Below are 72,089 nucleotides of genomic sequence, written 5' to 3'. Positions count from 1 at the left end.
AGTATTTATTGAGTGTGAAAGGCATACCTTCGGATTACGATACTTTTTCTAAAATCTTTAAGATATATCACTTAGCAACATGTCGTAGCAACTTGAAAAAGACTTAGCAACATATTGTAGCAACTTGAAAAGTAGGTAGATTTACTATTTATACAGAGTAAGAGAGTCAAATAATAAATGTTTTCGTCCTTTATCTTCTTCCAACTTAAATTAGTTTGATTTAGTCTTATAATGACTCAAATAGTGCTAAGCCGGACCCTAAACTGTAAGCAATTGTCTAGTGTCTTTTCCTCTAACAAAGATATCTGGGATTAATGTGCCAATCTATATTATCAAAACTTTATCAAAATATTACTGCCAACCTCGGTCTCAGTTATAAAGAAGTTCTACTACCAACTCCGTCATGATATGATTTTTGATTCTTGTTCTATTTACTTGAAATTCTAGTTTATTATACAATATTGCATTCAATTCCAAATGACTCAACATTCCGTCACTCGTTGCCCACATGACGACGAATTCACATCTTCCGTTTGTAAAATGTTAACATTAGCAGTTAACCAAAGGTGTCGCTTCCGTTTTCATAGTGTTAAAATAAATGCTTGGTAATTTTATTTTTATAATTTCAAAAATTTTATATAATATTGCGACTTCTATTAAGTAAAAGTCAAGGTTTTTTTTTTCTAAACATTTTACAGTATACTTGAACTATACAACATAAGTCTCTGATATTAGCCTCTAGCAATACATGACTTTTAAATACATGGTATAATAAAACAATTTTATATAAAAATAAAATCCCCTTTTATTGTAAGGATATACACGTATATATATAAATATATTTATATATATATACTTTTATATAATTAACATGCAGGTGTTCTGGAATAATGAAGGAAAAAAAATATATTTTTTTTATTACCACATGTTAATGTTTATGTTATTTCACTCCTCTGTATATATAGTATATACTCGTATGTGTATAACATAAAGGATAATATTTTATTATATAGAGAATCGAAATCGATGTTTATGTTTCCCTTTTCATCCTCTTCCTTTTCTTTTTATTTTTACACATATTTATTCTCTTTGTGTTAGAGAGTGTAAAAGCCAAAGCCAAAAAAAAAATATAACGTAGTTATAGTTGAATTTTTTTTCATGTTATTCTTGTTGTTGTTTCTGCTGTTATTGGACTCTTTCCCTCCAAATATTTTTACATTGCCTGAACAAATTGGGTTCATTTTTATTTTTACAATTTACTTTTTTTTTGTTTTCTGGTTGTTCGTGAAAATCGTTTTATTCAGGGACATTTTTTTTCCTTTCGTTCTCCTTTTTTTCCTTTTTTATCAATTTCAAATTAATTTTTTTTTATTTTATTTTCTCTTAGCATTTTGGTTTGGTTTCATTTTATTTTTTTTGCTTCCTTTATTGCAATTTATATTTATTTTAGCACGTTAATTTTTTTTTCCTATTATATTGAATGTGTGTGTGTATTTTTAAGCGACTGCGTGATTTTTTCAAATAAATTTTTTTTTATATAATATATACGAGTATGTGTATATAATACTGTTATATATTTACATATATGAGTATATATAGTATGCAATTATAATATTCATTATATTGTGTGTGTTTAATGTACTTTAAAAGCGTCGTATATTTTATTTTATTTTATTTCAATTGATTTTAGATTAATTTAAGGATGCATACACTCTTAATATAAGAAAGTTGAATGTGAATTCAACATAACAGAGAAGAAAGGAAAAGAAAAATATCCTGGAACGTATGCTTATGAATATATTTGTTACGTATATATAAATATATACGTTATATGTACAATTTCTCTATTTGGCTTTTTTTCTTTTCAAATTTAGTGTACATACGTAAGTGCCTTATTGTTTTGTTTCATCTATATGTAAGTAATTTGATTCAATTTGTTTAAAAAATATTCATATACAAATTGTAAAATTACTTAAAAAAATTTATTCTTTATTCACAAAAATCAATAAATATTTATATTTATATACAAATGTAATATATATATATATATACTCGTATATATATGTACTTCATGTACATGATAGCTCAAGTTTTTAATGTTATATAGCTTTAAAAGGTATTCAATGTAATTTTATTGAAAAAATTTAAAAATTATTTGGTTTTATACGGTATTGAATAATTCATGCTGTATTTATAAAATTCGGAATTGTTTGCTAATTTCAAACACAAATTTTTTTCTAAAACTGAAATACACAGTTACAACACTATAGACGCGCCTCATACTTAGAGACGATTAAAACAGAAATAAAACAGAATCAAGTAATATTTATTATAAAGCAATGTGTGAGTTCAATAAACTATTATGGTAACTCCTTACCGCATACCCTTCGTTCACAATAATTCTTAGTTAAATTACAGTTTCTTGGTCACAATAATGTTATGTGCTGTATTTTTTTTGGATTTTTTATTTTTTTACTCAGAGATTTAAGGAGTAAATAAATAAATAAAACAAATAAAAGATAAACACATATATATAATATAAATGTTCACCTAAAAGTATGCAATTTATGAAATTTTCTATTAATAATTTTATGAACGAAATTATTCTCTACTGTAGTGGCTAGCTAATTTATATTTTATGTAAATAAGATTTTTTTTTTATTTTTAATTAAATAAATATTTTTAATAACAAATTTCCTTAATAAAATCAATTAATTTACATTAAAATTTTGCAATTCAAAAAAGGACTCTTCAAATTCTTCAATTAATTCTCTAATTTTATTAGAAATTTAAAAAACTGAATTTATGAAATCTATAAAAATTTTTTTCAATAAAAATAATTCATAAATCTATGAAAATTTATAAAAATTTTTTGTCCATTTATTAAGAAATTTTTAAATTATATAGGAATTTATTTAAAATATTAAGAAATTTGATATTGAAAACTCAATACAAAAAAATTCAATATCAAATTAAATGTTCTCTTGCTGTTTAAATAAATTAATATACCAATAATAAAATATATTATTGTAATGTTTAAAATGTATAGTAAAATTTTTGGCAAAATTTTTTCATAATACAGTTTATAATATTCAAATAAATAATAAGTATACATGTACAATACAAACAAACATATATTATAGTTGAATATCCTTTTTATACAAAAATATATTAAAAAAAAGTATTTACTTTTTTTTCTATGTATACACAATATAAAAGTGTATGCATTTTAATATTTAAATTCGTATAAGCGCCTAAAAGTCTCTTATGAATAAAAAAAAAACCACAACAACAACAAAAAACAAGAAAACCAAAATATATAAAAATATTACAAGTACATTTAATTCATAATGAAAATTTCCTTTTATTTTTTGCTATTGCTTTTGATTTTGCTTTTCATGAGATTATACACAAAAAAGAATAAAAATTACTTTAATTTTCTTACCAAAACAAAAATAAAATAATAAATAAAAACGAAATAAAAAATATGTCCTAGGATAACAATATACCCAAGAAAAACAATGAAAACGGAAAATAAAGCAAAAAAAGTGCAATGAATTAAAAAAAAAAAAGAAATTTTCATATATATCAACATTGGTATATACGCCTTTATATCCATTCTCTATGGTTATATATGAATACAATATATGCTTATGACTAAAGATATAATTCCTATTTACACCAAAAGAATTGGTTAAGATATAATGTTAAAACAAAAGCTATACTATTATATATAGAAAAAAAAACAATTAAAAATAATTCCTTATTTTTCATATATACTAAAATAATAATGATATATATGTGAAAAATACATATATCTTCATATATACCATAATAATAATATAGTATGGATATTATAAATAGGAAAACAAAGCATACCTTATTTGTAAAATTGCCTTTTTCACACACACATTTAAAATCAATTTCCCTCCTTTACGATCCTCTCCCTTTTATATGTAATGTGCACGTATATATCATGCCTTATTTACGCTATAACATATGTACATATTATGTATATATATGAAATGCTCATTTCTATTTTAAAAATATGACAAAAAAAAAAAATTGACAAAACATAAAAAGAAAATTCCATTTTATTTTCCTATATAAAAAATAATTTAAAGGATGAACGCATACAAATGTAAATTACACTTAAACTTACCACATATATATCATAGTACTATAGAGATATATATGTATCGTATTCAATAAATAAAACAAAAAAAAAATTTAATATCCTGTAGAATTTCTTTTTTTCCTTTGCCTTTATGACCGATCTCATTATACCTTTTATATATATAAATATATATCACATATACTCGTATATATCTGTTATACCACCTCATATATAATATAAACCATCAGCTATAACAGAGTAGCTTTCGTACTTAATACATATGAAAAAGCATATAAAACAACAAAGCAAAAAAACATAAAAAAATACACAAAATAAATAAATAAAAAATGTAACAAAAGCTAAATCACAAAAAAATCAAAAAAACAGCCCCTATAACAACAACAATTCAGTGGAAGAAAAAAAATCGATTGAATCACGATTACACGCTAAAGTTGGCCATGGTCTGGGACAAAAACTCTTATATTGCATATAACATAAATCTATATATGAACATATAGACTTGTTTTAACTAATACATTCATAATATACACATTTCATATTTTTAAATCGCAATATTAAAATTTTATACTTACATCACGCACACAATTTAAATTTTGAGTACGCGATATTAAATTATTATTATTTAATGTGATATATATATAAGTATATTCATTATATGTCCATGTATGTCGTATTTCATATTCTTTTTCTACAATTACAATTGCATTTTCAACGTAATAATAATATTATCTCCATATATATAGGAAAGCTTCTGCATGATATATATCTACCTATTCCACCCATATATCGTATATTAAATATATGCTTGTATGTGTAGATAATCATTATTTAAACTGTTATAATATACCGCTATAATACTATCATTCTTATATTTTTATAGCATTCCTATTTCATATGGATATATTTAATGTTAAACATTATACATAGTATACAGCATTTACATATGTATGCGTTTATTTTCAAACATGTATATATTGAGCAAAACAAAAATAAAAACAAAATCAGAAACAACGCGAATCCTTATATTCCATAGACAAAGATTGCTGTTTAGACACATAAGCAGCTAACAAATGAAATAATTTACATCACAACACAACTCTTATAAAATTTATAACAAAGAATTAAAAATGCGTATAAAAAGATATATATATATATATATATATATATATATATAGGAGTCTTATATTGAATATAAAAGTAAAAAAAAAAATATTCATTCCTTTATTTCTTAGAAAAAAATTAAGAAACAATCATGATAAATATATTGAATTCATTCAGTACGAAATTGTTTTTGTGTATAACAAAGTAAAAAAACAAAAAGGAGCAAAATATCCAACTACAAATTTTATTAAACACTATGTATATTAAAAAAAATTACGTATGTTATATGTACATAATAGAAAATAACGCTATTAAATAAATATATAGTAGGTAAGAATGGTATAAACTTATATAGATATAAAGCACTTACATACATAGAAAAGTAATACGTGGGTAAATAAAAAATGAATATTATTATAAGAATTTATTGAACCTGTATGCATATATAAGGATTGTATTCCTTATTTTACAACATTATATAGAATAAAATCCTTAAATATACAACTACATTTAAACATCCACAATTTTATGCCTACGCATTTATATATATATTGTATAAACATATGCAATATTTATATATATCTTAGATCAATATTATTAACAATATATTTACTGTTATATATCCAAATATAATAATAAAATATTGAAAAAACAACAAAAGAAAAACCTGAATATACCCTAACTATATTTATCGAGGATATAAAGAAATGTTATAAAATATATGCATATATATAGTCATATATAAAGGACTTTTAAGCTTTTTTCATGAACACATACATACAAACAATATTTTATTAATGATATTTTACATTTTATATACGAGTATATGTATTTGTGTTAAATTCTGTCTTTATGATGGCTATCATATCACAAAAAAAAATTCGTGTGTACAAGTAATTAGTATATTATATATATATATATATATATGGAAATATATAGGTGTATATATACACTACGTGTTGTTTTTTTTTTTATTTTCTAAATTCAATAGAGTAAAACGTATAATTAAATAATATTTTATAGCATTATGCTTTTATTGTACAATATTTATGTTGTACGTGTATATATAAAATAATATATATATATATATATATATATATATATAGTTTTTTTTTAACATATACATAATTCACAAATCTAGGAAAAATTAGGAATTTAATTTAAATTTTATTTAAATGTTTTATTAAGAAAAAACTTATTTATTAATTTTAAAATTTATATAACTGTTATTATTATATTAGTAAATTAATAATTATAATTATTTTTGAAAAAAATGAATATTATTGTTAATCGTATGAATATTAAAAAAAATTAATGAGGAATTAATACTACAACACTATAATGTATTAATATATAGCCCTCTATAGTTATATAGTCCTCTTCAACTAACAAATGTAGAAATTATTTGTATACCCAAAATTCAAAAATTTGTATAGAACCTATATATATATAACATATATAATATATATATATATATATATATATATATATATATATATAATATATATATATATATATATAATATATATATATATATATATATATATATATATAATAAACAACAAAAAATGTAAAGAAAAAGTTTAATAATAAATCACAAAGCTAAAAAAAAAAAGAATGTTTTTGGGTTTTTCCCAGAAAAAAATATATACACATTTATAAATATAAATAAGCATATATACACCTTCTGTATACTTATTATATATAGATCCTAAAATATAATATTGTGTATACAATTTGAAAATAACCATAAACTTTGTTATATACTTATATATATATATATATATATATATATATATATATATATATATATATATATATATATATATCATATATACATATACATATAAATATCAATATTGTGAATCCTATTGTATCATGCGATTTGTATAGTCTATTTCTATAAAAAAAATAATTATTATATCGCTGTTATTATCATATTATGTATATATATACATTTTATCTAGATATATTATATAATTTAGTACATATAATCATTTTCACTTTACAATAACAATAATAATGTTTCCATATTACATGCTTAATATTTGCAATATGTATATATATTCATAATATATATACATTATTATGAATATATATACATTAATATATATATTATAATATATATAATATATATATTAATGTATATATATATATATATATATTCATTTTATGTATAAATAAATGCATATATATATATTATGTAAGAATATGTATATATATATATGTATATATATATATGAATAAATTACAAATATATGTTACTTTAATTTCTTTTCAATATATTATACTCGTATACATGTATTTTATAGGGGTATACCATCCTTATATATATATAGAATTAAAGCTTCTTCATATATATCATATAATATCATTAAACATTATAAAAAGTACATTTTAAGAATATAACAAAACTAAATAGGGGGGCAAAAATAAAATTGCAATTTCCTTATGTACTATATATAAAATATACAATAATTTTAAATATACATGACATGGTTTGTTAACATTACCAGTATGTACTAATGTAGTATACATATGTATATATAATTATTCTATATATATAAAATAAAATCAAGAAAAAAAAAATATTTTATGAATTTCATAATTTTAGAGTGACATAAAAAAAGCTATATTACAAAATACTTGTAAGTATATATGCAACTATAAAAAGGATATACAGAAAAATTATTGCACGTGTAAACATTTATTTTCATATTATGTTTTATATATATATATATATATGTTTTTATTAAATATATTGACATATATACATATACAAGCATTTTAAAATTAAATTATATACATTTATAATTTTTCTTATTCTTTTCATTTTGTTTTGGTTTTTTAAATTGTAAGTTTTTTTTTTAATTTGCACTACTATCTTAATATCCTTTCTGTATTGCTACATATTTTGTATGTATATAAGTATATATAACAGATTTATATAAATTGTATATAAAGAAGTAATTGTATTAAAGATTCTTCTACTGATTTTTTTTGCTATTCTGGAAAAAAAAAGCAGAAACATTGTAAAAATGAACAAAAACAAAAAAAATAATTTTTTTCTGTGTATATACACTCTTTTTTTTTCTCAGTGTCTCATTTTTTTTTAAACGCGCTGACTAGATTGCTTTGTTTTGTTTTAAAATTTTTATTTTCTGCAACCGTTCTTATTTAAATTTACAATTTCTTACATTGTAAATACTTTTAAATTAAAAAAAAAATTTTAAAAATTCCTACAAATGTATACACATTAATACAAATATATCCATGTACACTTATATGGGACTCTTTATATATAACATTTTATGTATATATTTAGCAATTAAACTCATAACGAAATAGAATTGCATACATACAGAAAACACAGAAAGTATACGAAACCAAAAAAAAAGGATATGCTATGGTTTACAATATACTTGGCCGTATCAACTTATTTCTATATATATATACATTAATACATAATTTACTAACTATTATGTATAAAAAAATTAAAATAAGATATGAGCATTTACCGTTTTCTTTGCCATATACAAATATATAAAGAAAAAGGAAAAAAAATTAACATTTATTATTGCGCCATTATACAAAAACTGATTTTCATTTCTTTTTTTGCGTTATTTTTGCAATATTTCCATATATAACAAATGTTATACGTATTATATATAATGTGAATTTATACATATATATATGTATGTATATAAGGTACTTAATAAGACGGAAATTTCCGTTTTACATAAGGAATATGAAAATTTTTTTCCTATATTTTCTCTGTTTCCTTATTTTTATATTTGTATGCATATATATACATATGTATGTGTAAATGTATACAGTATGTATAACAGAAGAAGCAAATTCAGGCGAATAATATAATTTTGTTTTCGTTTCGTTTTTCTTTTTTGTCATTCAAGGAAAAAATAAATAAATATTTTTTATCCTTTATGTTATTATGGAATTTTGTTTTGTCTTCTGTCTTCTTTGCATTATTTTTTTAATTTTTTTTTGCTTTGTTTTGTCTTTTATTAATTAAATAAATTGAATATTTTCCTCTTCTTTTTTGGTTTTGCATAATATTTCTATATAATATTGTAATTTAATATTAATACAAAAATTATTATGTATATTGTGATATATATATTGTGATATATATATATATATGTGTACAATAAGTGCATAATACTTGAATTTATTAACAAAAACAAAAAAAAATTGTATATTATACATTAGTAATGAATAATTTAATAAAAGGATTTTCATAATAAATATTATGTATATTAAGTATAATATTATAATAAAAATATATAAATATATATAAAAAAGGTCACATGATATATTATTCATAAAATGGATATATATATATCCATTTTATGAATATATATATATATATATATATATATATATATATATATGGATATATACGAATTCAAATCCAAGAGATAATAAAAAATATTCTTCAATTCAATTGTTGAATTAAATTGAATTTATAACAATAATAATATCACAATAATATAACAATAATCTCATTATTATTATAATAAAAAGAATATTTAATAAAATATTTAAATAAGAATAATTATAAAAAAAAAATTGAAATTTCAGATGGAAATTTTTTGAAAAAAAAAATAAAAAAGTTTATCTAGATATAATTGAGTATAAATCCAGAATATATAAGTTTTTATATATGATAAGATTAAAGTATAATATAGTATTCAATTTTTTATTATTAACGAATTTTTTTTTATTTAAAATGAAAAATATTTAAAATTTCTTCAAATAATTTCAAATACTTTTAATTTTGTGATATAAGCAAAAGAGTACAATTTTTATATTTATTTTCCTCTTTGATAATAATTGAAGAACAAGAATTAGTTTATTTTTTATTTATATATTAGGAATTTTATAAAAGTATATAGAAAAAAAATTTAATTATTTATAAAAAAAATTATAATTTAATATTTCTTAGTCCTGGACGACTTAACTATAAAACTTTGTTGGTAATTGTGCAGATTAAGCTATATTTTCAATATAACAATAAAAAATTTCAAAATTTTGCAAATTTTATCTTTAAAAAAATTCATTTATAAGGCAAATTGTGGTTAATAGCTCCATTCCTCTGTATATCTGAAATAACAGTAGACCAGTAGAACGTTCGTCTAAAAAACGGTATGTCAATGATACGAGTTCAGTTCGAAGAGAAAATATTACATTTTCAATATTTTTTTCTAAATAAAATTTATTTTGATTGGCTTTGTATTGAATTTTAATTAAATATATTTTGAAAATTACATGCATTCATACACAAATATATATATTATATATTATATAACAGAGTACATAATATACCTTAAGTCTTTTCATTTCATTTGTATACGGAACCCTGCAATTCTCTTTTTCACAATAAAATTATGGTGCTGTTCTTTGAAAAGGTTTTTAACATTTTTATTACAAATATATATAATTAGTTTTTTGCCAACTTACATACAAATTAATAACTTTTTTTTATTTTTATTATTCCTAAAATATTTCTTAATTTATTACCATTATTATAAGTATATATATAATGTATTTTATCATTATTTCATTATTACATTTGCAGTCATACAAAAAAATATATAATACTATGATTATAATATTGAAATACTATGAATATATTGCAAATAATTAAATATATATAAAAATTTTCTATATATATACATAATCCTTATATACACACCCATATATATCCATATAATTACATTTTATAACAAAATTTACACGTTTCTATAATAATTGTATAATAATATGTCGGAGAAAAAAAAATCATAAATATATACAAAATATAATTTTATTATCATTAAGAGAGCAAAAAAAAAAGAGAATTATATTATCACATAAAAGTTATTAAAATGGAAAATATTATGCTGTCCCTTTTTTTCTTTTTATTGTTCCTCTTTTTTCCTAGATTATTATTACTAATATATATATATATATATATATATTGAAATAAAATACATATATTTTAGTTATAACGACTTTTTTTTCTTTCTGATTTCTATTTATATAATGAATTGTTATAATTCCTCTTATATAAATATATATATATATATAAGAGTATTATATACATAAAAAAATTCTTTGAATAACTATTATATAAACTATAATATTCTTATAAAATGCATATATATACCTAAATTGACAAGTTTTCTATAATATTTTTAATGCAATATATTATCTACATATGTAGTTTATATTATATATATATAGTACGTTTAAGTACATTTTATTATTATACAAATAAATTTATAATCATAAAATCGTATACACATTCAGATTATAATTTTATATATACTAATAACACTTATTATATAAGTATTTCTGGTATATATAAAATAAATGCTGGAATATATTTGTATATTATGGTATATATTGATATATAACAAAATTTATATAAATGTATGTATTTTTTGCTGTTAACTCCAAAAACCATTTATTATTATACGAGTACATTTAAGTGAAAAAATTTATATATAACATATGTCTATATATACCATTTAAATTGTATATACAATATGTATATACAATTTAAATGTATAAACAACAAAAAAACCTCTGCATATACCACCAATATATATACATATATATATTTATATACATAATAATATTCACTTGCATATATACCAGAAGAGGCAAAATATTAAATTTCATATATACCAATCATATATCCTTATTATTTATGTATATACAAAAATGTATGGAAATACTATAAAAAAATATAACATGAAAAAAATTGAAACGTAGATCTTATGACAGAAAAATATACAATAAAGCAAAAAAAAAAAAACAAAATAAAATTCTAAGAAAATATTCAAGAAAAGAAAATTAAAAACAAAACAAAAAAAAAATATCCTTTTTTTTTTTCTTTATTACAAAAAAAGTATAATAACATTAGAGAATACGTAACCCGGCGGTTGCTATAGAAACCCTCATTTCATGTGTCCTTTTTTCGGTTTTTTTGTTCTATGATTCCTTTTCACTCTATATATACTCATTTAATAATATTAACACACACACACACAGTCATTTTGTAACATTTAAGTACACATAAGTACCCTTTTATTAAGCTGTATAGAGTTTTACACTTAAATAATTTGTTGACAATATAAGTATATTTTATATACTGGACATAACATACTGTTATATTATATACATATATAAAAAAGTTCTTACAAAATACTGGTAATACGAGTACGAGTATTTCACGTTTAATATTTTTTGTTTGTTTTCTCAAAATTTTTTTTTGTTTTTCATAATAAATGCGAGAGTGTATGCATAGGTGTTACTAATACTAATACTCTTAATATTATACATTAAATACAATTACAATACATATACAATTTCACATATTCATACATAAAATGTAATGTTATACTTGAATGTGTTAATGTTAAACTTTTTTTCTATTTAAAAAGGACAAAGCTTCCAAAATTTTTCTTGTTTTGTTTTGTTTTTAATTAATTTTGTTTTTCTTTTGTTTATTTATAAAAAGAAAGCAAGAAAGGAAAATGTGTATACTATCATTATAATGTTGCGTATGTATAATTTGCTTTGTGCAGAAATTATAGTTATACATAAAATAATTGTGTATAACAACAAAGTGTATAAGGTAGAATCATATTGAGATACAGAAAAAATTCATTTTTTATAGTCAGCACATTCTTCTTGTAAAAAAATTTAATTTTTGCATATACATATATATGTATACAATATATATACATTTAATACATAATAAAATATTGTAAATATGATTTATTATAATTTAATATAAGAATAATTTTAATTTTAGAAGAATATAAAAGTTATACAGTATACAATAGAATTTTGTGATATAAAGAAAATATGTATACACAATATTACAGTGAAATTTTCTTCGAAATCGTACTAATGTATAAAATATACATTAGTAAATATATGTATAAAGAATTAAAAGATAATCAAATTTTTATTGAATTTAATTGAAAGTAAATTTAAAAAAATTTCCAATATTTCGAATTTTTAAAAAAATTTTCTAATATTTTTAAAAATATTTTCCAATATTCAAATTTAATTCAGTACTGAATTTTAAATAATTTTGCTCTATTATAAAAATGTTTGTTGCTCTTTTGATTGAAAAGAATCCTGGCAGCTAAAATTAACCCTAATAAATTTTTGCAATATCGTAAAACAAACTAAAGCTATCTTGCTATACATGACATTATCGGTTTTATTCTCTAATTTTTTCATTTTGAAGTAAATTTAATTGTTGTTATGTCAAAATTGTCATTTACACTCTTCGACATCTGTCATTGTTCGCATCATTATTCTTTTTCTTGTCCTAAAAAGATATAAAAATTTTAAAAAATTTAAAATTCGTAAAGCTATAATTTAATTGAAATAATTTTATGTATAAATGTTTATCACAACTGCATTTAAAATATAGTCTATTGAGAAAATTCCAAATTCGTATTATGACTGCCATAATGTTTATAGATTTCCACCCTGAATATTAACAATTACTTATGTACATAATGAATTTACTATATATATTGTGTTCCAAAACTGAAATCGTTATCGTATTGTCGATATTATCGAGAAATAATATGTACTGCAATATTCAAATAGTATAACCTCGACGACCAATCAAAATCAGGACCTAAAATTTAAATTTTTAATAGTTCTTTTAAGTCTTTTAAGTTATCTTGTTAATTAAATGATTAAATAATATGAGACATTATTTGAATATTGCAGTCTTCGTAAAATGGTTAATTGATTTGACATTGACAACTATAACAAATAATTTGTGAAATGTCAAAAATAAAAATATAAAAAACAAAACAATATTCATTAATTTCCTTTGTTTTAGAGTTGTATTTGGAAATTGTAAAAGGAACACATCAGCCTCTTATTTTATTGCATTATGTGTATCTCCGCCATTGCATAGTATTAGTATTGTATATTGCAGGAATGCTGCATTCTGGGCTAAAATATAAAATGATTTTGAAATTGGCTTTAAGTATAATCGAATGTATAAAATTTTTGTTTTTTGCAAGTACTTGTAGAAAATTAAAAAAATTTTATTTTGGGCGGAAATCAAGTACACATATATTCTATATTAAGGTTATAAATGTAAGTAATCTTATAAAAATCGATATAGATATATATGCATTATATAATAAGTAAATATATCAGAAGAAAAATAATAAATTAAAAAATAAAATCCAATTGAATTGAACATTTTTTTTTTAATACAAAAATAAACAAAATCAAAAAAATTTACAAATAAAATGTGTATAAGGTAACAAAAATTTTTTGTGTATACCAGAAAACAATAATGAAAAATATTTTAAAAATTTTGTGTATATCAGTTTTTTATACAAGTAGATTTTCAGTATATATATGCTGAACCTACCTATCTATCTATATAGACTTATCCATATGAACACTGAATACTCATATTCATCAAAAACAAAAGCAAGAGCAAAAAAAAAAAGAAAAATTGTGTCATAGCCTCAAGTGTTTCATCCAGGCCACCAAAATTTTTTTGTTTTCATTTTTTTTTTCTGTTCATTTTAGTGTGTATCTATAAACGATTTTTACTTCTTGTTTTCCTCTGCTACTACTACTACTACTACTATTACCAAATACATACAATATTTTCACATTTCTTACTCTTCTCATACATCCTCTATACTCCTTTTTAATTTCCTCGATATATACACACCTATAGTTCCTAATCTCTTCTTCTTTGTCTCTTATTATATATAGAGGAGCGCAACATGCAATACTATAAGTAAAAATATAATATTCTTTATCGATTATATAGACATACAATAATTTTAAATTCAAATTCTTTTAATGATTTCATATACATACATGCAAAATATTTTGTTATACACATATTATTCATTATATAATAGTTATATGTATACATTCTTTATTTTGTTGTCTTTTTTTTTATTTTATTTTCATTATTATTGTCTTTCATGAATTAAGCACTTTACTCAATTTTTCTTTTCATTCCAAAAATATATATACACACATGTACACAAAATGGTTTTGCATATAAAAGAAAAATAACATGTATGTATAATATGTAGTCATGATGCACATACAGTGAACATACCATATAATGAGAACATCTATAACGTTATATTATATTATACCCTATATGTACAATTTAAATAAAAAGTATACTTATACATTTCTTTCTATCAGGCAAGTGTTATAATATTAATATACAAATAAATTTGATGTAGAAGAAAAAAATGTGTATATAACTACACGTATTTATTATTATTTATTAATCAGGGATGATGTTTTTTAATATCCAACTTTAATATTACGAATAGACTATAAAATAGCCTTATGAATAAATTATATACACAGTAAAATATAATTGTACTTGTATAAAAGTACTTGTATATGTACAGTCAAAATATAAATAAATAAAATATATAATTTTAATGTCATTTTTAATGTCAAACACATGATATAATGTCAACTGTCATTTCTATTATCTTGATTATATTATATTGCGATCTACATCGTTGCCAAGTTTCATTCCTATTTCTAAAAAAAAAACTTATTTTATTTACATATATACAATAGCTTGTTGAACTTTAATTACAATTATTTCTTATATGACAAAAAATTTAAATATTTAATTATATATATTTTACATTCTCTTCCATAATGCGTTGCCACTCCGGACATTCGTAATATTATGAGCACAACTTTATGATTACCACAACACAATCTTGTGGGTTTTCATATACATTTTTTTAATCAAATAACTGTTATAAGAGTGTGAAAAATCAAACAATATTTTTAAAATTAAAACTTTGAAAATTTCTTTGGCAATTGAATCAGATAGTTGAACTGGTTCTCCATTCCTTCAAATTTGTGCGGTGTCAGTGGTTATAATTTGTACAAATTTGGACAAACTATATATAGTAAAAATTTGTCCTGTAGAAGTAATGACATCAACAGAGGAGAGAAAGAACATCATAAAAGGATAGAAATCGGACATGTCCAACTCTTCACAATTTCCTTAAGGACGTCGCAGGAACACTGCAAAATTAAAATAGTTTAAGTTCCGGAACATTGATCTGCCTCAGGAAACTGAATGAAACAACAAATTGAACAAACCGGCAAGGAATTAAACGACTTATCGGCTCCTGGCTGTAGAAGTTTCTAGAGATATTTCTGAGTATATTCATAAGTATATATGTCACGTTCCTTATAAAATCGTAATGAAGATACGAGTGTAGAAAATCTCGAGTATTCTGACACGAAACTACTATTGAACAAAAGAAGAATTAAAATTTGACGTTGTCTAACACGCCAGGAGAATTTATTGTTTTTTAATATGATCTTCAAGTATACCGTCGCGAAATGAGGAAGGTTGAGGTGTCTTTTATTTTTCTTCCGTGTCCGATGGTAATTGTACAGTTTGTAGCATACTTCATTTTTTCGAGAGTATAGTCCTCTATTTGAAAATTATAGGGCGAGTATCAACGCTGTTTTCATAAGAATTTCAATGAAATTTATTTTTCTTTTCTCTTTTTCTCCCTTTTCTTAGATATGAATAAATTATTTTGTATTTCATATACTTATAAAATTAGTATATACATAATATAATATTTATACTTATATAAAATATAACATTTTTTGCAAAACTTTGTATATAAATTTAAATACATATTAATGTATATAAATAAAATATTATGTAAAGTTTATTTGGGTACAAAAAATTTATTATTTTCTTCTCTTTTTCCAATTTTTTATTTTTTTGTTTTTATTTGTATTCATTCTGACATTATTGGTATACAAGATTATATAAAGGTAGTCCTAATTTTTTTTTTTCGTTTTTTTAAAAGAGGGCTTTTTTTTTCTTCTTATATTTTTCTCTAAACAGGGCAAGGCTATTGAACACATATATGTAAATTATGTATACAAAACAAAATATAAAAAAAAGTACATAAGTAAATAATAATAATGAAAAAAAAAAAAATTATGTATATATTTTCTTATATAATAAAAATTTTTAATTTATTAAAATATTTTATATACATAATATACTTATGTATCTATGTATGTTTCTATTATATATATTTGTTATATACTTGGGTTTTTATTTAGGAAAAATTCAAATTAAACAAGTATACACACTGAAAAAAATAGTATGTATACTATGTAAACACATTTTATGTGAAAATTATTGTATACACAATTGTATATATCCACATAGAATTGGTATAGACTTCGAAAAATAAAGAGAAAAACAAAAAAAAAGAAAATTTTTAATAAAAATATGTGGAAAATATTTGAAAACAGAAGCAAACTAAGAGAAAAACAGCAACAAAGAACAAAAAAAAAAAAATACACAATAATATTATTGTAATGAAAAAAAAAGAAGAAAAAAAGAAAAATTTTTTTTTACCGCGCAGCATCAGGTTTTCCTCTTGTTATACACAAAGATTTAAATTCTTTTCTTAAATCTTTTATACAATATAATTCTGAGGAAAAATGTAAAATTCTCATAAATGCATCCATAGATATAGTATGATATATATGTACGATATATCAAAATATACTTATTGTATATATACTTATATGTATTTGTTATATATCATTTAATATGTACGAGTTTTGGAGAAAATTTTGAAGCATATAAGTATATATATAAGCATATGTATATGCATATATATATACTTATATTTTAGGTATAATTTTATTAATATATACATTTATATTTAAATAGAAAATATTTTCTTTTTTAGTATGTACATGAATATATTAATAAAATTTTAACGTATATGTAGTGTATAAGTGCATATTATATTAATATATATCACAGTATTTACAGTTAAAAACAAAAATTTTTTATGTACTCGTATGTATATATCAAGTTATGATGGATTGCAGGTTGGCCGACATCGATATCCTAGCTATTGTAACTTCAAACCACCTTTAATACTCCTTCCAAACTTGCATTCGATCTATAACACTTACGTTGCTAAACGCCGGCTACTATAAATCTGAAAATGCCATGACGTATCCTCCCAGCTTGTTTTGCTTCTGGTATAAAACATTAGTAAAATTAATCCAATGAGAAAAGTTTAGCTAACTTATTTATTCATTCCGCCCATCTCGGTGGACTGCAAATATGTTCGAGCCCAAAAAATTCTATCATCGCTTATATAGATTTTTTCATAGCATCAGTCTGCTAGTTTCTACACACACCCACATATTCTGGGAAACGCCATAGAACAGCTTTATCCTTTTTGCAAAGTGCCACTAGTACTACTTGAATCGATTTGATTTTATAAGAGCCAAGCATCGGAATTACTGCCTAACGGCTTGTTAATATGTTAATGGTCTTTAATTTACAGACGCTCTAAATTCAGTGTATTGAGAGGTATAGAGTAAGTTTATGAATAACCCTATCTAACTCTCTCTCCGGTTTGGGATCTGTCAGTGTACTATTCAGTCTCCGTTCCTTCTGGTGTCTCCTCGCTAAACTTTTTATACTGATTTTTTAAAATAAGCCGCATTTTTATAGAGTGAAAAATGAATCTTCCAAAATACAGTGTCAAAGTGTGAGTTCCAAATACGTAATCCTTTCATTCACCGTAACCCTCCGGAAATCTCACATCTTCAAAGAAACGTATCTTCTGTTTAAAGAGAGATACTAAGTGTAAACCGTTGAGTTTCCTTTTCCTAGTGAAGGGAACAAGTCTAGTTGTGATAAGGCTGACTGTCTATTCCTCTTCGCTACAATATCGTTCTACTATATATTATAGGCCGTTCGAGCGGTTCGAAAGCATTCCCTCATATGTATTAATGATGACCAAATCGTTCGAATATCCTTCACAAACGAAACCATGCCGACGGCACAGCAACTCATCAATAACTGAGGACCAGATAAGCTGCGAATGAACCATTAATGAGCAAAAAAGTTTGATTCACAAGGATATTTCTGAATCAAAAGGATGTCTCTGGACATTGTCTCTGGATATTGTCTTCTACTGCATATTCTCAAAGAATGTATGCAAAATGTGAAATTTATATATATATATAATAAATGATAACATTTTGTATACAACATTTTATTATACATAATATTTATTTATTCATCTTATATTGTTATTCATAATATAAATTCTTCTTTTTTTTCTTGAAAATGAAATTTTATTTTCCTTTCTTGTTTTTCTTCTTAAAAAAAATTGAAAGATTACAAGCTGTTAAAATCTGGGCTTTTCTTTTTTTCTCATTTTCTTACTTTCCTTTTTTTTGTTTTATCAACTTTTATACAATATATTTTTTTTTTTTTTGTGATTTATGACTAAAAAAATGTAAGAGGAAATAAGAAGAATGGAAGGGAATAAATAGAAAAGGAGAAAAAATTGCGCGTGGTTTCTTATAAATTATAACTGGAGTACTAGAATAATATATAAGAGTTATAAAAAATAGCTAAAAAATTTTTATTTTACTATTATAATCTGCATAATAATATCCTTTATCATCCTTTTTTGTTTTGGAAGAAATTATTTATGCATATAAATTTAATTCTGTAGTCGAAATAGAAAACTTAATACATATTTTATTTCAAATATTCCAAAATAATTGAAAATTTCTACATTTGCAAGAATAAATTCGGTAAATTGTAAATCCTCAAAATATAATCAAATTATTCACTGAGATCTTACATAAATTCGAGATTTCAAAAATTGTTCAACATTTATACCTATAACTGAAGGCTGCGAACTAGGAATATTTGCTGATGGCACCGGGATCTTTAGTACACACAAATCCTTTAACCTGGAAATGGTTTATAAAGGTATTAAATATTATTGTCATTAATGAAAGATAAAGACCGACCTCTTACCGGCTTGTGACTTAAAACTTGATAATGTTGAGGTGTCGTGAATGGGCTCGTTATGATATTTGGGATTGCAGCTGAACAAAAAACTTTTGCTTAGACGAATTTTTTAATATAAAAATTTGGCGGCATTTTAAAATTGTTGGACCCTCTGATGAAGACGAATGTTATGGTGTAAGTGTACTAAACCACACTTGCTAAACGGATGCAAATCAAACAAAATAAAATTATTATTTAGATTATGATAAGACAAACCATTCCTTAATTAGAAGTAAGGTAAAAACCGATCTCTGTGTTAAATTTTCGTCGTTATAACAATTGTAAATTCTCTATTGTGGAGCAATAAAATGATAAAAGAAATGAAAAAATTCGAGAATTTGAAGTATATTCAATAACTTTATATAAAAATACCAAAGATTAGCCAGTACTAGAATTTTCAATTTTAAACGAATGATACATTTTTGCCTATTATTAGCGGCAATTTTCCTAGTAGTATAGTGTTCTCAAATTTTAAAAATTGAGAATCCTTTAAAATGGTGAATAAAATACAAGAAATCATAAATTTTAAAATGTTAGCCTAACATGGACCTCAACTACAACTAAATAATATTAAATTGAATAAATTTTATAAAAGTTTATGTAAATTATTTTACGTCTTTAGCGGAAACGTAAAAAAATCATTTATGTCTTAAATTGTATCACAATCATATTTATTATTTTAAACGCTTAAATTTATTATAATATAGTGTAGAACAGTTATAAATCATAAAACATTGCATTTTTTTACATAATCAATCAAAACTGTGTATAGTTTCCACAATGATATTGTGTGCAATATATTTAGAAAATTCAAATTTGTACACATAATGTAGATATAACAGGCACATGGTTCTTAAGAACCCTATTTTTTTACTATAATGTAAACTATATTTAAACAAAAAAAAAACGCAAGGATATGAGACCTTAATTTAAAATTCTTAAAAATTCAGAACGAAAAACAAAAATGAAAGCATATAGGAAGAAGGTAATTTAAAAGATTAAAATGTAAAGATATTAATAATCTTACAATTTTATAAAATGTTATTAAGTATGTACTTTAATTTATATATGTGCAAAATATTGTACCCAAATTATACCTATATGTATATTGTATAAAATGCAATTGAACCAAGTAAATGTGCATTATTACGTCCAAAGACATCAACTATTTTTTATTTCATTGTTTTTTTTTTGCTTGAAACAGGAAGGAAACATATATTTTGTCGCATGTTACTTAGCACATATGTTACAAAACGAAATAAAACCAAAATAAAAGAAAAAAATTTAAATTATCAAATTGTTGGATATACGCCGTAGAAATATTATTTTGCAAAATGAGATTTAATTAGGGTGACCTTTCTCTGTTCTTATTTTATGTGTGAGTTTAATTAAAATGCTTTGGTCTTAGTTGAAATTGATCGAAAAATGAATACGTCGAATTGAAGTGAAACATGCCAAAAGGGGTGTCATCATCGTAAGCGTACGCTATGTCCGTTTTTGACATCGTTACAGCAGAAGGCTTAGTTAAATACTGTGACAACGTCGATATACTCACTGAGGCTCAGTTTTTGATAATATAACATTACCTTCCTATACTATCAACTTGTCCACTAGACACAAACTGTTACTGTTAACTAAAGGTAGGTTTGTTACTGCTCACTAGTACATTGTCCCCTATGTTATTAAAATTGTCGTGCCATTAAATCTTGTGCTTAATTGTTTAACTTACTAAAGCCATCTAATACCCCACTTATTCCTTTACTGTTCTGCTCGCGAATAAATATATGAAAATATTTTCAAAAAATTATATATAAGGTTCATAAAAGTGAGAAAATCCTGCCCAAACCATATCTGTACCTTCTGCCTGCCAGAGCAGAATAGTTACACAATTCAAATTTACTCAGTTTGCGTCGATGATGTTTGGCCAGTTTGACAATTTGGAGTAGAAAAATTTCAAATAATAGAACGAACCGGATTTTGACTTTCGACTGCAACTATGTGAAAAACTTCCTTAAGTAAAATAGTATGAAAAACTTCGCATGCTTGACCCTGAAACAAGAATTCGATTGCGCTCAAGCTTCAAAGTTTGCTCTTAATGGTAGACACGGGCTCTCCACGGAAGGGGATCATTCACAAGTACTCGTAATTTTATTGCTCCTGTACTCACCATGACGTGGAAGTCAAATGGAAGCGACGGGTTTTATGACGTCAGTAAACTTTTTTGGCTGAAGTTATGTAGACTCAACCACTGTCAAATAACAATCTATTTATAATAACAACCAGGAATGGTACACACTGTCAGGCCACAGAAGGCATCATCCACCAAAAATTTCGTTACCCCTATACTCACCATCACCCATCACCCAAATGAGAACGGTTCAACCTTTAGCCTTTATGGCAACAGTGACTCAATGTGGTAATATTAAAATTATTTCAATGTTACTAGCTGATTAAAGCTGAAAAATTTTGTTAAGGCTGTTCTCTCTAATTTTCATTATAATGGTCATTATGGTCACTTTATACAAAATAATTATACTTATGCAATTTGTAAAAAAGTGAAACAAACAGAATATATACAGAAAAAATGCAGTTATATGCAAAAAACCTTAAACAAAATAAAAATAAAATTAAGGACAAACCACACCAAAAAAAAAATAAAAAATAAGAAAAATGAAGGTAAGGATATATTAGTCAAAGAAAAACGTTTCCTTAATTCCCTTTCTTTATTTGTATTTTTCTATTGTTTTGACATATTTTAAATAGATTAAAAAAAAAGTAGTAACAATAAAGTGCTGCCGTCTTTTCATTCTTATATATAAATATTTCAAATTTACATTTATTATGTCTTTCCACTATGCACACATATACAACAACATATGTACATGTATAGTACGATTGTATAACATAAGTTCCATTGTACTTTAATCTCGTAATGCAAATAATAAATTAATTGTATATATATACATATACTACGTAGTTGTAATGTGGCATTTAAAAAACAAGTATATGGTGTCACAGGTACAATAAAAAAATAAATAATAGTAATAAAAATAACAATAATAATAGAAAATATAAAAATAGTATATTAAATGAGTGTTATATACTCGTATATCTAGAGATTGCATAGAGATTGTATATACTACACGAAAAGTTAAAAGTTAAATGTTGACTAATGGCTTTGAAACATGTGATATGGAAATTAAGTGAAAATCTTTTCATTCTTCTTTATATTTTCTCTTATTTCTTATACATATGCATGTGTATGTATACGGTCGGAAGGAAAATGAATTTGACAAAATAAAAAAATATACAAAACGCTATTTCAATTATACATATGAGACAAAAACGAATATAATTGACCTTACCGACATCTTGGTAAGCTCTCCAAATCAATATGTACATAATGTGACGTACTCTTGCACGGCACATTGAGCTATCAACAGAAATACACTTCTTTGTGTTAAAAATATGTTGACGAATATGCGAGACTTTAATTAACAAAAATCAACAGATAAGAGTATAATTATTATGAATGGGGGTGCTGAAAGAGACGTATGATATTTAACTCGCCAGAATGGCGTTTGGAAGACTCTGGCCGGCCTGGAGACAATGCTATTTGGCTATAGAGAAACAAAAATACAAATCGACGCTCTTATAACGATGTGAGATTTAGCTAATTAAGAAAAACTGTATATACAAACAAAATGCAAGTCTTCATAAACAAATGCCTAAGATTTATATGTAGGATATTCTGGCCAAGAATATTTAAGAACTGAGAGCTCTGATGTTTGAGACGACAAGAACCGATAGTCTCTTCAATTAAAGAAGAGAAAATGGAAATGAATCGGTCGTACCCTCAGAAGGACGGAAAATAATATGCAAACGAAGCTCTTAGAATGAGATACTCCTCTGCATAATAAGTGGAAAGTTGATAGACCTGCCCTTATGCTCGTATATGGGAGTAGAAAAATGTGGTAGCGGGTAGGAGATAAACGGTGATGATAATATTTTTCACAAAGCATGAATATCAAATTAAATTGTAAAAATCCTTAACTCTTTCTCAATAATATCTTCAAAATCAATTCAATTGTGCACATAATACACTCTCTAACACAAATTATTTAATGATATACCAAATTTGACATGCAAAATTTATAAAAATATTTAAATAAAAGAGTGTACTATAGCACAATAAAGTCAAAGTCTATACACAAACTGTTTAATCAATATTAATTACATAGGTAAATTGCCAGGTAGAATGAAATTTACTAGATAATATATGTACAAGCATATGATTATGTATACACATAATATTTGCTTGATTGAGAATAAAAACTCATAAAATATTCAAAAAAAAGCCCAAAACCTTTGTTATTTTCCAATTTAAGAACATTTTAATATTTTATGTTTTATATACGTGCAAAATAAGATTAAACAGACTGTAAATAATTATTTCTCATAATTGATAATATTTAATCGTATATACAATATAATTTAACGATTTAGCACTTAATATATACATAAACTTAACAGTAATAAATAAATCATTTTTATGCTAAGTGAGATTAAGAAAAATTTTGTTTGGCAAGCATTTCTTATAATTAAGGGTAAGAAACACATTAATAATTAAGTTGTTTTTCGTTATACAAATATAAGGGTTAAATATATTATTATAACATTTTATAAAATATGCAAATTGAAAAGTAAGGAAGAAAACTAAAAATTTTTAATATACTTGCAAACATTTTGGAAAAATTCAGTTAATTAAATTGAATATTATAAAATTTACAAGAAACACTTATTGTTAATCTATAAATTTAGTTACACTTTGGCATTTGCTGGCGACATTATTATATATTCCGTCAACGAAGATTTTAAAGAAAATGAAGACAAGGAAACTATATGTTTTCGAAATACGGTTGATAAAACCGACAGTAATATTAGAAAGAATTAGAAAGAATTCGCCATAGCAGCACAACTTCTGTCTATAATCGCTAAAAAAAAACAGTTACACATCTTCGTGTCCAACTTCATCACAATTTACAGATCACATAAAATATATTGTATCGAACGCCCAAAAGGTTTTAATAACAGCAAAGGACACTTTGTTTTACAATAAAAATATTAGTAAAAGAGTAAAAATAATTTGCTATCAAACATTAATAAGGCCATTATTTATACCTCTGTGGTGCATCTATATAGTACTACATTAGCGCAAGTACGAGTATAATGGAGAAATAAAGAAAATTCGAGAGAAAGTGCATTAGAGTTTGTTCTAATTAATATATATCAATATATATCATAATCGTTTGATATATGATATATATATCTGATATATATATGATAAATATCAATATATATCACATGATATCAATATATATCACATGATATCAATATACATATATCATTGATATATGATATATATCAATATATATATCATTGGTATATGATATATATCAATATATATACATATCATAATACTATATATATGATATATATCATTATATATATCATAAATATCATAATATACTGTATTATTTATATAAATATATGTATATCATAGTCGTTTGATCAAACAATTATTTGTACAAAGAAGCATAAATCATACGAATCGATAATTTTATTCAAATTCCCTTGAACATTTTATCTTTTTAGACGAGAACGGTTATATTCAGAACAGTAATTATGTCCCCCCGTTATATCATTATTACCGGCGGGCTTTGTAATGCAAGATCATACAACCCGATACAACCCGAGCGAAATAAATGAGAAAAATTTAAAATGTACATGCTATAGAAAGAGACGAACTAAATAAGAGAGAGCCGTGGTTACTTTCATTTTAAGGTATGTATTTGCAATTTTAGTTCAAAAATATTTAAACTACATTTAATTAATAAATACATATATGTTTTTAGGCGAAAATTTACAATATTCTACATATTAATGGAAATTATGATTATTATACTTCATGTTTGGAGATACAAAAATACATATACGAGTACGTACATTATATAAATTTTATATTTATAGCCAGAAAATTTATCTACAAATTCAAATTTCGCTGAATAAAGTATCTTGGAGGCCATAGAATAGACCTAATTTTAGTTAATTTAATATTAATTTAAAATCGTCCATTTTTCAATTTAAATATTTAAAAATTTTATTTTAAATTAAATTATATGTAGGTTTACTTATGTTTGTATGTATGTATATTAAACAAATAATAATCTCATACATAATTCTTTTATTAATTTTTATTTTATTATATTGAATGTATTCACATAGTTATTAAATTATCAAAACATAATGAAAAAAATTCAGAAAAAACAAAAAAAAGGAAAATTTTTTGGAAAATTCCATTTAAAATTTTTTTTTGTTTGTAAATAATGTGATTTTTTTCTTTTATATTAAAATGAATATAATGTAATTTTATTTACAAAAACGAAAAAAAAAGAAAATTTTATAAGAAAAGAATAAAAGAACAAAAAACCAATCACAAATACATTCAAATTTATAAAGAAGACATAAAAGGAAATATTTTCCTGCATAATATAAAAAATCACTAAATTTAGATACTAAAAATTATTGTACATATATACATACATGCATAAATTATGTATACGTGCTTATATTATATGTATATAAGTATATAAGAGGAAAACGAAAAATTTTCTTTTTTAGTTTAAATAAAAATTGTTTATCTCTAAAAATACGTTCAAAATATATAAAATATACGCATATAAAATGAAAATTCATATACCTACATGTATCATATACTTATGTACATAATATGAAATGTCGATTGTAAATATTTTATTAAGAAAGAATGTGCTCATATATTTGGAATAAAAGCATTTCTTTTCTTGTTTATTTTTAATATTTTTGAAGATATAAATTTAGATTTACACACATAAAATCAATAAAATATAAAAATATACATATTTTTTTTTAAAATATATTTTCTAAAGTGTGTAAAATGAAACACGGCATTTCTATATAATAACATCAATTATATAAGTGATACCGTATATTCGTAATAAAATTTGAGCACAAACTGTTATACAAACATATTAATTTGAAGAAATTTGCTTAAAAACCCCGAATTTTTCTTATAGATTGGGAAGAAAATGTGTTCAAAGAATTTCCTAATTTTTTTTTTCAATTATTTTTAATACTTTTTATATTAAACATTAATTTACTTTTAATATTAAACATTAATAGTAGACCTTTTCCTGCTAAATTTATTATTTCCCGCTATAATTCAAAATATTATTCAAGCTCATTTTAGATATCAAATCACTACGATATATTGACATTTATTAGTGTCACTATATGGGATGTTCAAAGACATTATTATTGACACGAACCATTTTTATGAATTTGTTAGTGTTTACAATAATAATATCGAACATTTTACGATAATTATCATTATCTTCAAGTGATTCGATACACAGAATGAGTCCTAATAATTATTGTGTGTTTAATCTCCAATAATTGTGTAAAATTAAATGTTATTATAAATTATTGCTTGTTATATAAGAGAAATAATAAAAAAAAATCAATTAGAAACAATTTATTTTTAATAAATTATCATAATTAAAATTAATTATATGAAATATATTAATTAATTAATTAAAATATTATTATGATTAATAATTTTTAAGGATTTTTTTTTTTCGTATAACAAAATTTAATTTTTTTACGATAAAAAGTGTATAATAAGTTGTATATTAAATTAATTTCATATTATTATTATATTTTCTATATTTTTTTATATGTATTTATTAATATACATATTATATAATAATATTATTTACTTATACATTATGTAGACATTCATAATATTTTATAATATTCATAAATAATGGTTAAATACGACTGTATTTACAATAATGCTCTTGACATTATTATTAATAGTCCTGGAAATAAAATTATAACAAACGAAGTACATGACAAAAAAAAAGGTAATATTTTTTTTTCTTCTAAATATTTTCCTAATACAATAATTTCTACTAAATTATTGCTATTGTATGTATATACATATACACAAATATTCTGTATATATTAGACCAATGTCCTCAAAATTTGTTTTTTCTGCATTTTCATTTTCCTAAATACGACTCATACATATACATACATATGTACATATAAAATTAACAAGCTGGCAATGAAGAATAAATTTTATTGTCTGCATGTATGTATATATAATTATGTTTACATAAATATTAATATATAGTATCTAAATGTAAAATGTAAAAAGTCCATAAAAAAGAGGCTAGGATTATAGTAAATAATGTATTTATATAATATGACAATATTATATACTTGGATTAAAATATATTTTAAATAAAATTAAAAAAAAATTTAATACAAATTTTATGCAAAGTATGTATAATATACGTATATATATACAGAATTATAACTATATATATTTTGTATGTATACACTATTTATTTTGTTTTCAAAAGGATATTATCCCCGTACATAAGAATATACATAAATATTATTAAAGTGATGTGCTAAAATTCCAATTATTTTTATAAGTTTTATTCATTGAACTCAATTTATATATGATTTATATATAACATAATATTTTTACAATATGTATAACACATATACATATATATATATATATATAAATTGTATTATCACGTATTAAAAAAAATTTAGTATACACACTATATTCAATTTTATTCTGAAAAAAAATTTATCCAAAAAAATAAAAATTGTTAACACTATGCATGCGCCTCTTAAAAAGCTTTATATCGTATACACTCTTATAAGAACGTAAATTATACCTATATATTATATATACATATTTTAAATATTTATATTTATCAATTCTATATACTCCTATACCTATATTCTATCTGCATGCATGATTATATGTATATTCTATTATATATGTAAGTACATGTGATTTGAAAATTATTGTATATATACCTTTACTCATTTTATATTGCATATATATACGATATATATACATATATGCAATATATATATATACTTTTTTTTTCTTAAATGGTACAAGGAATCAATTCTGAATTGAGGTCCCAGTTTTAAATATACATAACGTATACATATGCATGTATGTGCAATTTTTTTGTGTAAAGAATATAATATGCAAGTACTCACAATAATACAACGATATAGTCAAAATATCATTTACAATCTTTATATGCACATAATATGTATATGAGTATGTAGATATGAACTAGTGTATATACATGTATGTATATATATCTATGTATGAATCGTATTTTTATATATTGTATCTCAAAACAGGTCCAATGTTAACAGATTAAAAGCTCTTTATCATAACGTAATAATATAACCACTCATACATAATATATATCATATATACTGTTGGTACTTTTCTTCCATGCATACAAATATACACACAACCATACCCATTTAAAATACAATAGATTTTATTTTTCATAGCTAGAATTTTGAGTATATTTTAATATATATGAGAAAAGTTAAAATAAATTTTGATTAATTATTTTATTATTATTATTGTTATACTACTTATTATATAAAAGTATTTATTTCTAATTATTAATTGAATTTAATATACATTATATAATCTGGATTTTACAAAAAATCCGAAAATTTTAATGTACACATTAAATGTACAGTTATACGATGTATACCTACAAATTAATAATACAGTATACAATATGCAAGCCCTATATATTGGAAGGTTCATAATCCTTAATTCTAAATATTGAATCGAATTTTATGAGAACAATATTAATAATTTTTTTTTTTTTATTTTATATGAACTCTTTCTTATTGCATTTTCAAATGAATAATTTTAGTATATTATAAAATATTTTATTTAAGAATATATTGTTTCTTTAACACAATGCATAAATAGTATAAAATTAACACAGGACATAAATAGTACTGTATTACATATATATGTACATATTTCATTTCATAATAATAATTTTAAAATATTTTTTAAGATATAATTTAAGAACATAAAATAATAAATATGGTTGTAGTTAATAATATGTATAAATTGTGTACATACAGAATAACGTTAACTATGATAATTCTGAAATACAAACAAATCTTAACGCATTGGAAACACTTAAAGAATTATTTACTCTCTAGTAGACCAGTGGAATATCAAAAAGAATACGCATTTACTCCAAATGTTCATACAAATGCTTATATTAAAATAATCATCGGTGTCCGGCGAGACCAATAATTTTTGTTTGTAGTGTCTTGTCATAAATTGCATTACAGTCTATAACGTGCTAAATCACCTATTCATGTAAATTATACAAAATGTCAACAACGTACTTAAAAAAATGTTTCCGTTGTCTTATGCTTACATATTAAATCCATGAGACATCATGCCAATTTATCAATTTTGAAAAATGACGTCACCCAACTAAATAAAAATTTCTTTTTCTTATATAGATACATGAAAGAGCGAAGAGTACGTATATTTAAACAAGTTTGTTTCGATCTAAAATAAAGTTTTTACAAAAAAATTGGACGAGTGCAATTTTAAAATTCGGAACAAGTCAACTTACAACTTTAGCAATATTTACATATTTTTAGGCAAGCCACACATTTGTATATGCATGTCTAATAATTAAATATTTACTTAAAATAAAAGTAAAATTGTAACAAAATCACAAATATTGTACTTACAAGATTTTGTTATATGTATTGTATAGTACAAGATTTTGTTATATATGTATTGTACTTACAAATTCTTATACATACATATGTATATACATACAAATATTTCATTTCCAGAAATACATACATATATCCATCACTCATCCATATGTATGCAGTTATGCATGTATGAATGAGTGAATGTAGTCATTGTATGAGCATTCAAATATGTAAAAAATTTCAAAGCGTTATACAAAAAAAATCAGTATTATTAATAATGTAAGCATATGTATGTACATACCAAATGCAAAATATGTACATACATATGTATATATGTAATTATTTTGCACAAATGTACATATATATTTACGTATATACATATGTATATTTTGTAATGCCAAATTCCTATCACCATATCGTCATGCATATATAATGTACCGAGTGTAACATATAATAAGTTTACATTAGTTATTACATATTATAAAATAATTATAATAATAAGTTAAAAACACAGTTCCCCTAACAAACCTCTCCCTATTCCTCCCTCTAAGATTTTAATATAACAATTCTTTTTGCTTATATATAAATGCATATGTACATACATTTGCATGTACACACATAAGAATATTATACCTAAACTTTTGACATGCATATATCGGCGTTTTAATTTAAAATTTAATTTTTTAAAAATATTTTCCTACGTACAAATGAGTACTGGTACAAATTGAATATTTCACAGTCATAGATGTAATTTGTGATAAACACACGCATATACGTACATACATACGTATAATGTATACCAAGTACACATTTTATACATCCCATAGCGAAATATTTAGAATGAAAAAAAAATACCGATTACCGGTTGGATAAAAATAAGTAAATTATAAAAACAAAAAAAAAAATACAAAAAACATCTAATTTATTTTGTTTCTACTGCAACTACGTGTGTGTATGTAAAATTTGACTATACATTATACTTAGTTTATAAGAGTTATAAGTAGGTATGTATCTATATGCTTAGCAAACATAGAATTATGAGTGAATTATTATATCGAACAAGTTTATGCATAAAGGTATGTACCTATAGTATAACAAACGATAAATTCTAAACATTTTGTATATCATGAGAGTTTTACTTTGTACCACCATACATACATCCAGACATAATAAGTATTCAGCCCCGTTTATACAAATTTGTATGTTCGGTTTCGGAACACATTTGCTTCTATTCATGTGCTATTCATTTCCAAATAGTCATATAATTTTTATGAATGTTTGTATGCATACATATGAGTAATATTCTTTAATGGAAACAAAAGAACAGGGATTTTATAAAAACAAAAATTTTATACTGTACTAGCTTACACTCACACATCATTATCTTCTATACAAAAAATTGATAATAAATATAAATTTATCATATTCACACACACAAATATGCGCATTCTGTGGGCTCCATTTCTACTATCCAACATTCTCACTAATCTAATTGTGTGTTTGTATGTTTGCAATTGAATTTATTCACGTTACTTGTCGATATATATGTATAATGTAACAACATATATTTATAGTATCTATTAATATGCATACAATATGTGTAAATCCATGTGAAATCTATAAAAAAAATATTTCAATGTGTGTGTGTGTCTAGTTAAATAAAACAATATCAGGTTTTTTCTTACTTCACTTTCCAAAAGCATAAGAACTCAACACAGCATTCAGAAAAAAAATAATAAATTATATTTAAAGTATATACAGTGTTCTATTCATATACAAGTGTATAATAATATTATTATTATTAAATCACACATAACCAAGAAAACCTGATTTTTTTTTTTTGCTTTTTCCTTGATGGTTTATTTTAAAACAAACGTGCTTTCTTGTTCCTTCACAGCAGCATATTATTTTTTTCTATTTGCTTTTATTATTATATTATACATATGTGTTTTTGTTCGTCTCTCTCTCTTTACCGAAGCTTCGATTAATTTACAACTCATTTTTTTTTTTCAATTTTTCTCATTCGCTTTTATAAGTTATAAACATAAGTACGTTCATAGCTATAAAAAACAAAATACATGTATGGCATAATAAAAATAAAGTATATCTGGCAACGTAATCAATATGAAAAGTAAAAAAAAAATGAACAGTTAAATGCCTTTTGAAATCATCGTTTTCATCTTTACAGCAAGCAAAAACAAGCAAAAACAACTACATTAAATAAGCAAAAAAATAAACAAAAGAAAAAACAAAGCAAAAAAATTGTAGTCACGATACAGCAATTTTTCTTTGCATTATTGTTTTGCTTTTTTCTGTATTCTTTGAATTTTTTCTTGGCATGGTTTTATACACAATATAGTGTAGAGAAAATAATATATATACATACATACGAACTCATACATACATAGTTATGTTTTAGGTATACATATAATTTTCTTATCATTATAAATATACGCATAAGTATAGAATAGTGTTATATCTATTGATAGAATTCTGGTATAGATCCGATTATAAAATGGAATTGCGAATGTGTATGTGCTCATTTATATATATACATGCATTCACATTCATATGCATATTATTTAAAATTATAAGTATAGATATTTTCCTAATTGTTTGTACGCCGCTACGTTGCTGGCAGTGACAATCGCTGCATTTTTGTTTTTGTAATTTGTATAAAATTAAAAAAAATGCTTTAAATTCATAATACATATGCAAGGAATTGTCATTTATAAAAATGAAATAATTTATAAATACTTATGTATGCATATTGTATTAGAGAACAAAAAAAAAACCAATAAATTACAATATTCATGTGTGTTTGTGCATTTTTTCCAATGTTTTTTTTTCTTCTTCAATCTAATAAAATATTTATCAATTTTCCATTTTATCTACAGAAAACACACACAATTTAGCGTATAACAAATATACATACATATATGTTTACTTATGCATATTAGGCACATATATGTATATATATTTTTTGACATAACTTTCGTATTCTTCTTTTCCTTTTCTCTTGTTTCCCCTCTCATAAATTTACATATTTTATTTTTGAAAAAACAGTATAGCAAAATTATATCTCGTTTTTAACTGTGTATAACAGTATAGCTATAGAAAATTTTTATAATATGAAATAACTTATAGTTTGGTTGCGTATTTATTTGGTACTTAATATATAATACTATACATATGCATTAATTAATATTTTATTAATTCACAATATGTGTATACATAGTTTAACATGTTCCTAAAATTCACAATATATAGTTTGTGACAAAAAAAGCCAAAAGTAACTAAGTATTTGTGCGATAAACTTTTTTTTTCAGACTTTTTAAATGTGTTTTCCTGAAGTAGTGTTAGTTGGTAGCACGAAACGAAACAAGAAAAAAAATTTTCTTTTTTATTATGGCGTGGTTGAAATGGAAATAAAATATAATATTTTAAAAATAAAAAGTGATGGATTTATACTACATATGCATGAATGTATAAAAATAAAAAGAAACATTTATATATACACATGTACGTAACTATATATATATATATATCTTTATATCTGTAGAATTTTGGTATAGAGTCTATTAATGTAAATGTAGTGGAGCAGTGTGAAATCCGAGTCCAAATTTTCGTTTCGATGTAGTCAAGTGCGAATGTTCTTTTTGTGAAATTGTGAATTTATAAAAGCGGATAACTTTAACATTTTCAAAGAAAAAAATTTTTTTTTCTATTGGAAAATTTAAAATAATAAAAATGTAATGGTTTTATTTATTAAAGAAAATAAAAAGCAATAAAAAAATGAATAAATAATTTTTAATAATCAAAAAAATGTTTTAAAAAATTGAAAGTTTGCAATAAAAAAATTATTTGAAAAACTTATTTTTCAAAAATATTTGAAATATTTCCTAAATGTATGAAATTTTTTTTTCAATTTTTTTAATAATAAAAAAAAGTGAAAAAATTAATTTAAAAAAAAAAATAAATTTCTAGTGAAATTTTTTTTGTAGCTAAAAATGATTTAATCATTTTTGTGGTTTAATAAAGTGAAAAAAAAATTACATCGGCAAATTTTTGTAATGTAAGCGCACAAATTTTCATTAATTTTTAAGGATCGAAAAAAAAATTAAAATTTATAACTCAAATTAAAAAAAAATTAAGGAAAAATATAAAAATATTTAAAACTAAAGATCTATTGTAGTTACACCATTGCGAATGTGCTGCATAAATTAAGGCAAAATTAATTTTTACCAGAAAATAAAAAATTCAAAATACCCCAAGTAAAACTGTTAAAGTTGAAATTTTTTTTTAATGTACCCCAATAATTCTTATTTCTTATTAAAAAGCGGTGAAATGAATTTTAAAAAATATTTTCATTTTTACATTAAAAAAACTTAAAAAATTAAAAAAAATTTTTTTTTTGTGGAAAACAAAATTAACAACAAAAAAAATATATTCAAATTTTAAAATAAAAATTTTAACTGAAAGAAGAATAAGAAAAAAAAAATTAATTTTCAATAATTAATTTTTTTTTTAATATAAAAAAAAAAATTATTTTTTTGTATTTTAAAAAAATATAACCAAAAAAAAAAGCCGCCAAAATTGATCGTGATACAAGTGCTGGCCGTTTTGTCAAAATGTCTTTACAGACACGACGGCAACATTGTTATTTATGCGACTTACCTCGCATGCCATGGGCAATGTTAAATGAATTTTCAGAGGCTGTATGCCGTGGATGTGTTAATTATGAAGGACCTGATCGTATTGAATTAGTTTTAGAACAAGCAAGACAACAGAAACGTTTACATCAAGCTGCAAAACGTTCACATGAAAATGGTGATATACAACAGCAACAACAAGTTGCTGCAGCTGCTGCTGCTGTTGCTGCACAACAAAGTCATCGTGTTGTTAGTGCTGCTGCATTAGGTGCACCAACTGGTACAACATCACATCATCAAACATATACAACACATCGTATCGGTGGGCCACAAGGTCCAACATTAATGGATTTTACACCAAAAATGGAACCACATGAAGCAACAGTAAGACCAGTCAGAATATCACATATGACACCACATCATAATATACCAATGTCAACAAGGCAAATAGCATCAGCTGCTGCTGCTGCTGTACATGGTGGTCAACCAGGTGGTCCAGGTGGTGTTGTTGGTGGACCATCAGCAGTTGCATTATCAGTTAATTTAAAAAGACCACCACCAGATGATGATGATCATACAACTGATGGTGGTCCAACATCGGTCGGTTTAAAACGTTCAGCAACTGAAGAAACACCAGTCGGTGGTGTTGGCGGTGTCGGTCGTCCACCGTTAACGCGCGGTGAATCTCTACCTGCGGTACCGTTTGTACCAGAAAGGCAACCTAGTTTTAAGGACAAACATCCAGTGAGAGCACCATCATTTGATGCATCAACATTTAAGGGTGGCGGTAAGTTGTGAAAAATTTCTTAACAACGTTTTTTTCTTCCATTTCGTTTTTTTGTTTTTGCTTTAAATTTTAATTTTTGATATTTGCATTATCAAAAATCATTCAAAAATTTTTTATTATATAAATTTATTTTAATTAAGAGTAATAATTAAATTTATATACATTTTATATAAAATATTCATTATCATAATAGGTTCTTACAATTAGTATGAGTTGATTTGCGTATGAGCTTAAAAACAAAAAATATTTTTGACATTTTTGTCATATTGGTTCTAAAAATTCCTGATTGCAAAAAATTTTGCAAATAAAAAAAATGTAATAAATGAAAATTAGTTTAAGGTATAAAATTAAAAAAAAAATACAAAATAAAATCTATATAAAGAATTTAAATAAAATATTTAAAATTTTATTCAATTTAATTAAAAATAGATAGCTACTTAGGCTTTTATTAATTAAATAAATCAATTTTTCCCTTAAATTCACTTATGAAACATTGACAATATCCCAAGCTAATATTGAAAAAGTAACACGTTAATGTCAACGAACTTTTTCAATTGCTTATAAACGGGAAAATAAAAACATTCTTAAATTTTTTTTATACACTTATTATTATCACTACCTTTCACAAACAGACAACACACTGTCAATGACGTAACTAAGGCGTAAAGTTAAGCTTCAATAACGTAGACATAAAAAAAAACCAAAAAATAAAAAAAAAATAGATATTTATGTATGGTAGTTTATAAAGACTACTGTGAATTGTTACGATTGAATTAAGGTATAAAAATTTTTGGGGGGAGGATGGGAGAGGAAATTTTATTAAATAAAATTATTAATAAACAAGAGGTAACTAAGTGAGTGTATATTTGTTTTTTTATTATTTGAATAAATTTCAATTATAAATGTGTATTAAGTTTTTTTTTTAATATTGTTATTGATAAATAAATAGTTTACTGTCAAGCTCATAATTACACAATTTAACCTTCAACTGTATACGTATAGGGTAAAAATAAAATTAAATTTAAAAAAAAAAGAGCTTTTGCTCTAATTTTCGAAAACATATAAATAAATAAATATTTACTTACTTAAATGTTGTCTAATATTTTTAACTTGGTTGATATTTTAATTTTATTTTTTTCTTTATTTTGGTTCTATAATTATAGAATTTAAATTTTTTTTTTACGAAGCTACTCTTAGCACGTAAATTTTTTAATTTAAATTTGGTACCAGGGCAATTCAAATATATTCCCGATTAATATATTTGAATTGTTCTGGTACAACGGATTCAGAAAATAGAATTAAATTGGGAAGAAATATTTGAACATATAAACTAGAATAAATTACTAGGGCATCTTTAACATTTAGCTAATGAGAAATTGCAAAATATTTTTATATTTTACTTTTATTTACTAAAAATGAATACCAAGTACTTAGTTAACATAAATTCAATTGACGATTTAAAAAGCTAGCTCTATGTAAGTAATTATTAGAATTGAACACAAAACAATAAGAATATAAATTTTATAATTAAAAAGTAAATATGTAAATTGACAAAAAAAAAGAAATCCAAGCATGCAAATAAGTTTTAAATAGAAGGTACGATTTAACAATTAACTTCACACCATTGTGAATCAAAAACTCAAAATTTGTAAATTACATGAAATTTACTTTATGCAGAGAAGATACTCTCATTTATGTTATATACAATTTAATATAATATTATTATATTTATACATGTGTATTAACCCATTTCAAACTAACATTCATAAAATGAAAAATTAAAAGCTACCAAAGTTTTCCAAAAATTTTTAAGTTCTTACTAAATTTTTTTTTTCAAACTAAAATATTTTTTTGTAACAAAAATGTGGTTTTTATTTGAGTTCGTCATCTGACCATAAATGCACCTATCTACCAATAATTGTGTATTTCTTTTAAAACTACATACATATTATACCTACATATTATAAATCAAGGCATGTATCATGTATCAAGAGTTATTTATTCAAAAAAAATGCATAACAACTTGTGCTTACATAAGTACCTATTGTAATTTTCACTCAACTTTACACAGAAAAAAAAAAAAACAAAAATGAAAATAAATAAAACCAGTTAGAGTCAGTAAAAATGAAGAGGTGCCTACCATTAAAAGTCATTTCAGTTAATAAGTATACTTGCATACATAGTTTCATTAATAATCATTAGAGTTGGACAAAAAAAAATAAGATAAAAATGGAAAACGGGTTAGACAAGTAAGTAACAGGTAATTCTTTTCGTTTTTTGTTATTTTTATTATTCCTCTCTCTTTTCTCGTATAACTTTTTTTTTTCTCATCTTAATAATCCAGTTTTATTCTTGTTTTTTTTTTTTCTGAAATTTTAATGCAGTCACACTGCATAGTTGTGTTTGAAAATCAATGTAAAAAAAATTTATTAAATTTTTTGTTTTTCTAAATAGTTTTTAAGGTAATTATGTTAATATTAAGCCCAGTTTCTGTTATCGAATTGTTATAATTTATATACATATACATATATAACAAATGTAAAGAGAAACTTTTATATTATTTTTTTATTTTAAATAAGTAAAACTCTGTTCTGTATGCTTGAAAATTTTCCCCTCGGAAAATTTTTATTAATTCTTCGAGTATTTGTAATACAGATTTAAATGATACAAATTTGAATGATGATGATCATCAGGATTTGGGATTATTTTAATTGGATGTGTTTCAAAAGTGTTTTCTTTTGATATACAATAATTTTGTTATTTCGTGTAATTTACATCAAATTCCTATTCGTATGTACATATATTTTTTAAAAATGTACGAATTTCTTTAGAAGAATCCTATAAATTACAAACATTGATACAACATACACATTTTGAATGATCACAAATTTCGCAAGTAGAGATTATTAATAAAAGCAATTGCAACATTATATTTCATTTATTTAAAATTACTCTATTAGTTCGCAGTAGAATTTTAATACTTCGGAACTGACAATACTCAATGATATTCGTAATTTTTCGAATTTCAGGCTCGCCAACGGATTTCATGAAAGGGCTGTATACTTTATTAGATAGGTACAAAATTTTTTACAATCCTTTGTTATTTTTGATTATACTATCCCCGGATGTTGTTTTATTTTTTGGAACTTATTAAGAGACAAAAATTTAAATAAAAGCACGTATCCATATTTATAATTAAGTTCTTGATATATTATGTCTTTTCGTAAAAATATGTAGGTACAATTAACAAATTTATACAATCAATGACAGTAAGTTGTTTGAGGTTATTTTATTGCGCTATGGGTATGCTTTATGCTATATAACATGATAATGTAACAACATACCTACCAACCTGTTAAACAACTAATTTTCTATTTCTTCTTTTTAAAAAAACAAGTTTTGTTTTTTTGCTGCTAAGAGTTAAAAACACAAAAAAAAAATCAAAACATAAAAATAAGAAAGATAAAATATTTTCATTTTCCCTTTACTTACCATCACAGTCACTTCTTTCTTGTTGTTAATCTTGTTATACTACAACAAAATCATTTTTCTACATTGATGTCGAACACATGATATTGTTGTTGTTGTTACTGTTGTGTTGTAATTGTAAAGTTATAAAACTTGATTACACGTTATAAAATTTTTCATTTTTTTTTTCATTTGTTTTATTGTAAATTACTTTTGCAACAACAATAATCACAATATTCACAACACAACACGACGACACAACTCTCTCATATTATCATTAGCCGCAGCATCCAATTTTCTATGCTTTTTTTTTGTATTTTAACTTTTTACCATGAAGTTTTTTGTTTGTGTGTTTTTTTTTTCGTATTACTTTCGTACCTGTATTTCAGGTATAGGAAACATTTTCATAATAATATGTAGACAAGAATGGTTTTTGTTTTTTTTTTGCAGTTTATTTTTTTGTTTGTTTCTTGTTTAGATAGCGTAACCTCTTTAAAAAAGAAAGGTCAACAAACCAAAGTTTGATTTGTTTCGTATTTCGTTATTATTATAATTTGTGTTTTTATTTTTATTGCTTTTTATTTTTTATAAAATTTTTTATATAACCATTATAATAACAGAAATAAAATACCGTTATGTTTTGAATGAAGTTTTTCTGATTATTTTTCTTTTTCTGCATTATTTTCATTTTAAGTACATACACATATACAAAAGTAACATAAGTATAGACACATTTTTCAATGGCAAGAAAAGAAAAAAAAAACAGATACTTGGTTACTGCTTTCTTATTTTTTTATATTTTTTGTTACAAACCAGTCAGTCCTATGTTTAATAAAAAAAAATTTAAAATATGTAAGTATGATAGTAAAAATAAAATTCGATAAGAAAGTTTTTTTTTTTTTTTCGTACTTTGAAGAAAAAGTTGCCAGTTACCAAGTTTTACATATATATATATATATATATATGCAGCTGTACACAGGAACGAATATCATAAGAGAAATTAATGAAACTTAGAAAAAAAACTATATGTGATCTGTAAGCATTTTAAAAAGTGAGACAAATCCGCTTTTAAAATATTGTGTTTGATGAAAAAACTATTTTTAAAAAATTTCAAAAATTTATAAGATTGGTATGGGCATTAGATATGGGAGTAGTAGTTATTTAATGCTTATGTGTACATATATCCTTAACAAGTCATTGTAAAATAAAGTAATGTTAATTTTATATTCAAAAATTATTAAAAATTGTGGGGTAATTACAATTAATATGATGGTATCTATAATATGATTTTCCAATTCTACCTAGGGCTACTTTCAGTACATTGTAATTGTAATTATTTCGTGTAATTTTAAGAGAAGAAAAACTTTACTAAGGCACATTGATTGTCGAAAGTAAATAATTTTCAATGAAGGTATAGAAAACATTCAAAGAATGTTAAAATTTTTGCTAGTCTACTATATAGAAAATAAGAATTGTTGAATTATTTACAATGTCTGTTTTTATTTACAATTTTTGACTATTAACTATATATATGTATGTATGTATACTTTGCTATTTGCTATCGATTTTGCTTAACAAAATTGGGAAAGATTTAGAAAAAAATACAATTTCTTGTGTAGGTGCATCACATTCGAGTTAAACAATTAATGTTTAAAATTAAATGCAATAATCAATATTATGTACTCGTAAGAAACTAGTAATCAATACTAATTACTCATTCAAATCACAACAAATTGTTTCCTTATTATAATATTTTTAATGGGGTATTTGTATAAATAATTTAAGTAATTTTTATTAATTAAAATAAAGATTGTAATTAGTAAATTTATCTAATCAGTTACACAATAATTTATTCTTCAATTCCTTATTAGTTATTTTATTATAAGCAATTTTTCAGGCATTTTAAATTTTATATAGTAAGTACATACATACATGTGTATTTAAAGTATAGAATCATAGGTATTTTGTTTTACTTGCGTTATACTGTTGTACGTATAGCATAAAAATAGAATTAATATTTTATTTTATAAATAAATTTTTTAATATTAAATATAAGTAAAAATTATATTTTAACACATGTTTGTAGTAATTTCATACAATAATGTATACATACCTACAAACAAGCACATGCATATGTACATATGTTTATTTGTGAACCAAAAAGTAAAGAAGAGTAAGAATAATTTTTTTTTTTTTAATGTTAAATGAAAATGAAAACGTTAACCTCATATTCGCGCAGCGTTTATTTTTTGTATTCCTTTTTTCTTTTCTTATAGTAGGTAATTCTCGCGTTATTTTATTATTTTGTATTTAAAATTATTATTATTATTTTTCATTAAATATAAAATTCTATATAAATACTATGTACAAAGCATTCATACAAGCATACACAAATGAATTTTTTATTAATATACATAAGTATAATTATTAATAGACACGTCATAAAATATACTTTAGCTTATGTTCCTCTACTTAAGTGTATTGTATTCTACCAGTCGCTACACTCTTCTTAATGTGCTGTTGTGATCTCCTTACAATTATTAATTTGTATTTTTGTACGTTTTTAGATTGCGGTGGCTGGTTTTATTTTTTTTTTCTCTCTTTTTCATGTTATAAAAAAAAAAATATTATAATTTTATATATGTAAGTATTTATGTATGTATGAATTGTTATTGTTTTTATTTAATTTTTTTTCTATTTATAATTATATTCTTTTTATGATTCTTTCGCGTCTACTCTACTCTACACTATTGATTTTTTGCTTTTTGTTTATGACTGTTTTTTTTTTTTTTAAAGTCAGACACGACATTATAACATTAAAAATAAATAAAAAAATTATAATAATAATGATATACACTGACATACATACATGTTATATACATATAATTTATTTATATCTTATGTGATATATAATTGAGTTTACTACAAGTAATTTATTCTGATTGGTAGCAGTGTGAAAGAGAAGAATCATCAACATATTGTGCATAATATATACATATGTATGTATGTAGATATCGAGGAAAAATGATAAAAAATGAAAAAAAAAAAAAAACAAATGATTGTAAAGCAAAATAATCGCATATAAGTATGTATATTCGACACATGTGATTCACAATAGTATACATAAGTGTTTTTTTTTACTTTATAATTTATCTATGCCCACATAGGATAAACGTATATACCGACAAGCATATGTGGTATAGAATATAATATATAAGTGCCTATATATTAAGTCTTTTATTTTAAGAGATACGTATATTGATTGTATACTTATTTCACAATTTACATAATGTTTTCATCTTTTATAAAAAGAATTTTGGTACAAATAATGGAGCATATACATATGTATATGCATCAAGTATGTATATTTTTTTGTGTTATTTATCCTAACATATGTATGTACATGTACATATATGTATGTAATGTTTATATGAAGGTTATAAACTTTTGTATTTAGATAAGAAAATATACAGTGAAACATCGAAGTTTTTATAATCCAAGTTGTAAAATATAAATATTAAGTATAATTAATTACAATTATAGTAACTACAATATTTTTTTTACCTTCTGTTGAATTCTTGAATATAATAACGATTTTGTTCAATCCCACAAAATTATCCATAATAAATATTTAGAATAATAAATTTATGTAGAATTTATAGAAATATTTCTATTTCAAATGCATAAACAAATTATTTAATGTTTCTTTAAATTTAATATTAAAGAAAAAATTAAATAATTTTAACAAATTAGAAATTATAGCTGCTTTATCGCGCTTTATACTATTAATGGCAATTGAACATTATTAAAGGTAATAAAAAAATGTTTGTACTGTAGTTAAACCTAAAATTTAATAATATTTTGAAATTTATTTAAAAATTAATTAACTATGTATATTTACACTTTATATTTAATATTTAACTACTTCAATTCATACGTACATATATTTTATAGTATACAATTTATTCACAAAACAAGTTCGCAGTTTCAAAGTTATTACAGTACTTTTAAATTAGTTGATACTACTACATTGTTAAAAAATTTAAAATCTACTTTGTATAAATTATAAAATTTATTTTAAAAAATAAAAAATTTATTCATAGTTATACATATGTATGTATGGATATGTTACATTTGTATATCACATTGTTGGCTAGAAGCAAAAATGATAAAATTTAAAATTGACTAGTTTTCGTATATGATATCATATTAGATATGTACATTAATACTTACATAAATATGTACGGCAATCATATACAAATGTTATATAATTATATCTATGTATGCTAGTATATGAATATTATGCTAGTATAATAATATCTATTTAAATAGAAGTTACTCTAGTACATTTTATTATTATTATTGTTATTATTACTATTTATAAAGCTCAAGGCTATCAAGATTTGCAAATATAAGTACAAAAAATCAAAATAAAATTAAATTCAGTTATCATAATAATAATAATAACAACAACAAGAGGGAGGAACCGAATTTCTAATAGGGGGATATAGAATAAATAATTTTATAGTATTTTATTAATATATACAAGACCATACATACATGTACATATATAGAATTATAGACAGTTATATCTAATACATAGATATGTGCACATGAATGTATATTTGGTTGGAATCTAATTGTATTTGAGTATTTATGTTTGTATTTAAGTTTTTTAAATGAAAACAAAAAATTTCGCGCAATTTATAAAATAGAAAAAAAATATTTATTTTTTTACATTTTTTTCTTGTGATTATTTTGCTACCATTTATTTTTTTTTTCTCCCTCATTTTCGTTATTTATTTACTTTTTGTTATAAAACGTTGATATTTTCATAAAATCAAAAAATTACCGCACATTTTCTACATTATATTTTATAATATTGTGTACCTTACGTATGTATGTATGTATGTATTTTATGTGTATAATTTTAAATAAATAGAAAAATATTAAGAATTTTTATACAAATTTCGATGAGAAAATGTTTTTAACATTTTTTTTTTACTGTTGATTTATAGGATTTCAATATTTAGCTAATTAGTTTCTCATTTAATGTCGATGTATATATGCATGTATGTAAGAGTATAACAGATATTATAAAGTAATTAATTAGGTATATATTATATAACGGCTTGAGTACATGTATAAGAATAATATATTTACATTCACGCATAATTTATTAATAACATGCATAGAAAAATTGTATTTAACTATGTATTTAATTACTCTCTTGTCAATTCTTCTCTTATAGGTTATTTTAGGTTAAGTACATTTTTGTTCTGTAATTATTCTAATTGTATTAAAATAAAGAAAAAAATAATTCTTCAACTCTTAAAGTGTAAATTTTAAGAGAATATACTTTCCTTTTCATAATTATTTATGTATGTAAGTACATTTGTTTGCACACAATAGTCATCAGAGAAAAGTGTTGCCAATATTAAATTATGTCATTGCAGTATAAAGTGACAAGGTTTAGAAATTTGTGCAATTTACTGGAAATTTAAACTAATAGAAAAATAGCGAAACAAAAATTTGTACTCTATTAGCAAATAAAAATCTGGGTGATTAATCACAAAAAATAATTTGACTTACTGATTTTATATAATTTTTTACAGTGTGATGGAATAATTATGAAGTAAAATTTTATTTATTATTACATTTATTCCTAATAATTTCGAAATGATTGGATATTTTTTACAAAGAAATCATAAATTGTATTTAATTATTGAAATATTTACTAGTTATTCCATTGTGTATATTATTTATAGTGATATACCTACCTACATATGTATACAAAAGGCAATTTTTGTAATTACAAAACAAACTATTTTCTTTTTTGAGCGGCGCTAGTGAGTATTAAGTTTTAATTACAAAAATTGTTTCCTTTATATTGCTATAAACTATAATTACACAATGGTTATTCTTAAAGAAAAAAAGGGTTCCCGTCGCAACTCTATTTGTAAATTAATTGAACGAATTAATAAATTTGAATTCTCTCTCTATTTACAATCTATATTTTTATAGTGATAGTACTTAATACTTATCAAAAATTTACAATGTAATATTTAATCTAAGTAATTAATTTACTTTTTAAATTTTTAAATTTACATTTTATACTAAGTGCATATTAAATTCAATAATAATAATTGAAACAATTTTATTAAAATGAGCTCATTATTATCTTATCTTATATTGTTTGTTATCAAATATAACCTATAACTTTGTAATCATATCAATCTATACTCTAATACATATAGTCCATATTTAATGAATCTAAGTACATTTATAGTTATACATATTTTTATACATGTGTATGTTCAACGTTTGTTATCAACTTATACAATAATAAATTATCAAATATTAAATAATAAAATTATTTTATATAAATATGTATATATCTATCTATATATTTATAATGAATTTTACTCACAAAAGTTTTGATACCGATATCAAAATTTCCAGGCATATCATAGAAATCAATTGATATTACAAAAGTGTACACATAGATGCAATAATTATGTATTTTTAACCCTATCTCAAATTTAAATTTAAAATGACGTTCTATAAATTTATTATTCATAAGTATATAATGTATGTATGTATGATATATATTTATTTATATCTATACTTATGTACAATTATTTTTAATCAAATATTTGAAAAAAATTATCTTATCAATTGTTTTTTAAAAGAAAACAACAACAAGATTAGCTTATTTTCAAAAATAAAAGAAAATGAAAAACGTAATTATTGAATTGATTAAAAATTATCATTGTTATGATAAGAAAAATATATACATACATACTTATGTATGTAAGTATGTACAATATGTACCTATTATGTAGCTATTAACTATTATAATTGATATTTCAGTAAAAAAAAATAGTAGTACTTAAGTAAATTTTTTATTTCTCTACTTATCATTTATAATTTTCTATCTCTTGACAAAAAAATTTGATAATTATTATCAATATTTTGTCATTCTATACATAAACATACATACTCATAACATATGTATGTATATTGATACAAAAATATTTCTGTTATTGTTTCAGTATAAGTTGAACTAAATTAATCAATTCACAATAAATTTATTAATCAGAAATTATCAAGAAATTCAATAAAAATTCCTATAAATGCTTAAATTACTTAAATACATATTATATAAAATTTTATATATGTATGCATATATGTACGCATTTCGATTATCAAATGAATTGACCCATCAATATTAATATTTTCTCATTTTCTGGACTTATAAGGGTTGATAAGTATATGTAGGAATGAGTTCTCTACTGATCTTATGGTTTTTATCAGTAACAAAATAATTATTAACTCGGTTATGGTTGATGCTTACTTATCTCAATCTTATTTTTATAATTAAACATTTTTGGGTTCGATTTTATATTTATAAATAAGTAATTTACTTTAAAATTGACACAATTTGTAAAATCGTATCTAGTTTATGCCCAACGAATAATGATAATTAGTTATAAATTTTGACAATTTTTGTACTATGATATATGTACATATATGTACTTGGTATGTAGTCTGTTTTTAATTTAATATGTCAAATTGTTAGCTCATAGGTATAAGTATTTGAAATATTGATTGAAAAATTTCTTTATTAAATATAAGTAAATATTTTGCTTTCAATTTATTTTACAAAATTATATTAGCCATTCTAATTTAGCCACCATATACATATGGAACATTACACGTGAATTTTTGTCATTATTTCTTTGAAAAGCAAAATTTTTAAAACTGACAAATTCACTCATTTATTTTCCAAAGCTTCTACTTGTTTTTTTTTTTTAAATGACAAAGATGTTAACTTTTTTCCCCTTAATAATTATTAATATATGTATATTATTAATGACATGCAATAATTTTTTGCCTTCTGCACGTAGGTACACAAGAATTTGATCTTTTTAATAAATTATTTAAAATACTTACGATATGTATTTATAAATGAAATTAAGTGAACCGTAATACCGGACAAAATGTGTTTGTGTGTTTTGCATGCATACATACATATATAATATTATATAGAATTATAAATATAAATGTATTATGTCAAAAAATAAGTCTGCTTATTATTTTGAAGGTTCACATGAGAATAAAAATTATTATAAAAAAGAACAAAATTATAATGATATCCAATATACCTTATAAAAAGAGCACCAAGCAAAATGTTATACTGATCATACTTACATTTTATACGATAAAGTACCAATAAAAATACCAAAATCAGTCAACCACTTAAATTAACCAAGCGTTTTGTTTAGTTCTTTAATTTTTGATTATATCTCAGTTTATATAGTATGATAATACGACTAAGTACCTATAATATTATTTATATGCAAGTTCGAATACTTGTATTACGATTTGAAATGAAAATATTTTTGTTTTAACCCTTAATCACTACAAAAATAAAAATTTTACTTATATTCAAATGTTTAAATTACATTTTAAATAAATTTTTAATAAATAATAATTACAATTTCAAAATAAAATATTGTTCATCCTCAACAACCTCAAACAACGATGAAACAATTTTTTTAAGTACATACATACATACATACAACAATGACAGACAGTAAAGTAATACGTATTAAAAAAGTATGGTAAATTTTTTCTGACAATATTTTAAGAGACGTATCTCTAAGTTCATCATGTTATGCTAAATGAAATGAAAAAATAATTTTTTTGTTTGTTAATCATTTTGCAGTACTGCTTTGATGCGACAAAAAAAGATATTAAAATGCATGAAGCGTAAAAAAATTTTTTTTTTGTTTAAAAAAGAAAGATTGTTACCAAATTACTTATTTACATTAAAAAATATTTCATAATTATGACTTAATTTATTAATTGAATATTAACTGTTAAAAATGTTTGATTTAATTATCTTTGTTCATTATTACGAAAAAAATCTCATTGAAAAAAAACTTATATTTTTTTATATTTATTCCAATAGATTGCTATTATTGAAATCAATATTCATTCAAACACCTCAATAATTTCTTGAGGTGTTTGAGAGAAATGCAATTAAATAAAATGCTCTTGCATATTAAACGTTACAACAACGAGAATTCAAATGATTTACTGCATTTCCGATTTTTTTTGGGATTTTTTATTACTTAACGAACGCAAGCAATGTGACAAATATGAATTCATTAAATGTGACAACACTGTAATTTTATAGACAATAATAATAATTTATCCAAAAAAAAATTTTTTGTTATTTTATATAATACTTCTTTGAAATTATTATAAACGGAAGGTTTTTGAACCAAAACAATTCTTATTACGTTGCATATTATTATTTATTTTATTTTTCTTTTTATACAATATACACATACTAGGTAATATTGGTTATTTAACAAATATCATAGTAAAAGAAATCGTTTTGTTATTTTGTCTCGTTTCTTTCATTGTAAATTATGGAAAAAAACAAGAAAAAAAATGTAAAAAATCAAAAATGGTTCATTGATCTAAAGGTAAAGAAATAATTTTTGTTACTATAACAAAATTTCGCACTTAATATTAAATTGAAAAAAAAATTGTTGAAGAAAGAAAATTTAAAATTTAATAAGGAACATACATACCTACTCACCTACTCTTTTTTTACTGAATGTATACCTAAGTACTCTTAATTTGAAATTATTCAGAACATACTTATCGTATTTTTCAAGATTTTTTAATAGTTATACTTTGCAAAATATCTGTCAAAATACTGTTTCGAATTACATATTTAGAATATGATTTCCAGGAGTTTTATGACTTAAGTCTAAGGAATCAAAGAATTTGCTTACCTATATTTTTTAAAATCTAATAAAATCTATAAAGGGCTGTCAATTATTAAAACAAATATAATTTTTTGATTGCATTTTAAAAATCTCTATAAATTATTGTAGAGATTTTTAAATTGCAATACATGTACATACAATACATATATAGTAATAATCTATTCAGATTTAATGCTAATGGTAATTGTACGCTTAACTTTTAACCAGAAACTCTTATTGTAGCCATTTCCTATACAAAATTTTGTTTTGGTTTTATATAAAAAAACCCCTACTGTAAGATATTACGAAATATTTTTTTTTTTTTGTCAAAAATTGTTGTATTTCCCATTTTGTGCCAAAAATCTAAAAAGAAAAAAAAAGATCAAATTTTTTCTTTAAAGTACAGTCACTAAAAAAATTTCGGCAATTTAATTTTTTTTTTTGAATTATGGTGACGTCACTCGCATAAATGACATGTCAGTTTGAGTACTTATTAAAATTTTTTGATTCTTTTTTTGTGCTTTTTCTTATTTTTGTTTTGTTTTGAAATAATTTTTTGTTTTTACAATCATAGAGACAGAAAAAATCATTTTACACGAAATTTGTTTTTGTTTGTGGTGGCAACACAACAGTAAAAATGTGTTTTTTTGCTGTTGAATTGAAAATAAAATAAGAAACAAACAGTGTGTTTCCAACCAACAACCGAAAAAAGAAAAATTATAATAATGAAAATAATAAAAATACTAGTAAAGAAGGCAAAAACAAAAAAACTCAAAACACAGCAAAGAGAGAGGTAGTGAACGATGAAACCAACGTCGTCGTCGTCGTCGTTGTTATACGTCATTTGTCCTTGAACTTCACTTCGACTGAACGCGTTCCATTCGATGAGTTTTTATGCTTTTTGGTTTTTCTTATGTTTTTATTTTATATTGTACATTTTTTCTTCTTCTTATTATTATACTTTTATTATTATTCTTTTTTATTCCATGTTTAGTTCGAAAAAGAATTCCTCGTCGTCGTAAAACCCCAGTATTCTGGAACGATATAATATTTTTTTCCTAAATAATATATTTTACACATATATTTATATATGGTGGTGTATGTAATATGTACACATTTATAAAAAAGCAAACATCAAGGGTATACATATGGAATGTACACATTCAATATCACATATTACGTACTTTTATATAAGAAAAGTAAGAAATTTGAAGAAACAAAATAAATAAGAAACAAATTTTTTTTTTGTTTTACCAAAAAAAAAGGATGTAAGCAGAACAGAAGTAAAAAACAAACCATATGTACGTACGGGAAACCTAGGGGTTTGCTGCCCAGGAAGAAAAATTTAGCAAGATGAAAAAGAGCACGTAAAATAATCAGAAAAGGGAAAAAGAAGAAAAAATATGTAAAAGGGAAAGAGAAAAAATGACATGAATTTTTTGTTTTGCTATTAGGGAAAAAAATTCAACGGATAAAGTGAAGTTAGTCAAACAAATAGGATAGGTGTACAAGGGAATGGGAAATTTGAAACGAAGAATTTAGAAAATCGATTTTTTTTTGTTCTGCTTTCGTTTATTTTACTTTTGTTATTTTTTGAATTAACAAAAGTAAAAAAAGTGTAAAAAAAAAACCAAAAATAAATTATTGTTTCTTTGGATGCATGACGAAATCAAGACAAAATACACATGCATAAAAGTACGATCGATATAAAAGCGAATAAAGAATATGATGACGATGATGATGGCTACTAAAAAATACAAATACATTGAATTAAACTTGGAGTACTCTTTATATAAAAACATATACATGCATAAAAACTTGTCTATGGAAGCCCTTATGTGTAACTATAGCTGTAAATTTTGAATTAAAAAAAAATATTTTCTTTGAAAATATTAGTGTTGGTTAAGTTGAAAAGTATATTCTTTTCTAATTTTCCACTTTTATTATATCAGAATTCAGAAATCAGAGTGAATTTGTGTGTGTTTTGTAAAATTGGATAAGTTAATTGAAAAGAAGTTATTGATTTTCGATTATTTTATAGTTTTTCCCTTAAAAAAACAAAGAAAAATGAATTATGTATGGAAAAATCTACATAGGTACTTCGATACTGAAATTAAAGTTTGACAAAGTATTGTACATAGGTACATAGGTGTATGTTTATGTATTAGGGTTTGGTACCCAATTCTTCATAGTTATGCACATAGGTACTTATTATAAGAACATACAAACATATGTATGTATATTAAATAAAAACTTGAAAGGATTCCTTGTTTCTTACATACATTTTTTTTAATATTTAACTTACATATGTTTAATTCACAATTTTTTCTTTAAAAAGCAAATGTCTTTGAGTACAGTTAACGTTTTTGCATAAATTTTAGTAGAATTTTATCAAACTATTATACCTACAAAGCAAAATAATAAACTTATTAATTATAAAATTAAATAACACGATACCTATTAAAAATTCATAATTAAAAAATTAGTTTCGTAGCAAATTCCATAATAAAGAAAATTATTTTTGAAGAGCTCTTTCTATATTTAATATGCAAAATAAATAAGTAAATAATTTTATATTTAAATATTTAAATACAATTTATATACATATACATAAATTCATAAAATATTTACGTATATTTAGTACCTATACAAAATATCATCGGTTTTGAATGTTTATTTTTTCTTGGCATCCCTGCCAAATTGGAATGATGCCAAAATATTATACTTAAACGTCAAAAAAATTAAAATGGAATTCATTCAAAATTATTATTTACTATTCAGTATGTAGGTGCCTATGCATATACATATATTTTTGTATTTTTGAACATATGCATGTATATGTATATACATTTTGAGAAAATATTGTTAGTATATATGCATATAACACTTATTTATTAGACTTTCATATGTAAGCTTATTTATTTTTGGCCAAGAAACATAATTATACACAATATGTTTATATACATACATATAATGTATACATATATGTATTATGTCAATATAATGCATTTATTTAAAAAATAAATTTGGTACTAAAAGAAAATTGCACTTAATTTATTTGTGCGCATATAATATAAGCATATTACATATGTATGTATACCTGTATTTATTTAGTTGCCGTATTGATTATACATATTGTATATTGTAATGTTTAATAAGAATATATAAATACTGAAAGCGATTTGCATTTATGTACATATGTATTTTATATTCAATATTAAAAATTTAGACTAAAGTTTAAAATTAATTAAAGTGTTTAAAAAATATTAAAAATGTTTGTACACTTGTTTAGTACTATGCTTTGTAAGTATTAAGTAAGTTGTTTAGTTTGATGAATTTTAATTTTGAATATTTAACTCATCATGTGTATTTTCTAGCAGAAATTACTAAATTAATTCATTTTTTCTTATTTTTTTTTAATTATTTTATTTTACATAAGAAGTTTTCATTGAACTAAATTCTGGAATTGTTCAAATATACTTACATAATTAAATTGGAAAAAAATTTGTTCTTACTAAACCACGTTAGAATGATAGTAACGGAGTTTAAATTTTAGAAAGTGACTTTCTATTTCAATACTATTTCGCACTACTACGGTAGTAATTGAAAAAAAAACAGCTTTCTTTTAAAGAGTTGCAAAATTTAGCCCTTACCTTGTGATAAAATATTTGAGGGTAGTCATTATTAGTATAAAAAGTCAATTATTTTTCGAAGAATTCTTCTGAATTTTAAAGTATTTCGTGAAAAAAAATAAATATTTTTGGCTTTGTAAATACGAGTACTCGTATATTGAAAATTTTTGATTTAAAAATTTTTCCCAATAGTGCTGCTTGGATCTAGATTATTCTTTCTCTTATAATATACATATAAGAATTTAATTACATATATCTATATATATATATATATATATATCTATATATATCTATATATCTATATATATATAATATACATATAAGAATTTAATACATATATCTATATATGTATATATATATCTATATATATATATTTTAATATTTTTTGTTTATAAGTATTATTTTATAACATAAACTAATATTTATTTAGATTTTTAATATCTTTTCTTTTTTCTCTATAGTTTTATTTAAAGATTCTATATTAAGAATAACATTTTGGTTCTTTTTTTTTATTATTTTGTATTTTAAATTTTTAACATATGAGCCAACAGCCAAAGCTATTTTAAAAATATTTATTTATATTATAAATGTGTATAGCTTTTACATGCATAAGTATATACAGTATGCATAAGTATCTATATAATTATATGGCACATTATATACGATTTAAATAGTTATAGACATATTAATATTATAGTATATATTTTGTTATACATAATGTTGAATTGAGACTGTTTCTCAAACTTTTTTTTTTCTCGAGTACTGCTTAGAGTAAAAAACTGCTAGTTAACAATTTTAAGGTTATAACATTGTAAATTTCGAATTATTTTATATACGTGATATGTACTTTCGTTTTATTGGAGAGGAGAGAGGAATTGAATATTTTAATTCTTATTTAAATTTTCATTTCTGTTAACCTCAAACTTTTATGAATGACCCGAAATTTGAATATCACTGGTATATTGAAGTGGACCTAATAGAATAAGAAAAAAAAGAGAAAATTTTACCTTTTACAAAATTATTTTCTACTTTTAGCTATAGATTTAAATAAATTCAATAAAAATAAATTTTATTTTTATATTTAGTTTTCAATTTGTTCTTGTTTTATTTTTTTTAATTTAATTTTTGTGACAAAATATTTTATTTTATTTCTACATTTTTTATAATTTATTTATTTTTTGAGTAAAGAAAATATATGCAAAATCAACAAATATTTTCTAGTTTTGTATTTTTGGTGTTTTTGACATACGGTTAAGTAATTGTATACAATAAATTTTCATGTATACAATATGTCGTAGAAATTTTTAAAAAATGCGTTATCAAAAAAATTTTAAAATATTTAATTTTGGATGGAAGATTCTTGCGATTTAAGAAGAGCAAATTTGACAATTGTATTGGCAAGTTTGACAATTGTAAATAATAATAAGATTGATTCTAATTCTTATGTCAAAAATTATGGAGAATTTTTTAAGAGTACATCAATTTTTGTAATTGGGCAAGAAAGCAAATTCTAAATTAATGTTAAATTATATGAAGTTTGTCTTTTTGAATTAATTTTAAATATTGAAACAAATTATAGTAACTACTTTCCAAAATTAATCAAAAAAAGCAATATAATTCTAAATTTTTCCAATTTCTTTTTAGTAAATTTCAAAAAAATTAAAAATATTGAATAAATGGTTTTCTTTATAGGCTCACATTAAATTTTCTATAATAAATTTTAAAATACGAAAAATAAAAATGAATATTCTTTCCTGTTGTTGAATCATCATTTGTAATAGATTTAAATAAGAATGTATGTAGATATATATTAAAGAAATTTTATAATTACTGAGAAGAGTTGCCATCCTCTTTAAATAATATGGTAAAAATGCGTGCAATATTTAGGTAATGCACTTCAAAGTAATCCGTACCTATGATGTATGTATATACTTTTTGCTTACGTTATTATCAATAATTATTTAATAATTGTGAACACCTAGGTTTCAAAATTCCTAGTCTCATTATTGAGTATTTGAGCATTTTCTAAATGAAAATTAGAACGTATGGAAATCTTAAAAAGAAGTTATTGAAAATATTTAATTATTGAAAATATTTAAAAATTTTTCGTATCATAACCACATTTCTTTTAAATTTTTACTTTTGTTTATTTAAATATTTAGTTAATTTATGAATTTATTATTATTATATGTATGTATATAGGCATATGTATATGTAAATATATGAGCACGTATATGTAGTTTTCGAATTGTAAACAAACATAAATTTTTTTCTTTTTATAGATTTTGAAATTTTATGTTTACATTATTTTTTTTATTTTCATTCTTTTTCAATTTAAATGACAGACAATATTTATCTATAAGAATAATATCGTATAAGTAATATGTATAATTATATTGATAAAAATGAACACAATAAAGTTAAAAAAGAAAAAAGCTCTAAATTTTTTTTTCGATTTTCTGTCTTTTTCATACAATGTTGTCAAGTTTTTCTTTTCGTAGTTTATTTTGGTTTTTCTCTAGTATAAAAATTTAAAATGTAAATATTTAGAATTTTTTTTTTTTTGTGTATGAAAATAAATTATTGTTTATTTATTTAAGGAGTTACCAGATTTTTTCTTCCATGCAATATCGAAATTTTATGAAATTATTGGAAAAGCAGCCAACGAAGAAATTTGATTGGAAAATACTTATTTTTTATTGTTTTGTTTTTATCTGAAACATTAGATTTTGTAAATAAAAAATTTTGTATTATGTATGTATATAATATTTGCTTGTATTCTATTTTTAAAAATTTATTTTATATTATTACGAGTGTTAATTTAACAATACAAAATAATCTGGAATCGTTATTTATGCAAACTTCTTACATATATGGTTGATGTTTCATGTATAAAAAAAAATCTACCGTTATTTTTTAATAGACTAAAATATACTCAAACTTTTACCCTATTACAATGTAATTTCAATATTTATTTGTTCGTGCATATACTTATTTATTATTATTTTTCGACTTTAACTTTTCGATTTAAATTATTTTCTAGGTCGTTCTCACTTAAGAGAGTTTTTTTTAATTTTATTTTACACCAATGTATAGTTACGTTAAGAATGTGATATTTGCAATATTGAAAATATATTATTAAAAGTGCTTAAATGTCTTACAATCAGTTTGACAGATACTATCAGTTATTCACAATAATTCGCAATTGTTTATAAATATTGTTTATAAATATTGAGTCATTTCCAATTTTTGATGATATTTTTGTGATCTTTCGAATACAAGTGGTATATCTACTGACACTTTAAAGTATTTACGCGTATTATAATAAAATTATGAAGAAAAAAGTCATTTTTACACATACAATCAGATTGTAAAATTTTTATGTTATTAAATTCAATTATATTATCAGATATTCTTATAATTAGTGTACAATATTAATTATAATATTTTATAGACATAATGAACATTAATTTAAAGTAGTTATTCATGAATTGGATAAAGAAATTAAAATATGTAATAAAGACAGTATTCACATATATAATGTATATATACCCACTTATACTTAATATAATAAAAATTTTCAAAATGATATATTATTTATTATATTGGTACACAAAATATTAAAAATCTTATACATGATTCTTAATTAAAATTTAAGAAAAATTTTAAATTTGCTTTTATGATATATACATACATACATAAAATTTTATTGTGTAGTTTGACTTGTAAATTGTAGTATAATCACATTATGTATACATATTCTATATTAACATATTGAATATATATTACATATACTTCTTCATACTATATGTATACATACTTATTTACTTACTTATAATTTACTAAAATATTTTTCTCTATAAGTATTTTCTTATTTTGTTTTCGGAAACAAATGACATGCGCTCTGAGTCATTTCTTTCTTAAAGTTACTTACCTCTTGTGTTTTTTATTCAATAAGAAAAATATAATATTATAAATGTATACATAGTATACATATAGCTAAATAGTTATAATTATATATATAGGTATATTTTTCGAGTATAATTTAAATATATGTATATATTATAAAAAAATATAAGTATGTAGTATGTATAGTACTATATACAAAGTATATTTTAGGTACACACTTTAAATTTTTACGTGTTTGTATCCTATTTGTGGGGCAAGTAAGCTTTTAATCAAAAGTATGTATATATATATATTATATATTCATATATATGTGTATTATATATAATTTTTTGTACTGTTTTCTATTTATGTATATATATATATGTATACATATTATTTGAATTGTGATTCAATTTGTATTTGATAATGCAAAAATATTGTACATACTAGTATAAACTTGTTATATATTATATAAATGGATTAAGTATATAGAATTTTACAGTTATTTATATTATATACATACATAAGAACATTTAAATTTCATAAAATTTCCTGTATACATAATTCAATAAAATATAAATATTTAGGTATACATAGATTTTTATTCATATACATTTATAAGAAATCAAAAGAAAAAAAGTATTGGTTTTCTGTTTTTTATTTTATTTTAAACATATTTTTAATAATTAATACTTTAAAATTGAATTATATGAAATTTTTATTTAATTAAATATTTCTATTAAATTATAAAACTTAACTAATATTTTGTCTATCTGCCATTTTTTACTATATACTTAAGTCTACATTTTAAAATTTTTATTTCATACCCGTCTTTCCTTTAAATTCGAAGATAGTGGGGGAAACTCTTTCATATGAAAGAGTGTTCACATATATTCTTTGAGAACCATAATAAGACAGTAATGTCATTTGATAGTTGTCAGAATGTGATAATAAAAATATATGTCAAATATAGAAAATTTTATGCTAGTAAAGTAGTTTACAAATCCTACCAAATTTGGTTTAGTTCAAATTATTACAAAAGTTTAATGTGTAAACGACAACATTTAAAAAATTGGATTTTTTGAAAGTTGAGTAATTTATATTTTGACAATATTGTATAATTTTTGGCAAGAAATTCGTCATTCTACTCGTTCATTTAAATTAACACTAATAGTTTCACTAATAAACATTTTGACATATGTATATGTCATATGAAAATTTTCACATATTATGTACGTCATTTATTTATGTCAAAAATTACCGATAAGTTAACCTTTTTCAATTACGTATATAATAAGAATATAGATAAAATATGTTGGTTAAATTGATTTTTTTTTATTGAATCCAAATAACAGTAAACCGTTTTTACGCACATATTTATACATAACATTTTTAGAGAAAGAAAATGGAAAATTGTACTTTTATTTTTTTTTATATTTATTCTATTTATTTTATAGATTTTCCCTTGAAAATTTTATGTACCTATAACATTAAGAATAAAGTGTTATATACATATTTATATATATATGTGTTAATATAGGTATTTGAATTCACATAATATTAAATTTACATAAATATATATAAAAATATGTATATCTAAAATGAAGATATTTTGTTAATGTATTGTAAGCATCATATATTAAGTTTGAGTACATAAATGTTTTATAAAATAAAACGTAATTAAGTGCTGCCATGTACAAAATTTTTATTTTTATTTAATTCAGAAAATAAGTAGATTTTTTAGCAATATACATATACATACATATGTATAAAGCATGTACACATGAATATATAGCACATTATATAATTCGCTTAAAAATTTTGTATATATATTTCAAATAAGTATATATGTATGTACATAAATGTATATATGCATTAAATTATGCAATATGTATAACATGTATTATGTGAGTACATAATACAATTTTTAAGTTGAGTATACAAAATAAAAGAATATGTATATATTATAAATAATAATATTATTATATGTATATTACATAAAATTGTATTATATACATATGTATGTATAACTAAATTTTATATAAATTTCAAATTAAGTAAAATTTTATAGGATAAATTTAATTGTATACCAACTTTCTTGAAAATTTATGTATACACATATACGTTAGTATAACAATATCTGGTTCCTTTACACTTTGATTGTATACAATTTTTAATTCTTTTTTTTCTTTCTTGTTTATAAAATATTGCGTGATGTTAAAATTCAATTGTCTATATTTCTAAATACATATGTAAGTACATTCAATATTTTCTAAAATAAATTAAATATTTTATAATGCATATATGGCATAAACACAGAACTTTTATATTTTGCTTATATGTACATATATTTAACTGGAAGCAAATAATGTTAACTATAAAGAAAATAAATTATTTCACAATTTTCCTGTATGAATCACAGAGAATTATGTAGTCAATATACATACATATACGTACGTTATATTCATATTCAGTAGTATATACTTACATACACTCTATAATCTTACTTTGTTTTCAAAATTACATAACATTTTAATTAATAAACCTAAGATTATTTTTTATTTGGGATATACAATGTATGTAGTATAGTATAGCAGGCATATAGAGCAATACACATTTTATGCCTGTACTTAAGTATAACAATTTACTGTTATACTAAAATACATAATTTAATATTTTGAATTGTTTAGTTCTTTTTTCTTTCCGGAGGCTGCGCTCATTTCATATAAAATTTTATTAAAAAATTTTAATTAATTTGAAAAATTATGTATGTATGTATGTATATTAGTAAATAAGCACATATTTATGTACATCTCAATTTAAATTTTTATATTTATATGTATGTATATAAAAATTTTAAAGAAATTTTTAATTAATATTAGATTTGTATTCACAAAGTTATACTATTATTAATAATATTTATATTTTATTAATACGAATATTTTATAACATAAAATTGATTAACACTAGACACTTTATGCATCTGATGTGTACTGTATGTGAATGGATACTTGCATGAGTATGCACATTTCAGAATAAATTGTTTAGTTACAATTGAAATATGATATTTTCTTCCCATGTCTATCTACTTAAGAACGCAAGATGCAAAAATTTCCCATATTCGAATAAGTTCAATATAAAAAATATTGGTAAAAACCCAATTTCGGTAGTCAAATTTGAAAGCTCACTATTAAATCTGAATTGAGTCAATTAGATCATTTTGTAGTTTACCAAAACAATTTTTATTCTAATTCAAAAATTTCTTATAATGTCCAAATCATTAAGCATATATACATAGTCAGATAAGCCTAGACGGTATGACTCTCATTTTATAATTTATTCAAAATCAAAAAGGGGTGTAGATTTATTTAATTACAAACCTACACATATGAATTGAGTTCTATATTAATTATGTTTATACTTATGTACATACATTTTGAAATTGCAATATTTATAATAAAAGAATTGTAAATCTACATACATACAAAACATACATGTAAATGTACACTATACTTGTAAATAAAAATAGATTTACATAGTTCCGAAAATATTTTTTTTTTAGAATTCTACAAGTTAAACATGTAATACAATACTTATCGTAATAACCAAGAGTCTTATCGTAATAACACAATGCGAACTGTCCAAAATTTTGAAAAAGTAAAGCTTCTATTTCTTCTTTATTTAGAGGAATTTGTTTGTATCAATTCAGAAATTAATATTGCCAACGTTATTAAAAATTCAATGATCTGATTCTTTTATTCTGAAAAAAATATTTTCGGAATAAAACAAAACTCCAATAACTGAAAAGGTTTACCAATAATGACAAAAAAAACCTGAAAAACAAAAATATTTATTAACAAAAAAAAATATATAACACAAATTAACACAATAAAATTATTTAATACTAGATAACTTGACTGAAAACTGGTTTTCGTTGTACACAACAACAACAAAAAAAAACAAGAGAATAAGCAAAAAACTAGAAATAAAGAAAGTATTCATACCATACAAACAAATTTTATAAAATAAAAATATTTATGCATGCATACCTATACCTACAATTTTTTTTTTGAATTTGTACGATCATAATTAAGTGAGAATAATGTAAGAATTTGTAATTGTAAACTGAATTCTAATAATAATGCAAAATGAAAAAAAAAGAAACCGCTTTCAATATAAGTTACGATTAGTAAGTTCATAAGTATGTGTGTGCATTCAAATTGTACTTAATTACTACAAAGTACATATATCAATATTTTAAAAAATTCAATAAACTTGAAGAATGCAAGTAAATCATTAATGTCTGTCGCAATAATGCCGATAAAATATCAATATTGTTACGATAAACAATGGTTGTTATCGTAAATTATTAATTATATATCGTAAAAAAATTGATTTAGATTTTGACTTTTCGAAATATCCAAGAATTTTCTCGGAATTGAGTTAAGTTTCAAAAAATGTTCACAAAAAAAGTCAAAACCATTAACAATTTTAAGCTGCCATTGTCATTTTATTGAAACTACCTGTTTGCGCAAATTAAAAAAAAAATATATAGTTTTCGCCGCATTGTTTTTAAAAACCAGGCAGAAAATCTGATGATAACCGCGTAGTTTTCTATTTATTCAGAAGTCAGACTAATACATAACATAATTTTAAATATTCCCGTAAGCTAACCGTATGTTCATAAGTAAATACACTGTTTTATGGACGGAAAGCAAAATGTTTCAGAAAGTCCGGTTCTAAAACAAGTTTTGTATAAAATTTTACTCAATAAATTCGTATGCAAAATATCGTACATTTCAAAATTCATCGCTAAAATTAATGCTGCGTGATTTACAAGTCATTTTTCGAATTGGTTAAATTTTGAATATTTATGTGCTTACCTAAGTTTTAAATACATAAATGCATATACTTATGTACATATGTATGTATTTAAGGGTATATTCAATAATGCGAAAATTTGCAATTTGACATTTGCAATATGTACTGACCTGGTGACTGTTTATAGTACATTTACATACGTATAAATTTAATATCTATACATGTATAAATATGTATGTATGTAAGTATTTAAAAAATTAAAAACATGTCTGCCAAACATTTTTTTTTATATACAAAATCGTAATGTCTAACCGTGTATTTTGGCATACATTATGTTTGGCCGTTATTATCGTAAATAAAAAACTGAGTGGATATTGAAGTGAGCGTTCAAATATTTTTAATTTTTTCATTTCTCTTTTTTTTTTTTTTTGCTTTTTCTTTTCTTTCTAGAATGTTGTGCGTACTAAAAATAAATACGAAAAAAAAAAAAATGGAAAACTGGTTTTTCTACTTTGCTTGATTCTTTTTTTATTATGTTCTCATTTTTTTTTTTTTTTTTATCTTAGATATAAATGTGTGTGAGTTGAAATATTTTAATACACGAACACATTCTCAAAAGTGACGTAGAATTTTGTATTAAAAACAAGAATGGAAAAAACATACAAACACCCTTGAATTTTTTCGTTTTTTCCATGTTCATTGATATTATACATATATTTTATTACCTATACGTTGAATTATAATTATAGACACAAGTTCTTATATACATACATATGTGTATATGGATATAAAACATTTTGAAATAAAAATATTAAAATAAATTCAAATATATGTAAAATATACAATATAATTATGTGCTCAGGCTCATTACGAAGTACGAATTAGTCAGCACATTATTAAAAATTTGTTTTGCTTGCATACATACCTTTTTTTCTTGCCACCATCCCAAATAACACGAATACTGCAATTATTGAAATAAGTATTAAAAGTAAATTTTACAGGCATGTAATAGGTTGTTTGTGAATATATACATATGTATGTATATAATATAATTGGTACAGAACGGTGTTAGGTGTTAACACAAAGTTTAAAAGTGTTACCGAATTTGAATAAGATTTTGTAGATTTATCAAAATTATTTTCTATGTTTTTATGAAAGAACTCTAAATTTAAACTATCAGAAGTATATGTTATATTTTATCACGAACTCTGTATGTTTTATTATGTTGTTTTGACAGCTGTCAGTGTTTAGTTACATTTTTCCTAATTCAAATTAGTTGTTATATAAAATTAATTTTAAAATGTTGATCTTATGCATAAATGTATGTGAGTTAATTCCAAATAGAGCCGCATTTGCAATAGAAATGAGTCTATGTTTTTAAATATGTATATATGTATGCATGTACATGCACACATTTTATAAATTTTTTATCATACCCATGAATAAGATTGTAGTTAAGAAGAATAGTGTTTTTTCATTGATTCATTTTCGTTTTTTTCATATATATTTGTTTTGTAAAAAAATATTGAATAGTGTTTGTGTTTAGACGCTACATTACCTTACCATGTGCACATTATAGGTATAAGTAAATGCTGTTGTTCTTTTATTTTCCATAAATTACTTATTAGGAACGTTTCATTATTTGATTACGTGATTTCGTCATATTGTATAAGAAAAATTAAACGACTGAATTTATGCAGTAGATATATATACAAGACAAGACATCGACCGACAACTGAAAATACTAAAATCTAAAAGAATTTAAGATCTGGTTCTTCTATTGTGCTTTTTTTTTATTTTTAAATTTTTTTAGTTCTTGTTTTCTTGGTATTGTTGATATTTAAATGAGATATGCATATATGCATAATATATAAATCACCGCAACAATTTACATTTATATAGTAAGTTGTTTCGGTGAGTTTTATAACTGTTAAATGCAGGTGAATATATTTATGTAGATATATACATATATACATACATACATATGCATGTTAAATTTCAATTACGTAAGTTTAGAATTATTTTTGAATTTTATTTAAAACTTATTAATTTTTATATTAATATTCAAAACGCGTAATTATGTATGTATGTATTTTAAAAAAATTTTAGAAAATAATGCAGAATTTAATGTTAACATATTTAAATTATGTAGGTACATACATATGTGTGTCATCTATATGTATTATAATTGGGATAAAAATGCATGCTACCAAATAATTATAAATATGTACATATGTATGATTTCGGATAGCGATATCTATATAGCGACCGCGTATATGGATATGTTGTGCCTTTCTGAATGTGGTGTATGCATCCGCTCGAGATCCACCCTTCTGTTGAAATCGAACACTCTGTGAGGCTCAGAATACCGTTACTCCGCTACCGAGAATTTATATCCAATTGTGTGTACATTTAAAAGTACACTCAATTTGTACATTTATATTCTTTCAGAATATAGGTACTTACATAATATTACGATTTTATCTTTGAGTTTTATTTCAAAATTCTACATACATATGTATGTATATTTTTTGTTAAATAATTCCACTTTATTTTGAATTTGAGGCAGAAACAACACATGTTGTATACCGACATAATTTCAAATATTCATAATACTCGCCGATGCCGTAATTAAATATGTACATACATACATACATACATGGATGAACTCATTTTGTAATTTATTATAAAGATTAAATTTAAAAAACAAAAATAAACAAATTATTTTTTTTATTTATCCAACCAAACATACATCCATACATACAATATGTTTCCATAAATATCTAGAAATGTATGTACATATGTACATATATCGTAATGTCAGAAAATAAAATTAGCTTTCATTTTATCATTTCAATACAAAACAAGTAAAAACAACTAGAAAATTTTATAGTAACCCGAAATAAAAACAATAATAATAAAGAAAAACAAAAACAGCCGTAAATTCTTGAATCAATGGAATTTTTTTATTTTTTTTATTTTTCCTTATTATTGTTCTTTTGAATATGGCTTCACATTTTTTTAAGCGTTTGAAAACAGAGCATTGTAATATACGTACGAAAACATACTTATGCATACATAATATATATGTATCTAATCAAAAATCATACATATGGTATTCATATATATCTATGCACATATGCGTATAAACTTGCACAGATGGCTATCAAAAAGCGTTTGTTATTTCGTTCATATTATAAAATTCCGTCTCGTTCCTATCGAACGAAATAATCATCGAATATAAAAATGAAAAATGCTAAAGTAAAATTTATATACATATATATATATGTACATATTATGCATTATTAATAAAAGTTTATTTGAAAAAAAGATGGCAACAAATACATAAGCAATATTATGATATACATACTTGCTATGTAGTTTAAACACATGCATAATTTCATACTCCAATTGTGTATGTGTGTGAGCAGAAATATAAAATTTTCAGCTGGCTTTTTTTTTTTAGTCAAATAAAATTAAATGATTTTATAATTTCGTCCTTCACACACAAAAATAAAATAAAGGGAAAATAATATGAAAAATTCTGGCTGAAATTGCCTTTTGTAAGAGTGTGTGTTTAGGTAATACAGTTGCCAGTGTTTAGTTCTTTTTTACTTGACATAAAATTTCATATTTATGGTTTTCTTTTGAGGAAAAAAAAACGTTCATAATATATTGTTATACATAGGAGTTTGCGTACATAATTATTATCAAATATCAAATAAGTATGTATGTATGTGCGTATGCAAGTAGCTCCGAGCTTGTTCATTTAACTGATTTCTGAACATTCATGATACAAATGTATGTACATACATACGATTTTTTCTGTTCTGAAAAATTAAATTATGTTTGGATAATTTGGTATTATATCAGGAAATTTGACGTGATGTGAAAATTAATTATATGTACATATTTAGGTATATACTTAACATAACATGATTATGTATATTCCACCCTTACGTTTGGATGGCAAAGATAGAATATCCTACATCCATATATAAGTTATATTACTTTTGCGAATGTATGAATTTCATAGTAAGTATAATTATGTTAATGCTTACATATTACGTACTTTAATTGTAAGTTCTAAAATTAATATTTTTGTGTTCGCATTCGTTGAATGTATTATACTTATTTTGTTTTAAATACGTCATGACAACAGTGCTGCCATCTTTTGTTGTTTTGCTCAAATGAACATTTTGTATTAGGTTTATGTCAAATATTGCAGAAGAATATTATGCTATAGGAGAATTTTTACATATAATTCATATGCGTAAGTTTATATAACACAATTCATATACATATGCGTACAATTCATATTCGTAACCTAAATATTGTAGTTTCGTAATTTAGAAACAAAAAATATACCTATCCATACATATTTGATTATAAGCCACTTCGTATATTTACGAAAATTTACGACTTACAAATAACAGATTTTATAGTATTCAGCAAAAAAATTTGATGAGTTTTTAATAAAAGAAAAAAAAAATTTAAAGAATAAAGTCATACTTGCATAAAACATATTTACATACATACATATTATTAATTTAGCATATTTACATACATACATATTATTAATTTAGCATATTTACATTTCTTCAGCTAGAACTTAAAATATAAGTAGTTGCTGAAGATATTAGGCAACAATTGCAAAAAAATGAAAATAAAAAAAAACCAGTTGAATTTTGAATTCTTGTGCATTCTTGTTGTTTTTTCAGAAATATAAAAACAAAAATCTATAATATAAAAAAATATAATTTCGTATTGCATTTGAATTTGTTTCGAATAAATAAAATGCGAAGGGTAAAATGTGTATGTATTTAACTAAATTTTGAGGCAGGAAAATTTCAATTTGCATGAGTGTGTGTTGTGTTAGTGTTACGGCGTATACATATGGATTTTTTTTTAATTTTTAATGTATAGGTTACCGCCATACACAATATATAACTGGAAATTATACACATATGTAAATAAAATATATTGATTTTCAACAGAAAGTGAAGTACTAAAAAAAAACCAGAAAAAACAACAACACAATCTAAATATGAGAAATGAATAAAGATTAATGACGTCATAATGAATGTAAACTTGATAATAATTAAAAGCGAAAAAAAAAATCGTCGCTAAAATAGTAATATGAGTATTAATTTTTTTTTTTTTCAAAACATAAAATGATGACGTTGTTTTGAGTGAGAAATTTATGACAATAACGATGATGATATCAGTAATATTATTATTGAATAAAAGAATGAGAGAAAGAGAAAATAAGTGGCTGTAAAGAAAAATTATAACATGAAAAAAAATAGGCGTGAAATTATTCTTTGTTAAACAAGTAAATAAATAATTGAGTAAAATTTTGAGTATTTTATTTTAAATATCTACATTGTACATAAATAATATTACGTTAAGTATTAACATAGAATATTGTAAATTTTTGCACTTATCTAAAAAAAAAATAAAATTATTTCATTTAATGGTGTTTGATAATTATATTTTAATTTATTTTAATAATTTTTGTTTTAATATAAAGATTCAGACAGATAACAAATTATATAAATCTTATCTTTATTATGTCGCTCGTTTGCTGCAACTACTGATATAACTCAAAATTTGCACATTTGAGAAAATCGAATTTTTAAGTTTTTATTTTAATAATATTCTTCTGGTTCTGTTCTAGCATTATTTCATAAATTATTATGTGTAAAAGACAGTTTTCAAGCTCGAGAATTGGCCTTTTTACTAATTTATGTCATTGTTGCAGCAAATAAGCGATAGAAGCAATAAAATGTAGGTATATGTAAATATATAAATCAATTCAAGTACATTTAATTATACTTTATATGCATTAAATGTACATAAATTCAAAGAAACTTAAGATTGGAAAAATTGTGTATAAAATAATATAATGATGTGGTTGACTTTCTTATTTTAATTCAAATTTTGAATATTTCTAACAAAAATGTGGAATCTATGGCAAAAAAACAAATAATTTAATTTTACAAATAGGGGTTAAATAATTGAAAAATATTCAATAATTCATCTGGCTATCAAATAATAATTTAATTTTTACTATGACAAATTTTCAATAAAATTTTTTCATAATTTATTATTTATAATTTTTATTACAAATATTCAGTAGGTATTCATTTTTCTTGAAATATACATATGTACAATATTTTAATTTTTCATAGATAAGGTGAATGCGTTTGCTTGACTATATTTAATTTTATACCTTTTATAATTGCTTACAAACCTATTTTAATTAAATATACTTATATCTACATGTGATGGAAATGTTGCAACATTATTTTATTAAATAAAAATAACAAAAAAAAAAAACAATTAATATTTTCCTTAAAATTTTATTTTAAACAATAATTATCTTAATTAGTAAAATAATTACTTTTAAAGATATTTTAAAAATATAATGCAAATTTTTAATAATAATAAAATATTAAAAAAAAGACATACTTAAATAATTATATTTAATTAGAATTATATATTTATAAAATAAAAATTTTTAATATTGCAAATATTGAAAAAAACATAAAGTGAATAAAAAAATTAAATTACACAAGAGTTGTTGAATCTCCCATAATTAAAATTATAAAACACAATTATTATTTTTAATTTTTTTATTTTTTTCTTTTAAAATCATAAATTATAGTGGCATATCGTTTCCTTGCTATAAATATTAATACAAATAATTTTTCAATTTAAAAACTTAAATTTTTTTTTTGGTTATTTTATTTCTATCTTATATTTCACATTTTTTAAATCTACAATTTCATTTTACACCATTTAGAATTTCTTTTTTTTTTCAATTAATTTACAATTGCACATAAATTTAGATTTTTTTTATAAAATTTTTTTGAATTTATTAACCATAATATTACATACTGTTATATAACTATATTTATATATACATATACAAATATATGTCTATATATATATACAAATGTATAAAATTTTCTTTAAAAAGAAGAAAATAATTTTTCCCTTTATTTATACATCTCAATTATTGTGCAATTGTTATATCTCTATACTATCCAAAGAAAATAAACAAAACAAAAATTTTAACTTTATAAAAAAAAAAAAATTTTTTTTAAACAAACAACAAAAAAAAAAATTTAGTTGATTTTCTTTTTCGTTCATTATTTTCCATTTGATTTTTTATTTTTTGATTTTAGTTTATTCAACAATGCCACTACCACCGAATACAATGGGAGATTCAACCATAAATCCTAGTCCCACGTCGCAAATGCAACGTCCATCACAACAACAACAACAATCACAACAGCAATCACATCAACAGCAAATATCACATTCTCATTCAATAACATTGCAACAACAGCAACAACAACATTCGCAGCATACGCATGCGCCGCATTCGCATTCATCTTCTCAACAACAACAATCTCAATCAAAACAAAATTCTTCAATAGTTAATACACATCATAGTAATTCTTTACAGCAACCTTCAACAGTTTCTATGACTATAGCAACAACAACTCAATCACAAATATCAAAAGTTGCAATGCAACATTCTCAAACACAACAATCACATAATAATAATCATAATAATAATAATAATGTTATATCAAATCAAATAAAATCAAATAGTCATACGCAATCTTCTCAACAATTACAATCTATATCTCAGTCACAATCACAACAACATCAACAACCAAATCCAATGATCAATTTAATGTCTATTACAGAAACATTACCACCAAGTAGCCCAAGAAATGGTCCAAGTCCACCAGGTCCACCACCACCAAGAACGGCATCCCGTGGTAGTCAACATTCTCCCAATAGTTCAGGTAAGATGATTTAATAACTTGTTTTATTAAATAATAAATTTTAATCTAAAAAATATTTGAATAATTAAATAAAACCTAATTTTGTTTTTAATTATTTAAAATAATTAGGATCATCATCAAGTGGAAGAAGATCATCTGGTTCCAGGCATGTATCAAGTACAACAGTAACCAGTACAGATGCACAATCAAATCCGTCATCGGTTGGTGTTACTGGCGGTCCACCACAATCTATTGGTTCTGCAAATCCAGTTACTGGTGTTGGAGGTCCTAATGGTATATCTGCACCTGTTGGGCCAACTGGAAATGTTGGTAATCCAAATGTTGCAAATGGTGCTAATAATAATAATGCTCCAAATACTGGTGTACCACAAAACGGACCACCAGATGGTTCAGTTCCAACATCTGTTGGTAGCGGTGGAGGTGGTGGTAATAACGGTCCAACATCAGCACCAAATGCAACACTTAAATGTACCCTATGTCAAGAAAGATTAGAAGATACACATTTTGTGCAATGCCCGTCTGTTAATCATCATAAATTTTGTTTCCCATGCAGTCGTGAAAGTATAAAGAGACAAAATGTAAGAATTTTTTTTTAAACCACTTTTTTTTCAAATCTAAATTATTTGTATACTACAATTTGTATTTTATAATTTTTAGGGTTCTGGAAATGAAGTATATTGTCCATCTGGTGAAAGATGTCCATTAGCAAATTCAAATATACCATGGGCATTCATGCAAGGTGAAATTGCAACCATATTAGGGGAAGAGGTTAAAGTTAAAAAAGAACGAGAATCTTAATGACTTTTTTATTCAAAAAAGTTAGGAAAATATTTAAAATATGCAAATGTTAAATGATTTATAAAATAAAAGCAAACATTAAAAAAATTAACACAACAAAAATTTAGATAAGAAAACAACAATCACTTAAAAAACAAAATGAATTTGTCACGGATTTCATTTTTGTGTCAAATTGGACTTTGTAATTCAATAAAAGGAGAAAATCAAGCAAAAACTAAGAGTAGAAAAGTGGACGATAGCAAAAAAAAAATGGATAATTTAAAATCTTTTGAAAAATTTATGTAGATACAAAATAATTATAATATTCAGAAGAATTTTTTTTTTGTTTTTATTTTAAAAATTAATTACTTACTACTATGTTTGTCGGATATTTTAAGTACAGAGATATTTTGTTTAAATTTTGTTATCTTATTATAAAAAATGATTAACAAAAATTTAAAGTATGTAGTATGGAGCTTGCTTGAAACTTTAAACAAAGACACCAAAAAAACAAAAAAAAAAATTAATAAATAAAATTGAAATTTTAAAGAAGAAAACAAAAGATATTGCAATTTTAAAAAATAAAAACACAAAGAAAATTTAAAAAAAAAAAAACTTTGAAACAAATTACTAGTTTTTTACTAGTAGTTTAAGAATTTTTGTTTTTGAAAATTAAACAAATTGTGGTAAATTACATTTTTTTAATGTAAAAAATGTAAAAAAATTTGTATTTTGAATATTTGTAATATTACGTATTAAATTAAAATAATTGTACTATTTAATACGTAATCAAAAAAATTAAATATTAATATTTTTACCTTGTTTTTGTATTTCTTTTCTTGGAAAACAAGAAAAAAACAAAAACCATTTTCTTAACATTTCGTTAAATATTAATAAAATATTTATATATAAAAAAAAAACAAAAATATATTATATACACAATTGTAATGTGTATTTTATAAAATTTAAAATAAATGTTTGAAATAACAAAAAAAAAAAAAATTTTGTAGCAAATTAAGGAAAAATTTAAAAAAAAAAAAACAAAAGTAACTAATTTAAAAAATCAAAAAAATAAAATAAATAAATAAAACATTTGATGATATAAATAGAAAATATAAATACAATTTTTTACTTGATTTTAAAATAATTAACATTATATAAATATAATAAACATTAATATAAATAATAATTATATTTTAGGTGGTTAATTTAGTAATCATTACAATAAAATTTTATGTAAAATAATTATAAATGTGTAATACACAATTAATAACTTTATATATATTATACAAAATTATATAAAGTAAATTATATACACAAAACAAAAAAGTTTTTTAAAAACAAAACTATATTTAAAAAAAATATATATATATATATATATATATTAATATTTAAATGTGAATTTACTATTATTATTATAATTTTTTTTTTTTGCAAAAAAATGTAAACAAAAATTCAAAACAATTTAATATATAATATTAAAAAATTAAATAAATGAAAAACAAAACAAAAAACTAATACAAGAAGAACGCATTAAATTTCTTAAAAAAAGCAAATAACTAAATATTACTTTGTAATTTTTAAAATAATAAATAGTTTTATAATATGATATAAGTAAGTACTAAA

At 22.4% G+C, this 72,089-nt stretch overlaps 1 protein-coding gene across 1 annotated transcript; it reads left to right on the top strand.

Annotated features, from left to right (window-relative positions):
• The first annotated feature begins 34,860 nt into the window (after positions 1-34,860).
• Positions 34,861-71,145, top strand: LOC129607678 (interferon regulatory factor 2-binding protein 2-B). The gene is made up of 4 exons (XM_055518830.1): positions 34,861-36,263; positions 69,054-69,686; positions 69,795-70,264; positions 70,344-71,145. The coding sequence occupies exons 1-4, from the start codon at positions 35,456-35,458 to the stop codon at positions 70,482-70,484; spliced, it is 2,052 nt and encodes a 683-aa protein (XP_055374805.1). The 5' UTR covers positions 34,861-35,455; the 3' UTR covers positions 70,485-71,145.
• Positions 71,146-72,089: the final 944 nt, after the last annotated feature.

The sequence above is a fragment of the Condylostylus longicornis genome, unplaced genomic scaffold (assembly GCF_029603195.1).
Source record: "Condylostylus longicornis isolate FDR11 unplaced genomic scaffold, ASM2960319v2 ptg000028l, whole genome shotgun sequence".
In the NCBI taxonomy this organism is placed as follows: Eukaryota; Metazoa; Arthropoda; class Insecta; order Diptera; family Dolichopodidae; genus Condylostylus; species Condylostylus longicornis.
The sequence above is the reverse complement of the archived record's forward strand: the minus strand, read 5'-3'. Positions and strand labels throughout refer to the sequence as shown.

Coding starts and splice junctions, on each gene's coding strand:
- LOC129607678 (XM_055518830.1), top strand. CDS start 35,456: ATGTCTTTACAGACACGACGGCAACATTGTTATTTATGCGACTTACCT. Junction 69,687..69,794: donor ACATTCTCCCAATAGTTCAG/GTAAGATGATTT, acceptor TAAAATAATTAG/GATCATCATCAAGTGGAAGA. Junction 70,265..70,343: donor AAAGTATAAAGAGACAAAAT/GTAAGAATTTTT, acceptor TATAATTTTTAG/GGTTCTGGAAATGAAGTATA.